Source organism: Erythranthe guttata, chromosome 11, assembly GCF_056151865.1.
Source record: "Erythranthe guttata isolate IM_541 chromosome 11, IM_541, whole genome shotgun sequence".
Classification (NCBI taxonomy): Eukaryota; Viridiplantae; Streptophyta; class Magnoliopsida; order Lamiales; family Phrymaceae; genus Erythranthe; species Erythranthe guttata.
The window spans coordinates 8,231,027-8,303,115 of record NC_142543.1 but is presented as its reverse complement, the minus strand read 5'-3'; the positions used below and the strand labels follow the sequence as shown (position 1 = coordinate 8,303,115).

Genomic DNA, 72,089 nt, shown 5'->3' with positions numbered 1-72,089 from the left:
TCAGTTTAAGTCCTCGAAGAGAGTTAGAATCACTTTCCACGCTTCATTCGTCTTCAAAATAACATCGGTCACCTTAGCAGCAGCCTCAACAGAAATCGTGTACATGTACTCGTCATCTCTCATAATTGGCATATCAATTATGTTACTTGCATCATGCCATGGATTATACACAACTACCAAAAAAAAAAAATTATAACGGAAGTTTTATTAAATAATACGTTGCATTGAAATACAAAATCACTATCAAGTTTGTATATATATAAACACTTACCAACATCAGGTAGATCTACACTTTTACTAATCGTAAAAGTTCTTCCAGCCTGATTGTCCCTAACAGAGATCTGCTCAGGAATATCTAGATACATCCTGTCCAGCTAAAATGAAAATCGAAGTCAAGTCAACAAGTGTATAAATTCATAATCATTGGTAAAATCAGAAGAATTAATCTATTTTTATATAAACACACTTTATCATCGATAACGATAGGCTCATCCCCTTCAATAAATCGATTGCCGTCCTGCAAAAAGTCTAGATATTCCACAGCCTCCAATCCTTCAATCTCAGTATCACTGGAAATGGGATTATTAATTTATTTCATTTTATAATAATAAAAGAAAAAAACAGTACATCGATTACATAATATTTGAGATAGAAAAGCAGGTGTGAAAGGCAAATTTGAATGAGAAACATTTCCCACTGCGATTTATTACACGAGATGTTATATCCAAATTTCCGGTGGGTCCCAAAGTAACACGTACCTGGAGCTCTAATATGCAATTTTTAAAACATGAAATGCAATTTAGTTGATATACTTTGAAATTAATTAAAGAGTAATCGTCAAGTACCCATAAGGCCAGTTTTGGATGTCTTCTTGATTAGAATCGATAACGAGATCAACAAACGCCGCTTCATCGAGTTCGAGTCCTGTATGGCGGAGATTTGGTTCATTGGTCAGATCCTCGATTCTCCAAGTTAAGGTTCGAGCAATGCCATGCTCCTCCAAATATCCATTCTTGTAATACTGATCATGTCAGTTAATCGTTAAAACGATCTTAATTGCATATATATATTTATATATATATATATATATATGAAAACAAATAAACGCAATAATTACGTAAATCGAGATGCCTCCACGAATCCCATTTGTGTAATTCGTCTGGAAATTAAAATATGTTATTTTTTTATTAATGGAAGAACTAAAGAAGATATATACATACTGATAATCAAAAATCCACACAACATTAGTTAATAATTGTAATTAGGCAGTAATTAAGATATAGAAAGTACCATCTCGCTAAGAAACAACAACTCTTCACCATTGTTGTTCGTCCAAGATATTACTTGACCTCCGTAAAGAAGAATCTACATATATATGTATATATATATATATATAAAACAAATTAAAACCGGCAGAAATCCAATTGCGTTCCGTTCGAACCAGAATTGAGAAAACTTGAAATCTGACTAACCTCGGCGGTGAAGCCCGCATGATGACGGAAGGGAGGTGGTGCTCGTTAATGTTTCGGAAGTTATTTTCGCGAAAAGGCCACTGCAATTCTTCTGGCGGCGGCGAAGGAGGCGGCGTAGGCGACGAAGCCGTAGATGACTCTGATATAATGTGTGCCAATTGAGTGCGTGTGTGTGGATGAAGAAGCACTGTGTGTGTGTGGGGACGAAGAAGAAGAGTATGTAGCCGCCGCAGATCAGAAAATTGAAATTGAAAGTGGTGTATTCCGCATTCTACCCAGTTGTGTGTGAATTTATAAGAACAGATTTTAGTTTCCCGCTCTGTAACTGAAATCGATAGATACAGGGGTATATACATGGTTGAACCGGATCTAAATGGAGAGAAACCGGGGTGTGCTTGAGAAGGTGGAGAGGGAAATTGAAATTGTGAAAGGGGCTGGGAGAAAAAGAAAGAGGTGGATTTGAAAAACATTTCACAGGTGAGGGGGAGAGAGAAGGACCGTGAAAAGTGAAGACGTATATTTAAAGGAGAAAAAGACAGAAGTAGGTGATAATTAAATAAGAAAAAAATGTAATTAGTAAATAAAATTATATAAGATAAAGTGGATACTAAGTGAAATAAATAAATAGAGAAAAATAATATTTTTTTTTTTGAGAAAGTTGAGTGAAATATAAAAATAAATAGAGAAAACACTACTTTTTAAGTAATAAAATTATTAAAAAGTAAATAAAATAAAAAATGAAAAAATCGGGGTTGACCCTATAAATGCATTGCTCTACAAATAAAAAATGCATTTGCTCTATAAATGCATGAATTTGTTTAAAAAACATAAATTAATTAATACATGTAAAAACCAACATTTATGAACAAGGAAAAAAATGAATTTATGATGTTGATGATTTTATTTGCTTAGGAAATATATGAACAAATTGAAGCATCCATAATACAATCTATACTAAAATATAGATGTTATAATTAGATGTACGACAGATTTATTTGTCTAAGCTCTCAGTTGTTTATATGGAAATGCATTTTTTAAATTCTGCAAAAATAAAGAAATTACAAAATTTCGGTTTAAAAAATTATATGTTTGCATTATTATTTTAACGTATTTTCTTTCCATCTATACACTTTAGTTTTTCGCACAAATACATACTTGAACGATATTTATCTAGAAATTCATATTTGGAATTCTGCAAAAATATTAAATTATTGATTTTACAAATATTTGTCTTCAAATAAATATGTTTCTACTTTCCACCTTATTTCCAAGTGTATTTTCTTTTATTTTGTAGTGATATTGAAATATTTTACATAAAAAATAATATTATTTCGTGTCAAACGATGTAAATAATATTATTTCGTGTCAAACGATGTAAATAATATTATTTCGTGTCAAACGATGTAAAAAATAATAATATTTCGTGTCAAACGATGTAAAAAATTATTGCTCAAAATAAAATAAAAGACGAACTTGTGTACGTTCATGTAACCATTGTTAGAATAGTGTACTCATTCGAACTAAAATCTGTCAAAATTTCAGTTAAACCTTTTGCTGATATTAAAGTAGGGAGATCATTAAAAAAAAGGCAGATACAGACACGGTACACATATTATATACAAACTTGCAAAATATTATACGGGTACTATACTACATACAAATTTGGAAAATATTATACACATTATATACAGACTTGCAAATTGGAAGAGTAACTACCAATCTTCTGATGGATGAGGATGTTAATCCATTCTTCATTCAATCAGATAATTTGTGTATTAATCGACAGATTAAACATCTTCTCGTCACAGTGTTTCTCTGAAAAATAACCACAAACCTATAAAATAAATGAACTCCATAACATTAAACATTAAGTGTTGTAAAATAAATTCAATTGAAATAGTGAGTACCTCCTATCAATTATGCAAGTTAAGGTTCTTCTTATCGTGTTTCTCTCTTTGTCATTCATCTTCGTCCGAGAATAACTATAAATGATCAAGTTCTGCAAAAGTGTAGTTTAAAGAGAATTCATCAGTATCGATTTTTAATTTCGGGAAACATAAGTGCAAATACTTTAATGATTGTAATGGTGTCCAATCGATAATAAGTATAGAACGGAAATGAAAAAACATAGAACCTCAGCCTCAGGTAACTTATCATCATAATAAAGAGAAGGAAAAAATATATATTTTTTTTTCCTAATTCGGAAAATTGAGTTTCTTGGTCAGTCTGAGAGTTTGTAGTAAATGAGGCACTTGGGAATCATATAATTGGAACTAAAACAATTGAACAATATATGTAAAGAAAACAAACACAGTTCCAAAATATCAATCTTTCTACAATATACGAAATTCACCAAAAGCAACAGAGATATACAGTCATCCGTAGCCTCTGTTTACCTGCATACTGAATTGCTTCAGGAGCTCCCTTTAACTTCTGATGTTTTGCTGGTACAAAATTTGTGCTGCAATATTTTTTGAATATTTAGAACAACGTGAAACAAAAATTTCAGCTAAATGCTAAGAAGGCATGCTATTTTCTACAGTCGTCAATAACCTCTTATTAAACCCTCTAGAAAATTATTTCCGGAGACGTTCTTAATCACTGTTGTTTGATCATACACAAATTTGGCTGTATGTACAGATTTCCTACTAACAATAAACACACCATTGATTAATTTAATGAATCGTAAATCGTAAATAAATTAGAACACTAGAGTGAAAATGTAAGAAAAAAACACACAAAACATAGGCATATTGCAATTATTTGTTCAATACTCACGAATTATGTTGGCCGAAGGAAACGAAGAGAACGCAATAAATGGAATTGGATCAAACGATGTTGCAATTGTACCATGCATAAGAAAGAGGAGAATGTGAGATCAAATCGTCATCATTCTGGAGGTTCTTTTACGTTCTGTGAAGACTTAAGTTTATCGCAGCCGATTGATGCCAAATCTTTGTCGTCCACAGAGAAACTAAAATCCATTAACAAATGCGGTAATGGCAAATAGGCCCATGACAAGGGCACTTAATTAAAAGAGGGACATCCAACTTTTTTGTCTTTCAAATAAATCCAACTCATTCAAACTTATTTACAAATAAGAAAAATCCTTTTATATATACCAAAATTACCCCCAATTCATTGAAACCCAATTTAACTCCAATTTCATGATTTACACCCCAATTTAGCCCAATTTCATCAATTAACCAATTTTAACCCTAATTTCAATTTTGACCCGCCACCACTGGAGACCGCCGGTCGCCGCCGTTGACCGGCGTTGACTTTTTTTTTTTTTTTTTTTTTTTTGAAAATATTTTTTCCTGAAATTTTTTTCCGGCCGGTCAACTGCCGTTGACCGCCGGGTCTCCGGCGTTGACTTTTTTTTTTAATTTTGTTTTTTCTTAAAAAAAATATTTTAATTAATATTACTGTCTTGGCTGCTAAATTACTGTCTCCGACAGTTATTTAACTGTTAATTGACTCTTTTGTTTTTTTTTTCTTCAAAAATATTTTAATTAATATTACTGTATTCGTTGCTAAATTACTGTTTCCAGCAGTTATTTAACTGTCGGAGACAGTAATTTAACTGTTAATTGACTTTTTTATTCTTAAAAAAAATATTTTTAATTAATATTACTGTATTCGTTGCTAAATTACTGTCTCCGGCAGTTATTTAACTGTCGGAGACAGTAATTTAACTGTTAATTGAATTTTTTTTTTCCTTAAAAAAAATTATTTTAATTAATATTACTACCTTGGATGTTAAATTACTGTCTCCAACAGTAATTTAACTGTCTTAGATAATAATATTAATAATATTACTCTTCGGAAAAATAATATTCATAATATTACTGTCCCAAACAGTAATATTACTGTCTGAGACAGTAATTTAGTAGTCAAGATAGTAATATTAATTAAAATATTTTTTTTCTAAGAAAAACAATTAAAAAGAAAAAAAAAGTCAACGCCGGAGATCGGCGGTCAACGATGGTTGACTGGCCGGAAAACAATTTCAGGAAAAAAAAAAGTTTCAAAAAAAAAAAAAAAAAAAAAAAGTCAACGCCGGAATCTGGCCGGAAAAAAAAAACATTTCAGAAAAAAAATTATTTTCTGAAAAAAAAAAGTTTTGGGTGTTAATGTGATATATTTGTTTAAATACAGGGTCAATGTGTAATATTAAGGAAGTTAGAGTATAATGGGTGGAATTGATAAGAATTATATTATTGAGAGTATTTTAGACTAAAGACATGGGGATGGACTTAATTGAGAGACTGTTTTTTTTTGGACCAAAATGCATTTAAATCTCATGTGATGAGCCTTTTTGCCATTTACCCTATAATATAAATTCAAGTTAAATATTTCATACCACAATCCAAAAGTGACTATACACATTAATAAGAAAGAGTCAAATGAAGACCATACAATCGACAACAAACTAATGAAAACAAACCAAAATGTTGTCATAGTTAATTCATACTAAAAATAATGTTAGCAAAAGGCACAAAACAAATTCAACTTGGCAAATGTATGGACGTACATGAATGTAGCCAAAGTGCAAACCCCCAATTATTTATAAATGAAAATAAAATAAGTTGAACCAATTTTGAAATTTCGTATATGTAACAAAATTATTATAACAATTAAACATTTCCACACAAAAAGAAAAAGAAAATTGACAGCATGTTGTATGACCAGAAATGAATATTAGCACATAAAATTATGGGGTTTTTGTGCATAAGTGCACAGCCAAGCATCTTTATTATTCTAGGTTTAGGGGTTATATATCTTTCACCAATAAGTCCATCCCTTTAATATTTATTATAAATAAAGGAAACATTCATGTATATGACAATATTATGCCCAATCCTTTATACCCAATTCTTAATTGTAACCCCAATTTAATCAATTTTGTCCACAAAAATCGAATTTTGACCACAAAAATCCAATTTTGAGTTTTATTTTTCAAAAACGTTTTTTTTTCAAATTTTTTTTTGCTGCCAGATTTCGGCGTTGACTTTTCGTGTTTTTTTTTTCTCCCGGATTTTTTCTTTTTTTGGTTTTTTTTACGTCCGCCGTTAAACGTAGACCGTAATTGTGCTGTCACTGACAGTAAATTAACGTAATTATACTGTCAATGACAGTTAATTAACGTAATTGTAATGCCGTTAACAATACATTTATGTAATTATTCTACTGTTGACATTAAATTAACGTAATATTATTATTATTTTTTATTTTTTGTTTTTTATTTTTATTTTATTTGATTGTTGACAAGTCAACATAATTATATTACTGTCAACGACAGTAAAATAAGTGTAAACACAATAATATTACTGTCAACAACATCAATATTATTATTTTTTTTTGGTTTTTTTTGTTTTGTTTGAGGTATTCACGAAGTAACGTAGTAATATTACTGTCTACTATTGTAATATTACTGTTGTTATAGTAATATTGCTGTCAACCACATCAATATTATTATTTTGTTTGGATTTTTTTGTTTGTTTGAGTTATTCACGGAGTAACGTAATAATATTACTGTCTATTATTGTAATATTACTGTGGTTGACGGTATTATTACTGTTGTTATAGTAATATTACTGTCACTCACAATAATATTAATTCTTTTGACTTTTTATTATGTTTACATTTGTTGAACGGTCAACATAGTAATATTACTCTATTACACAATAATAATGAGTTTTGTTGTGTTATTGTGCTAGAGATTAATATAGCAATATTACTGTGTTAAACTGTAGTATAATTAATTTTACTGTGTTTAACAGTAATATAGTTAATATTACTGTCAATTACAACAATATTGTTGTTTAAACGAACAAAAAAAAATGTTACAGAAAAAAAAAAAAAAAAAAGAAACCGAAAAAGTCAACGCCCGAGATCAGCGTTGATCGCCGGAAACCGGTGGCGATAAAAAAAAAAAAAAAAAGTCAACGCCGGAATCATACGGCAAAAAAAAAATTGAAAAAAAAAGTTTTGGGTCAAAATTGAATAATTTGTGAAATTTGGGGTTAATTTGTGAAATTTGGGGCTATTTTAGTCTTTTACAAAAATCAAGACAATGTGTGGACTTATTTGTAAAGAAGTTTTTTGTCTGGATCTCTTTATGAATAAGTACCCATTGATGGGCTTATTTGTAAAGACCCCTAAAATTATATGCAGGAGAAAATCATTAATCTCTAGTACCGGATATATATCAAGACCAATGAAATGAATAAATATTATTTTAATTGCGTAGCTAAACGACAATATTATAATTGGATAATATATTATGGGTCCATTTGATATACACCCCTAGTATGGAAAATATATAGGGATAAGTCCACCCCTAAAATTCATCTTTTAAGATACCCCTGAGAGACAAAAGTACTATTGTGCCTTTAAGTGTAATTTTCGCCCAACTGCATCAGTATTTTCGCCCCTGCATTCAGTAAAATGCCCAACTGCATTCAGCAAAATGCCCAACTGCATTCAGCAATTTGGGTCTGCATTTACCATTTAATAGATTTTTTTAATAACAAAATATAAATGTTAATTGTATTAATATTTTTTATATATACCCTATTTTGTATTTTTTTATTATTATTTTTAATTTTTTTACTTTTCTTTTTAATTTTTTTAATTTCTTTAATCTTATTTTTTTAATTTTTTTATTTCTTTAATTTTTAATTTTTTTTTTAATTTTTTTAATTTTTAATTTTTTTTTATTTATAATTTTTTATTTTTTTTTACTTTTTCTTGATAAATTTACCGTACTAAATTTGACTACACATGACTATATTATACTACACATAACTATAGTATACCACAGTCATGTATAGTTTATATGTAATCATGTACTGTGTTTTTATCCCAAAATTAATCTTCACCAACAATAAAATTCACAATTTTAATCCTGATATTATAAATAAACTAACCCAAAAAAAAAATGAAAACACAATCACATCCATATAATCTTCAAAGCATGAACAAGCATTACTATACATTAAAAAACAAATAACATACATATAACTAGTGTTCTAAAAATCGGCCGAGGCGGCCGATTAATCGATTTCCAAGGCGGAGGCGGTCCAAAACCTTTATGGTTTTAGTGTAAATGTTTGAAAAATCGGTTTTTTGCCTGTGAGGCGGTTTGAGGCGGTATGAGGCGGTTTGAGGCGGTCCGAGACGGCCTGAGGCGGTCAAACCTTTAAGGCGGGTCAAACTTCGGTTGCAAAAATCGGCAAAAAATCGGTCAAAAATCGGTTTTTTTTCTTTCTTTTTTTATAATTCAAAATAAAAGTTCGGATTTTAATAAAAAAAATGATTTAATACTTTATTTTGTTTATGTTAACTATTATTGTGAAAGAACTAATGATGTATTTACTTTAAAAAAAATTGCCTTTTTATTTATATTTTATAAGGATATTTATGTATTATGATTTTATTATTATTAATTTTTTATTATGTTATTAGGATATATACATGATGGAGATATAACTATGTTTAAATATTTTTTATCTATGTTTTGAGTATTTATAAATAATACCTACAAATATATTATATTAAATTTTAAAAACCGATTTATTTCCGATTTATCACCGATTAATCACCGCCGTACCGATTAATCGTGAGTCGGTCCCTGACCGCCTCCGACCTGATTACCGCTCTTTACAACCTTGCATATAACTATATGTTACTACACGTGACTATAGTTATCTATACAAGTGGCATAAGTCTAGAGTACTGTAGCATGAATGCAACTTCACATGACACTTCTCTGCATCTTATTCTTTGCATCTCATAATGTTATACAAAGCAAAACATGTGACAAAAAAATACAAGTTAAAGAAAACGAAGAATAAAATGGAACAAGCGAATTACATTACATGAAAAAATCTGAAAAAACAATGAAAGAAACTTTTTTGATAAATTTATTTTGGTGAACTATAGTCACAAGTAGTTGTTACTGCATATGACTAAATATGACTATATGTAGTCAACTATAGCCACATGTAGTTATGTTCATTTTTGAATAGAACAATGTGGTTGAAAAAAAAAGAAAAAAGACACAACATTTAGTTGTTTGAAACAGAAGAGCAGAAACACAAATACAAACACAATAGAAGAATCGAGTGAGAGTAAATCACGAGATATATTAACAATTACTTGTTGACCTTGCTACCATTCAAAATTATTCATTCTACACAAAATCTTAAGAGAGAGAGATATGATATAGGAACGAGAGTGGTTGCGATTAATTTACCAGTGACGGTGGCGGCGGTGAGCGGTGCGCGGTGGTGGGCGGCGGAGTGGCGGAGGGCGGCTGTTAGCAACGGAGTGGCAGTGAGAGGCTGAGGGTATAGAGAGATGGAAGAGGTGTGGCGACAGAGATTTGGTGGTGGGAGGCGAGAGATAAGAGAAAATGATGGTGGGAGGAGTGAGGAGCAGAAATACCAGGAGGAGTGGAGATGGGCGACGGAGGAGTAGCGGGACCAGGTGCTCCGGCAGGGGAAGTGGGAGGAGAAGGGGGAGAAACGGTGGGGGAATCGGACGGCGGAGATGATGCGGGTGGCGTAATGGTGGCTGATGGTGCTGTTGTCACCGGCGTGGGCGGCGCCGCCACGGGTGCTGCTGTTGGAGCAGACTTTGGCGTGGCTGATGAAGCCTGAGATAGATCAGATGCATCCACCAACGCGAAGATCAGTACCAGCCTAGCTCCGAAATACTTGGCCGCCATTGCTGAATTTTTCAAGTTTATTCCTTCTTTCTGGAATTTGCAAGAGAGAGAGAGAGAGAGAGAGAGAGAGAGAAACAGTGGAAGCTCTTCAAATTTGAGAGAGAGAAGAGAAAACGGCATGGGAGGAGGGAGCCAGAAGAGACCGAAAGTTGAGAAAAGGTTTTAAATTGTAACTAAGGGCAAAACAGGTATTTTAATTTGTCTAGGGGTCTATCAAATTAAGATTAGAATTTAGGTTTTTGACTAGGGAAGAAAAAATCATAGGACCTATCCCTATATATTTTCAAAACTAGGGGATATCCCACATTTCCACATATATTATTTTCAAAAAACTTGAAAAAGTCAAAATTCCTTAAATAATTGGAAGGGGTTTGCTATTATCAGTGCGGTTTTTACCATTCGCAGTGCAAAATAATTCATTTTTATTTTTATTTTCAAAATCTTATCCAAACCCCCTCTCAAACACTCTCAACCTTTACTTCTTGAAATTTTTCAAATTCAATAATTTTTCGACCAATATCAGTTAGAGCACAAGTATTATCGACATGGATGACAACGGCTTCGATTTTGAGGTGAAAATACACGTTTTTTGTTCATTTCCAACGTTTTTAGATATTTCGTGTTTATAACACACGAAATATATACTTCCATTTCATGTAATACTATACGAAATGTGTATTAAAATTATTTGTTGTTTATTTCGTAGAAAAACATACGAAATTAAAGCTTACATTTCGTAGAAAAACGTACGAAGTGGAAGCTCTTATTTCGTATGTTTTTACACGAAATTGTAGCTTACATTTCGTGTTATTTCATACTAAGTCCCTTATATATTGTCTTTTAATTTCAAATATCTATGCAGGAACTAAGAGAACAATCTCACGATCATAGTCACTTCTTTGAACGTGGTATTGTGTGTGATAGTAGAGAAGCTTTAATTATGTGGGCAAAAGACACAGCAATTAGTCATAATCATCGACTGATTAATCATTGTAAATCAGAAAAATATCATGTTTTAACGTGTGCAAGATATCAATCTGGACGACACGTACTATTGAAGAAACGTTCTTGCCCGTTCAGGTTAATTGGCAAAAAATCAACGGAGGATGGATTATGGCGATTGAGTGTGAGTAATGGTAATCATAACCATTTGCCGTGTACTTGAAAGTTTAACTTATGTTTAAATTTGTATTTGTTTTAATTTTGCATTTTAATGTTTAATTTATGTTTTGGAATATTTAAATTTGTAGCGTTGTGTTTTGCATTTTTATGTTTAACCTATGTTTTTGGAATGATTAAATTTGTAAGGTTGTTTGTAAGGTTGTTTTGGAATGTTTAAATGTGTACTTTAATTGCTTCAGTTGTACTTGTACCTAGTTTCTAAATTCAAATAAAAAAACTAGTGAATTAAAATACAAAACAACAAACTAGTAAATTAAATAGTTCGTAATAATAATAAACAAAACTAGTAAAATAATTAGTTCCTAATAATAATAAAAATAAATTATTAAAGTAAATAGTTCCTAACAATAATAAAAATGCATAGTCCTAATAATAATAAAAATAAACTTTAAAATTAAATAATTCATAAAAATACATAACTGGCAAAAAAAAAAATCGATAAACTACCGCCTCGCTCTCCTCGGCGGCTGCACCTCATGATCGTCATCGTCGTCGTCATCGTCGTCGTCGTTGTCGTTGTCCTGGTTGATAACAATATATCGGGCGGCGGGCTGCATAATATCTCTAAGGTCGGCACGTAGATCGGCAAACTACTGCATCATCCAGTCATGTCCAGTGCTCCTGGTGATCGGGTACAATGAACGTACTATCTGGTAATAAGGCGGCTGATCTGGTGGCCTCACATTCTCTCGATTCAGTGGAGCCGGGCCTACGTCGGGGTTGTTGATCTTCAGATGAGTCCGATCGGTATACCACTCCATGTAGTGCTCGTCGACTTCCCCCCGTTGTCGTGCCGTCTTGTATACGTTGGCACGAATGGAATGAGCCAGGACCATGTCCCACATACCACCCAGAAATGGGTAGTTGACTTTGTATGATGTACCTCCTTTGGGACCGCGTGAACATGGCTCCATTGATGGAATCAAGCCGCGCGGAATATCCTGGACCCACCCGAACTGTCGGATGCAACGATCAGGCATATTCGGCTCTACGACCCACATGTACTGGATCGTGCCATGATACAACGTACGAGGGATACTCTCGTGTATATTCCGACCATACGGTAGCCACTCGACCTAAACAGAAAACAATATAAATACATAAATCAAAACATTCATATTTAACCTACAAACATAAACCGAAAAATTCATATTTAAACAAACTACAATTACATAGAATCGAAAAACTTCATATTTTAAAAAAATATAAACACATACATCGAAAAATTCATATTTAAAAAAAATATAAATACATAAATATAAAAAACTTACATCATCCGCTGTCATATTGTCGAGTAAACCTCGAATATGCTCGAGCGTGCCCGCTTTTGGTGGCGCGTTCCACCTCTTGCATCGAGGCTGAAACTCGCGGTACCGCTCGCTCTCCTCCGACGGCTGGAATCTCGGGAAATACTCGTATATCCAGCAATGCATATTTTATTTAAAGATATTTAGGGAAATAAACAATAGAGAATATATAAATTTAAAAACATTATCAACAAAATAAGTACAAAAATATATTACAATTTACCTGAAGAAGGGTGGTGCAACCCGCCAAGCTCCTCGACTGTGCTCGACTGCATATACCCAACTCCCTGTATAGATTGGCCAAACAGGCCGAACCCCACGAATACGTGCCGACCTGATCAAGCACGGAATCCTCGAGCACGTGCATATACCACGGCTTCACCCGATCACATGTCTTGTCGGGGAATAAAATCGATCCGAAGATAAACACCAGATATATCTGAACTCGTCGTCTCATGGGCGTGTCGGGCATCAACAACTGGCCCTGTATCATCCTCCATGTGGGGCCCCCATGCTTCCATGACTCGTCAATCTCCTCAAAATCGAGGTTTAATACCTCGGACAGAAAATACACGCAGTTTTTCCGCTCGATGACCTTGTCGTACCTAGGCGCGACCACCCGTCCCTCCACATTGGCACCTAGAATCATCTGGACATCGTGGAGAGGGATAGTCATCTCTCCCCACGGCATATGGAAGTTGTTCGTCTCGGGCTGCCATCGCTCCACGAATGCAAACAACAGCGGAGCATCTAGGCGCGGTAAATAACATCGGGCTAGGGGATACAAACCGGTCATCCGCAAAAAAATGCTTGTCTAGGGATACATCTATGTCTTCTAGGGCAGCTGTTATCTTCTCGTAGTTGAAATGGTTCAGGGAGTTGATACGGGACTCCACTCGTCCAACCGGACGTTTCTGGAATCATTTATTTTGAAAACATATTAATTAATCAACTCTAAAAATATTTTAATATAAGATACATAAATTATAATATTAAAATTAAAACAAGTAATTAACTTACTTCTCCCCTCCAAATATATGCCCCTACGTGCGGCTTGAAACTCGGAATCAAAGACGGATCCCGCGGGCCATCGGGAAATGGACCATCTAGCACATCCGGATTGACTCGAGTTTGAGCTCGACCACCATGACATCCACGCGCCCGTCCTCGGCCTCCTCGACATCCACGAGCTACAACCTCAGTCTCGTGAACGGGGTCCACAACATCCTCCTCCTCCTCTATAGCACGAGAAGACCCAACATCGGATCTGCAACCGGTGATCTGGCTTCACCAACTCTCTCAGCCTCTCGCATACGTCGTGTAGACATAGTCATGCGCTCGCGCTTGCGCTCTTGATGCTCAGCCTCTTCACGATCTGCTCGCATAAGGGCAACTCCAACAGCATAATCAAATGAGGCATTAAATGCCTAACTGCCAATTTGATGCCCAAATTTCATTTTTTCGGCCTCCAACAGGGTAATCAAACACATGGGCTATTTTGGTGTCAATGGTCGGTGGGTGCATTTTTGGCTCCCATAAATTCAATAACCAAAAAATTCCAACGGTAATTTTACACCCCAACGGTCATTTTTTCTAAACCAAAAAGTTGATTCAAAAAATCAGATTCAGCCAACGGTAAGAAATCAGAAAATTATATAATCGGATTCACCTCATCATATTTCTACAACCCAACCAAATAATTTTTTCAAATCTTCTATTTGACTCCACACTAAAAGGAGAATAATTCCTTCTTAGGCAAAAAGAGAGAGCGAGAAACAAGTGAAGTAGAAACGAGTGAAACCGAAAAGAACAGAGGTGAAGCAGAGGTATGTTGTCTGCTGGTTTTCTTTTTTTTGTTTGGAACGGCTGTATGTGGAAGAAGATGATGTAGAAATTAGGTTTAGTTTTTAGTTTTATAATATTTAAATTGACTTAAGTGGATTGGGTTGGGTGGGCTGGGCTGGGCTTAGTTAATTTATTTTAGTTGAAAATAACTTGAGTTAATTTTCTCTAAATTAACTTTAGTTAATTTGCTTTGAATTTTAATTTATGTATTTTACTCGTAAATTTTTAATTGTATTTTTTGTAGAGGGACTCTTATTACTGTGGGACTTTTACAAATCTTCTTAGTGACGATTCTTCGTTGTATGATGAAGGCTATAATTTGAATCCAACCGTAGAAACCGAAAATATTGTGGCTTGATACTTCAATTAAGCAAGCAAATGCTGAAGATATTCCTATGTCTTCAGAAGATAACAATGAATCTTGTGTCAACAAAGATCGGCCTTTGGGTAATAAATCATCAAAAGAACAGCTCAAGAGAAAACAAGGAAGAACAGAAGGCGGAACCTCATCTATGCCGATGTCATTTATAAATGAGCGTTGGGAAACAAAGATAGCGATGGAACGCGAAAGATGTGATCAACGCGATCATAGCATTAGATCAAAAGGCAACAAATGACGACGAAGAGCGTAAACGTATAGACGGAGACCGAGTAGAGATTGATATTATGAATAAAGACACTACTGGAATGGATGAGACTGAGGCAACTTATTGGAAAATGAAAAAAAAATGAAATATTGAGAAGGAATGGTTTAGTATAATTATTTTAGGTATTTAACATTGCTAAATAGGATTTTTAATATGTCTCTAGATTTTTAATATGTATTGTATTTTTGCGGCTTTATGTATAATAAAAAGAAATTTTGAATGCATTATGTTCTTTTAATTATTCAAAACTGCAAAACATATGAATAAAATGGACAAGAATTAGATAAACTTTGCATCAATACACGAAATTGCATAGAGACTTAGCAGATGATAAAATGAACTAACATCTTAATAAAATGATACAAACCAAATAACATGGTACCAAACATTTTAGGTTTATAATGAAATACAACAAAACTAACATACATAATAAGAACATTGGTTGCAATTGACAAACAATACTATTCTTCACCGTGCAAATTCCACAAATGCTCAACAAGATCATGCTTGAGTCGGGAATGAGTAGTACGATCTCGAATTTGGTGATGAGTTTGAATAAACTCTGTAAACTCATTCGTATGTTCATGTGAAGGTGTAACATTTGGAGTAACATAATCAAAATCAATGCTACCTGGACCTCTTTCATCCTCAATAATTATGTTATGCATTATAATGCATGCCTTCATTATATTACCTAATGTCTCCTCATCCCAGAATCGTGCTGGCCCACGCACTATATTAAAACGAGTTTGTAGTACCCCAAATGCCCGCTCTACGTCAATTCTCTCAGATTCTTGGGATTGTGCAAAATATTTTGCCTTTAAATCTATTGGAGTTGGTATTGTCTTCACGAAAGTAGCCCATGATGGGTAAATTCCATCTGCTAGATAATAGCCCATGCGATAATCGTTTCCATTAACTGTAAAATTAACTGGGGGAGCGCGACCGTTTGCTAATGCCGAGAAGATTGGAGATCTTTCAAGAACATTAATATCGTTAAGTGAGCCGGGCATTCCAAAAAAGGCATGCCATATTCAAAGATTGTGTGATGCAACCGCCTCTAGTATTATGGTTGGTGTACGAAAATGACCCGAGTACATACCTTGCCATGCGGTTGGACAATTTTCCATTCCCAATGCATACAATCGATACTTCCAATCATTCCTGGAAATCCATGTTGCTCGTTGAATTGGAGCAGCCGGGACAGATCGACCGCATTTGGTGCTCTTAAATATTTTTTTTTTTCTTAAAAAATATTATTTTCATTAATATTACTGCATTGGCTGCTAAATTATTGTCTCCAACAGTAATTTAACTGTCTTAGATAATAATATTAATAATATTACTGTTCGGGAAAATAATATTCATAATATTACTCTCCCAAACAGTAATATTACTGTCTGAGACAGTAATTTAGTAGTCAAGATAGTAATATTAATTAAAATATTTTTTTTAAGAAAAAAAATCAAAAAAAAAAGGTCAACGCCAGAGACCGGCGGTCAACGGTGGTTGACCGGCCGGAAAAAAAATTTCAAGAAAAAAAAAGTTTTCAAAAAAAAAGTCAACGCCGTAATCTGGCCGGAAAAAAAAACATTTCAGAAAAAAAATTATTTTCAGAAAAAAAAAATTTGGGGGTTAATGTGATAAATTTGTTTAAATCTGGGGTCAATGTGTAATATTAAGAAAGTTAGAGCATAATGGGTGGAATTGATAAGAATTATATTATGGAGGGTATTTTAGACTAAAGACATGTGATGAGTTTAATTGAGAAACTGTTTTTTTTTTGACCAAAATACATTTAAGTCCCATGTGATGGGCATTTTTGCCATTCGCCCTAATTATATATATAAATTAATAACAAATTTAAATGAATACCAAAAGTCAGTAAAGGGTGCGCGTCCGCACACTTTTAAGTATTTTCAACTCTTTGTAAAGCAATAACTTAAACCAATAAGGGGGTGTTTGCAAATACTTATGTAAAATCAGAAGTTGGTGATTATGAGTTACTCTAAAAAATCACTTATTTGCAGAAGTTGTGGGTGTTTGCAAAACACCTATAAAATCAACTTTAAGCAGTTAATTTAAAAGTTGCAGTGTTTGCAAACAAACTTAAAATTTCAACTTATTATTTATAAAATGTCCTAAATACCCCGATAAATACACAAATAAATATATAAATTAATGCATTTATAATCAATTTTCTGTTATTTTTTTCAACGGAAATATATATATATATATATATATATATATCATGAATTCTGCTAAGTTCTTATTTTAGATTTTCTATACGACTATGGATTACTACCAAATAGTTTATAATTGTTGGGGAATACTTTAATTTATATATTCAAATACAATAGCCTGAAATCTGAACAATAAGAAAAAAAAAACATAACTACACCAAACCACTAATGAATATGTAATCCAATTCTAGAAAATGCAATAGAAGTACAAATATCGTCTCTAACTTTGTCCATTCCACCATCACGGACGCCCAAATCTGGTCCATGAAAATTGGCATTAGATCAAGGAATGCTTCTGTCCTTTGGCAAATAGTTTGGGTCATTGTCATATTATAAGAAATCCTCATCTAGTGCGTCGACTTTACGAATAAAATTATGGATTGCCATTGTAGCAGGGACAAGCGCAACTTGGTCTTTCCAAGGAATATTGACGGGCACATCTTTTATTGTATAAAATCTTCCTTTCCAGCACCCAAATGTTCGTTCGATTGTACTTCTTAATGACGAGTGCAAATGATTGAACACTTCATACTGATTAGTATATGCAATAGCTCGTTGAAAATCTGGAAGATGATACTTCTCACCTTTATATGGTGCAAGAAATCCTGATATATTTGGATAACCGGCATCAACCAAATAGTACTTACCTATCACAAATATTAGAAGACTCATATATAATGAATGCACTACACAGATAAGCTAAAATATATAAAACAAATATGAGCTTGAAAATAATCAAACCAGGAGGTGGCATTGGAATTTTTTTTTCCGGATTTCTGATAGTGTCATAAAATATTCGCGTGTCGTGCGCACTTCCCTCCCAACCTGGCAATACGTACGTGAAACACATATCAAAGTCACATACGACCATAATATTCTGAGTGGGAGTTCCTTTTCTTCCAATAAAAGGAGTTTGTTGCTCCTTCTGAAGCGCCGCCTTAATGTGGGTTCCATCAATTGCTCCAATACAATCCTTAATAAAATCAATATTAGTCGCTTAGAAATAAAGAACAAGAACAAGATTTACTTAAAACTTTATTTCAAAGAAAATTACCTTAAAGTGAGGATAAAATCTCTTATAGTTCGAATGTACTTATGAGTGACAGAGTTATCTGTGAATGGAATAACCCAATCGATGGACATCAATGTACATTCATTTAGGACCCTGTGAAATGATTTACTTATTGTAAATCTAGATCTTTACAACATTTCTTGACACTGTCTATTTCCACATCTTGGACCCACTAGCATAAGGAATGTAGCAACCTGTTCCTCAACTGCAACTCCTCTCATTGGTACAAGACCATATTCATCAACTAATAACTTACAAAGTAGAAAGAAAGTCTCTATTCTCATTCTTAAGTTTTCCTTACAACGTCGAGGATTTCCATTAAAAATAGACAACAAAGCAGCCCATCCGCTATACTCTCTATTGTGACACGGAGTTTTATGTAAATAGTTTTGATAGTAAGATACGATCGCGATACAAATTGAATTTAGAAACTGAGCTCCGGTTTTGTTAGATGTTGATATAACACTTTCTGTTTCTTCATCATTGCTTAAAGAATCTAAATCATGGCTACCTGATGATTTTGAAAGAGAATCCATGTTTGAGTTTGAGTCGTCATCCGTATCATCCATTCTGTCAATAACAAGAGAAAGTACTTAGAAAAACAAGTTCAACTGCCATGACATTTAATAAATAAATCTTAAAAAATCTTAACAAACCAAATAGTATGAACATCCAAAGTAGTTCAATTCTTAACAAACAACAACAAACAAGAAGTAGATTAGAAAAAAATAACATCCAATTCTAGAGTATTAAATCAAATGTTCTCTTTCATCAAGATAATGCACGGTCATTTTCATGAGAACCATGAACTAATGTAGTTGAAGTAGTGCGAGGTCTAATGTCCCGTTCCATTTGTTCCTCAAGCCACTTCAAGCGGATCTCATCCTTTTTTATGGTAAAAAACAACTAATTTATTTTTCCCGGCCACCATGTATTCCTATAAGTTTGAACTAAAGTAATCACTACTCACAACACTGAATTTATCATTTGTATTCATATTCAGATTTGATCAGTTTGAAGAAATCATTCAGATTTGACGATGACTTGTTCGAAATCTATTTTAATCATCTTCTTCATCCTCCTTTCCAATTTTTCGGTCCAAGTCCTGTCGGTGGTTGAGGATTGCGGCGCCGAAGAAGATGACGGCTGCACAAACAAGAAGAAGGCTTTGCCGCTCAAAATCATCGCCATCGTAACAATCCTAATCAGCAGCATAATGGGAGTATGCTTGCCACTTGTCACACAGTCAATTCCGGCTCTCAGCCCAGAGCGAAGCCTCTTCGTCATAGTCAAAGCCTTCGCCTCCGGGATTATTCTAGCCACGGGATTCATGCACGTGTTGCCCGATTCTTTCGACATGTTGTCCTCCACCTGTTTGAAAGAAAACCCGTGGCACAAATTCCCCTTCACTGGCTTCGTGGCTATGCTCTCCGCAATCATTACTCTCATAATCGACTCTATGGAAACAGGCGTCTACTCTAAGAAACACAATTCTGGAGTTGTCAAGCCGAAGTCCGGCAGCAACCGGAGGAGCTGGCGGTGGTGGAAGCTGGCGGCAGCGGTCATTCTCATTTCCACGGCCACCACCATGGAGCCAAGATGGAAGTACAGGGTGCCCAACTTCTCCGTTACCGAGTCATCGCGATGGTTAGTACTTGAATAACAAATTTAAAATAATGATCGATTGTGTTTTTCAACCCCAATCTGAATCTAACTGATAAAAGTCAGTTTATATTTCGTTAATAATGGGATGCATGTGTTTAAATGAATTAAATAAGGGTTTTCTGTAGTTAAACCAAATAATTAAGTGCGTACAGAATGAGTGAACACATTATATCATTGTGCATCTCGACTCATTGAATTGAATGGATCTGTTACAATCAGATTTCCTATATACAGTTAAACCTCTATAAATTAATAAAGTCGGGACTAGGGAAATTCTATTAATTTAGCGAATTATTAAATTATCGAGTTAATAATTGAACACGTTTTCACCGAGTCGGGACCGAGAGAAACAATTATTTAATCGAGATTATTAATTTATCGAGTATTAATTTATCGAGATTCTTCTATATATTTAAAGACTAGTAATAAATTAAAGTATATACACAGTAGTTGTGAAGTTTCCACATGAAATAATTAATAGGAGCAGAAGGTTCATCAGATCAGATGATATATGATCTTTTTCTAATGTTTGTTTGTCTGTTTGCGTTAAATATGATGATGATATAAATTATTACTTATTGAGTAGGGGTTTGAACGAGCCGAGCTCACTTCTTTTGGCAGGCTCGAGCTCGAACTCGAGTCTATTTTGTTGAGTTCGAGCTTGTGTCCATGTTGTCAAGCTCGAGCTCATTTTGTTTTTTTTTTTTTAATATATATTTTGAAGTATTATTTTATTATTTTTAAAAAAATTACAAAATAAACAATAAATTGTAATTATATATTGTAATACCCCATACTTCCGAAACTCCAAACTACGAACTTAGATTCTTCCTCGACAATTTTTACGTGAATTAAATTAACAAGTTGCATAAATATTTTAGGTACTTTGACGTGCTATATTTAATTAATAGCTTTATTATGTGTTTAATAAATATGTGATTTTGTGATTACGTGAAATATATGATTTACCTATTTAATGGCTTAATCAAAAAAATTTGCATTTTCTATGCCTACTATGTGTACATGCATACATACATACATACATGATTATATATATATATATATATATATATATATATATATATATATATATATATATATATATATATATATATATATATATATATATACATATATATATATATATATATACATATATATATATATATATATATATATATATATATATACATATATATATATATATATACATATATATATATATATACATATATATATATATATACATATATATATATATATATACATATATATATATATATACATATATATATATATATATATATACATATATATATATATATATATATATATATATATGGATCGGATGAAGTGTGTGTGTGAGTAAAGGCTGTGTTTAAAATAAATAAATAAAAGGCGAAATTGGCTAGACACCCCTTATTTTTTTTTTTATTTTTTTTTTATAACTATAAAAGGGGAAATTGGCTAAACACCCCTTATTTTGAACTTATATAGGTGGAGGTCCATTGTATTAGATGAATATAGGTGTAGGTCCTTTGACTAATAAAATAAAATAAAATTATTAGTGTATAGACATAAATAACCCTCAATTAATATTTATATGTAAATAGTTATTTTGGAAATTGAGGGAACAAATCCCACAAATCTCTCATTCTCTCTCTCTCACACACACACGGTATCTACTTCTCTCCCCATGCCCACGCCCCACCGCACACATTAGCGTCTTTTTCTCCATTTGTATTCTCTCATAGCTCTTTCTCACTCAAGTCTCTAGTTGAAATTTAATTTTTCATTTCTTGTTAAAAAAAATAATTTTATTTCCATTTATTTTGAATATAAATTGTTATTTCGTATGTTTTCGACAGTATTGTATTTTTTTTTAATGTTTTACATTTTCTAACTGGTTTTACTTCAACGAATCATAAAAAAAATAACAAACCAAAAAGAAATTGCAATATATAATATAAAACTGCATATTGCTATTTATAACTTCAAATTACACAAACAATAAACATCAATGAAAAGAATAAACATCAAATAGTAAACTGCAAACGCAAACAATAAACAACAAATAAAAAACAACACTGCCCCTAGTGTATTTTTTACTCGTGCAATATGAAATAGTTTCAAAATACGAAATACAAAATAAAAGATGTTATAACAGACACCAAAAACATAATACTTCAACCTACAACTTCGTTGAACACATTTAATGTGGTGTTCTTCGAATTTATGTCGGTTGAAGATGTGAACAAGTGAAACGAGGTTTAAGTGAATATTGTGGGATTGAATGATCTTCTGTAATAACTTGTTCCGTAAGGACTTTGTTTGCAGTGTGATTTGCTCTTATTTTCTCCCTTCAGAAGATGTTGAAGAGCCATTTAATATCTTGTTCCTTTTTTTCGTTGACGTGGCTGTTTGACCACACACAAACTAAAACTAAATAAGACTTTCAATTGCAAACAATAAATTGCAAAAATAAACAAAAAATAGCAAATTGCAAACAATAACTGCAATTACAAACAAGGAATTCAAAGTGTAAACAAGGAACAACAAACAAGAAAATTTCAATTAAGAAATTCAACGTGTAACAAGCAACTGCAAACAAGAACATGATGGTTTGATTGCCACAAGTAACAAACTGCAAACAAATAGCAGGCCACTTAAACATCAACAAAATAAAGAAAACAAGAACAACAAAATGCAGACCACAAGAACAACAAAAAACAAAAACCCGATGGTTCAATAACGCACAATAAAATGCAGCCCGCTTTTTGTTTATTTTAAATTCAATTTACATTTTTTTTGTTCTTTTTGATTCTATACAAACAAAAGGCTGGCTTATGCAATTCAAAATAGGTTTGCCTTATGAAATTTAACACAACTAAGTGCAAATCAAAATTTTCAGTAAATGATTTTTGAAAATGAAAAACCATAAATGAGTTCTTCAAAGTACCAAGAAAAATTAAAATAAAAAATTTAGTCTTGGAACAAAATTGTTAAGATGTAGAAATTCAAAACGCTAAACACTTACTGAAAACAATGTATAATGCACACACCAATCATACAAAATTATAAAAGGAACAGAACACAAAATTAATAAAAGAAGAAGAGTCAAAATCGAAAATCCAACATACAAACGCATAACAAAAAAATTCTTAATGCACACACCAATCACACAAACAATTTACAGGATCATTACTTACCAAGACTTAATCGTGCTTTGACCATCTTATGAATTCCAAACAGCAAACGTTTTACACCAGCCATCGTTTATGAACAATAAAGATTTGGGAAATCGCAAACGAAAAGGGGGCAAACTGGTTCAGCAAACCAACCAGCAAACGACCCTGTTAATTGCAAACGCTCAGAAAACGTAACCTATGGAAGATATCGTAGTTTATGGAGAGATTTTGGTATTGAAGAATGGGTAAAGAAATCGATTTCCAGAGATGTGGAATTCTATTTCTCGGATTCGCAGTAATGGTTTAGTAACTGTTAGGTCAAACGAAGATGGGAGAAAAATATGGGATTTTATGTTGATAATTTATTTTACCATATATTCATAGGGGTACTTTTGACACATTACAAATAATAAAATCTGCTGGAAATTAAAATTTATTAGATGGATTTTTACACATATAATCTCTTATAGGAGAACCTATAGCAAATTACCCCTAAATAAAATTAGTAAATATTGCATGACTTAACACTTGGCATTTTCTAATCATTTCACTAATCCACACTCAAGAGATTTGAAGAGACACTCTTCTATTTCTTCCTTACAACACATAATCTCCCTACTTGACTTCCTCTCCCTCATTCCACCGAGACATCACCACCACCATTGTTGTTCATCTTCTTCCACATCACCACTCATTTTACAAGAAAAATCAAAAACCACCATGAAAATTCCCTATTTAACCATGGCTCTAGAGTATGCACAGAACACCATAAGAACAACTTGTCCATTCACTGGAGAAAACAACACATCCATTTTGGAACCACACACTATATCTTTCACCATAAAAGTGGCTTGGTTCGAGTTTGGCATCAACCCTTGAAGTCTCTCTATTTTGCTTGTTCTTCATTTTCCTTTTGGTGATTTAGGTAAGAAATTTCGAGTTTCATCACCGTAAAAAAACGCTATAATAAAAGCAATAAATATAAAACGCTATAAGATAAATAAATTTTAAGCGCGGCTTTACTTTTAGTTTCGCGGGCCTCTAAAATATAATAAACCTAATTATACTTATAGAAAAACGTAAAATAAAAATAAAAAAAAACACTTCCACCGTCAAAACTCATCGGACAAACCCCCAATTCTGTGAAACCTTTCAAATTCTTAAACGAAGGTGAATCTTGTTGAGGCAGCAAACGAAGAAAACAAGAGGCACGCGACCGAGAAAAAATATTCTGCAAGGAGTTTTCTCTGTAATTATTTTGTAAGGAGTTTTCTCTAAGATCTGTTATAGGCACGCGGCCGAGGGAAAATTCAGAATTTTTCCTTACCAGGTAATTTCTCGAATTATGATATATTGATTTTCATCTATTTTTCAAATTATTTGTTGTATTATGCTGGAATTGCCGCTAATTTCATGTATTATTTACCTAATTAGTATTTTTGACATGAAAAGCATTGCACCGTGAAGGGTTGAAATTTTGATAATTATCGACCATATATGTTTGCAAATTTTATTTTCCAAAAAGATTGTCATTATATTTTATATGTATTTTGTAGTTTTTTGTTATTTATTTTTCTTCGATTACACGAGAAGATATAAAGAGTATATACTTAGTGATTATCCGAACTGGTTGCAGGAAAGGGGAAAAATCACTGGACTAAGATTGAGAGTTGTTTGGTGGACTCAAAGATTTGTTTTACAAATAACACCTATATGTACTTCAGGTATATACATCTGTTATAGCTATATACAAGAGTATATAAGTGTAAATAAATGTATATATTTTCTACTGCCTCATACTTATACACGCGTGTTTCATTAGTACGGAATAAAGTTATATTATAAATTTCATGTTGCTTATGTTACCATATTGTTTAGGTAATGAATAAGAAATCAATAGAAAAATATTTTAGACTTTTTTTTTATCTTCAAATTGAATCTGAGAACATGTGTTAAAGAGTATAAGGAAAATCCCGATTCTAAAAAAACTCGTGTTAAATCTATTGTCTTAACATTTCACCTTTAACAAGCATTTAATTTGAAGTACCTTAATTCTTGTATGCAAAGCCTGTTGTTTATTTCAATTTTTTATCTATAATAAATTGTACAATTATGTACTACTAATGAATTCTGACAATATATTTTTTGTTTTTGGAGAATGACTAATCTGTATAGTTAAATAGATGTGATCCTCATAATATCTTAAACTTGTTACATTATCTCATTACTAATAAATATTAAATGTATTTGCAGAGAAATATTACCCACATAATTGGTATTCGTTCCAGCTTCGAAAGAGGGAAATCCAATTATTTTGAACTTCATAGTGGTCAAGTAATTAAAGGTCAGTACAAATTACTCTTGCTGATCCATTTTTATTTTCCTCTAACTTTCCACTTGTTGTTTCACATTTTCAATATGTTTTGTTTATTTTTTGTTGCTCTCACTATGTGACATATGTATCTATGGTGTGCAAATTTAGTATTACGTAGTTATGTTACATTTAAGAAATTTGCATATAATGGATTGTACTATACTTGTGATATACGTATGTATAATCCAATTACGCACTTTGTTATAAGATGAGTGTATTTATGAAACAGGTTTTCTTCTAGTTTATTTTTTTCAATTTTGTTGTGACTTGGTTCATTTAGATGGAAACTATTAAGTTTAGACCTTCAAATTCGAGATCAAAGTTCAAGTTGGTCCCAACTTGAGAAGTTATGTGGAATACAATCTTATGTGAAGACTTTGTTGTTTAATTGTGTGAGAAATAAGTTTAAGTTATTAAATTTTGTGTTATTGATTAAGTTGATAATTTATCTTTAATTTTCAAAATACTGATATGTTGCTTGTTTATTTGGATTTTAAAGTTGAGTTGCGTAAGTGGTACCTTGAACATGATATTCCATAAAGAATGGGTGCATATTAACAGGTAAAGATATTACTTCTATAATTACTATAAAAACTAATAACTTTTAAGTTTCAAACTATAACTTTTTGTTTTGCTATGCCCTTATTATTTTGTTATTAGAGCTGATCCTGAGTATCAGAAAGGAGCATGGTATTTTGTGAAAAAAGTTATGAAAAACATGGGAAATCCTGAGAAAATCTTATGCCCTTGTATGGATTGTCGTAATGTTAATCATCAATCTGGTAGTATTGTTGTTGAACATTTAGTTACAAGAGGAATGGAAGTCAAGTACAAACAAAGAAAAGACTGGTATGAGCATGGAGAGCACATCATTAATGAAGACAAAGTAGATGAAATAGTCAACAACGATGCATTCAATTTATATAGAGCTACCCACTTTTTAGATAAAGACTATATGGAGCCTAATCAATTTGTTAATCAAAACTACAATGAGCCAATGGAAGGTAAACATGATGATGTTTTTATAGAAAAACTAAAAGATGCAGAGACCCCTTTGTATTCCAATGGTTCAAGGCACAACAAATTATCAGCTATTGTAGCTTTATTCCAACTTAAAATTCGTAATGGGTGGTCAGATAGAAGCTTTAATGATCTTCTCGATACATTATCAGAATTGCTACCTGAAGACAATGTACTTCCAAAATCATTGTACTTGATGAAAAAATTCCTCAAGGAGTTTGATATGGGGTACGAAAAAATCCATGCGTGTTTGAATGATTGCTGCTTATTTAGGAAAGAGTACGAGGACATGGACAACTGTCCAAAATGCGGTGATTCAAGATGGAAGATAAATAAAAGATCCAAAGTGGTATAAAAGGGAGTTCCCGCTAAAGTTTTAAGATATTTTCCTATTATTCCAAGATTTAGAAGATTGTTCAAGTCTGAAAAGATGGCTTCAGACCTGAGGTGGCATTTTAATAATAAAAGTAATGATGGAAAAATGCATCATCCCGTTGATTATGTGGCTTGGGATTTAGTTAATGATAAGTGGAAATCATTTGCAATTGAACCACGAAATCTTAGACTTGGTCTTTCCACTGATGGTTTCAATCCGTTTTGTATGTTAAGCTCCAGACATAGTTGTTGGCCTGTAATGTTAGTTGCATATAATTTGCCTCATATGTTGTGCATGCAAAAAGAGAACATTATGTTGACATTATTGATTCCAGGTCCAAAGCAACCTGGAAATGATATAGATGTATACTTACAACCCCTCATAGATGATTTAAAAGTATTGTGGCACAATGGGGTGGAGGCATATGATGCATTTAGTAGAACAATATTCAATCTTAGAGCAATTTTATTGTGGACCATAAGTGATTTTCCGGCGTATGGTAATCTTGCTGGATGTTGCACAAAGGGTAAAAAAGCATGTCCACATTGTGGAAAAAATACACATCACCGATGGTTACGCTATAGTAGAAAATTTGCGTATATGGGCCATAGAAAATTTTTGCCACCTGGACATTCATATCGTGGAAAAAGGTCATGGTTTGATAATAATGTAGAAAATGGAATGAAGCCGAGAATCTTGACAGGTCGAAACATTTTTGCTGCTCTTGAAAACTTTCAAAATAATTTCGGAAAAGGTAAAAAACAGAAAAGAAAAAGAAATGATAATTTAAATGTGGAGGACAATGATGGCGATGGCAATAATGATACCTTTAACGAAGATGATGATCAAGATGAGCTCGGACGATGGAAGAAAAGGTCAATTTTTTTCGATTTACCATATTGGAAGGTTGGTATTTTTATTTTATTTTTCGTTAAATATTACATAAATTAAGATATAAATCTATATTATATAAACATTGCTTTAATTGTTTATAGGAACTTCCGTCGCCTCATAATTTAGACGTAATGCATGTAGAGAAAAATATATGTGAAAGTATAATAAGTACAATTTTACATTGTGAAAAGTCAAAAGATGGGATTAATGTTCGGAAGGATTTAGAAGATATACAAATACGAAAAGACCTGTATCCACAACCTCGAGGTAGTAGAACATATCTTCCACCAGCTCCGTGGACATTATCAAGGTCTGAGAAAAATAAATTCTGCAAGAGATTGTATGATTCCAAAGGACCTGATGGTTATTGCTCAAATATTGGGAACTGTGTATCGTTGGAAGATTGCAAGGTTATTGGGCTGAAGTCCCATGATTACCATGTTCTAATACAACAATTACTTCCAGTTGTTTTACGAGGACTGCTCCCTAAAGGGCCTAGAAAGGCTGTACATAGATTATCTATTTTTTTCCACAAGTTATGCCAGCGTGTTATTGATAGAGAGAAAATTGCAGTCATAGAGGATGAAGTTATTGAGACGTTGTGTATGCTCGAGAGACACTTTCCACCTTCATTTTTTGATATTATTGTACATTTAGTGGTTCATCTAGGAAGAGAAGCCCGATTATGTGGACCTGTTCATTTTCGTTGGATGTATCCATTTGAGAGGTAAATATTATAATAATTTTCTTTTCTAATCCACTTTGTATATCTATATTACTTATACGTTATTAACATACATATATATGAAAATACTTAAAGACTACGTAAGAAATTCTGCACAACCAGAGGGGTGCATTGCTGAATCTTATCTTGCAGAAGAATGCGTAAGATTTTGTAGTGAGTTTCTGAAAAACTCAGTAAAAGTGGAAGAAAAAGACGTCCGCAATGATGATTGTGGCAGTGAGGTAATTCTAGAAGGACGTCCGATATCTGGATCCACATCAATTACACTAAGTGATCAAGAAAAAAAAATTGCCCATCTCGCAGTTCTAATGAATACAGCGGTAGTAGATCCATATCTTGAGTAAGTTAATCAAAATTCAATATTTTCAATATTTAAAGCATTTTTTTCACGTAGTTAAGAAATTTTATTATTTTTTTTAATAGCATGCATTTAGAAGAATTGCAAGGATCTAACATACGCTTAAGAAAAGATGCAACTCTGCTTTGGAATAGACATACTGAAAATTTTGCAGCATGGTTGAAAAAGAAGGTTAGGGAATATTTTTGTTAACTTTTGATTTTAATTTTTTATTTTCCAATTAATTTAAATTATTCGTAAAACTTTTTAAACTTTAACAGATAACTATTGACTCAGAGGATCACTCGAACACGTTAAAATGGATTGCATATGGTCCACGAGACAACACTTTGTCTTATACTGGCTATATCATCAATGGGATTTCACACCAAAGATGTTCATCGAGAAACTCAAAATAGTGGAGTTATTTATGAGGCAACAAGCATGTGTAGATCAAGCGCAAAAGATACTGCACAAGTGGCAGATTTGGTTACCTATTACGGACTAATAACTGATATAATATTACTAGATTATCATGTATTTTATGTCCCTATTTTTAGGTGTCATTGGGCAAATAAAGGAAATGGTGTTAAGTTTGAAGATGGATTTACCCTTGTCAACCTTAACCAAAGTCAAGCATCATTTGCGAAGGATCCATATATCTTAGCATCTCAAGCAAAACAAATATTTTATTCAAGGGATGATGATTCCTCTAATTGGTATGTTGTATTGAAGGCACCACCAAGAGGTTTCCATGAACTAGAGGCGATCATTGAAGATGATGAAAATATAGATGTCAATGTAATTGCACTAATTGAAGTTGATGTGGAATTTGACGAGTCGAATGATGAAGTTAGATATGTTAGGGAGGATTGTGAAGGCATACTTGAGTAAATTTTATTTAGCTATTTTTAGAGGGATATATACATGCTGGACAACATCTTTTTTTTTTTTTTTTTTTTTTTTTTGCATCAACAATTCGATATCTATGACTTTTATTTGTTTATTTGTTTACTTATTTTGTGTTTAAGGATTCACCAATTTTGTTAGTTGCATGTCAATTATATGTCACTTTTGTTTCTTTATGTATTTACTAATGCAATGAGTGTTTGGATCAAAGTGTTAGTTAGGTGTAAAACAGGTGAATAATTATTTGTTTTTATATCTCTACAAATCATTTTTCTTTCCAGAAATGCTGATATAATTATTCTTGTGTGAAACAGGTGAGCAAAAATGAAAAATTGTGCTACGAAGAAAGTTTCCAAGAAACGAAAACGTGTTAAGGGGATTACACAAACATCTGAGGCTAACAATACCGATATGGAAGCACGCGATGACACATTTATCAATAGTTATCATGTTTCTGAACCCGATGTACCAAGATCTACTACTGAATTGGTCCAAGAAGATGCAACAATATCACAAGATTCAACATTGGACGTGAAGGGACTTAAGAAAACCAGAGGTCCAACCAGAATGAAACATATTGCAATGGATCCAGGGAGTAGGATACATGTCGAATTTACTAACAGGGGTGAACCGTGTGGAAAGGGGTCAGTTACCCTATCATCTTATTTAGGTCCACTAGTACGGGAGCACGTTCCTGTAACGCTGCATGATTGGAGAAAGCTCGGTGATGACAAAAAAATAGTTTTGTGGAAATCTATACAGGTTTAGTTTTGTGCATGTATTCATGTATATGTTATACTGATTTTCATTTCTTTTATTTACGTATATGAAGACTTCTTGAGCATATTCTGTATTGGTTGTTATATGCACATGTTTTTTTGTTAATATAATTATTGGAATACTTGTCTTCAAATTAGTTGATTGTTTTATTTTATTTTTCTGATAGGCACGATTCGACATTGACGAGGAGTGGCAAAAGACAATTGTTTTTAAGTCAATGGGATGTTTATGGAGGGCTTCCAAGTCAAGGTTAGTGAAACAAATACAATTAGCAAAGAATGATGATGAAAGACTAGAACTACGACCGAATAACATTCAAAGTATGATGGAGTGGAAAAGGTTTATCAAAGAGAAAACAAGTCAAACATTTAAGGTACTATGTAAAATATTTACGATAATTTTATTTTTGGGTAAGTTTTTAGAGTTAAATTCATGTTATTAATTTTATATGAAACAACAGTAAGTTACAAATTATGGTATTGAATATTTAAAATTATAGGATACAAGCAGTAAGTACAAAGAGATTAGGAGCAAACAAATCTCACATACCTGCAGCAGAAAAGGAATGACTCGACTAGCAGAAGACATGGTAATGCATATTCCATAATTAATCTAAATATTTGTACATTGTAGATAGATTTATTAATACCATTTTCTGTTACAGAAAAAGAATAGTGCAGACCCGTCTTCTGTATCTAGGGTCGATGTTTGGATTAGGTCACGCACAAGAAAGGATGGTCAACCAGTAAACACATCAGTTTCAGAAACTATTGTAAGGATTTATACTAATCTGTACTATAAAAATATTTTTTAATTTGTGCAATGTTTTTAATTACTTAATTTTTAATATTGGATATTTTTATATGTGTGAATCAGGAGAAGCTCAATAAATTTGAAAATGAGTCACCATCGTCTTCTATTAATATCAGGGATGATTCTCTTTCCAAAGTTTTGGGACAAGACAAATATGGTCGATTAAGAGGAATGGGAAGAGGAATGACCATTAGTAAATTGATGTTGTTCAGTGCAAATGAGAAGTATATATCACAAATGGAAAATAGGATAACACAATTGGAGAACTTGATCAAGATGAATAATGTAAGTAATTTTCATTGTATAAATTTTGAAATATTATTACTTTACTAGATCCAAACCTCTTGTGTTAGGTTAATCAAAGTGAAGAAGCGGACAAAGCATCTTCAAAGGTACTTCTCTATAGTTTAAATGATTATGTTAAACGATGATTCTCTACATGAATATTAATTTGTATGAATATATTTATTAACATATTATACTAGCGCTTTAAACTAAATACACACACACACACATACACACACACACAAAATCGAATGTAATAATTAACAGTGCTTGAGAATTTGGTTACAAAGATTCTTACATAGTGATTGATTGTAGGATGATCATTCCGACTCAAATCAAGTTTGCAAGTTAGTAGATTGGAGAGGAACAAATGAAATCGTTGCCGAAGGATGTGTTATATCAATTGATCCAAAAGAACTCGTCGGTGGAATTCCCCTTGGACCTGATGCAATGAAAGTTTTGGTTGATATTCTAATAAAACCAGATGTTTTTTTGTGGAGGCCTACTGTTAATATGAGCCTTATTCAACACGCTCAGGATAAGATAATAGCTTGGCCTGCTGAGAGTGTTATTTTGCAAGTTCAACAAGAGTCTAATGAACGAGACAACGTATCTCCTAATTCGGTAAGAATGTGTTTTTTTTTACTTGAAAATTTTGTAAAAGATAGTTGTGACTAATATGAACTTATTATATTGTTGATAGAGTAACTCAAAGAACAAATGCAAATTGATTGATTGGAGGAGAGGGAAAGATGAATTGGTTGCAGAAGGTCGTTTACATTCGAATGACCCGAATGCATTAATAAATGATATTCCTCTTGGGCCAAACGCCATGATAGTTTGGGTAGATGTTCCAAAAAGTCCTGAAGCATGTTTATGGCGGCCTACATCACAGATGTCACTTATCACACATTCAATCAATTCTACAATAGCTTGGCCTGCGGATAAAGTCATAATGGAATCGAATTCAGAAAGCGAAGGAAATATTTCATCCCCTGTGGTAAGAAGTTGTCTGTGTTTATGCATATACATATAAATTGTGAATATAAATCTTATTTTCTTCTCCTTTTTATGTTTTAGGATTTGTCATGTTTGATTTATTAGAGTGTGAACATTAACAATGTAAAGAAGTGCAAATTATTGGATGTTACTGGATCTGGTAGAATAGTTGCAGAAGGACGATGGTCCTCAAGTGATCCGAAACAAGTTGTTCATTTTGTTCCCCTGGGTCCTAATGCAACGAGTGTTTGGATCGATACTCCAAAAATCCCAAGTGCGTCGCTTTGGAGGTCTACATCAGAGATGGAGTATATTGACGATGCCATCGGCTCTATAGTAGCATGGCCCACGGATAAAGTATTATTAGTTTAAACCTCTGGTAAGTAATACAACAAATTTTTACTTTTTTAGAGAAATGTGTTTGTGACTTGCATGTCCTCTTACCTTTAAGAAAATCTTTATATATATTTAATATCGAGAAAACTTATATATAGATCGCCTTATAGTTGGGTAATACAGGTTGTAAAATGAGTTTTATGCTTGTTTGGTGGATTTATTTTGTTAGATAATTGTAATGTTTAACTATACTCATTTAGTCAATTTAGTTATATGCGATATACTGGATATTAGACTAGACTTAGGTCACTAATTTATCTTCTTGTTGTAATATTTGAATAAACACTATGTAATTTATGTTTTTGTTAACAGGAAAAGAGAAATTAAGAGACATTGCACGGAAGCTGATTTTGAAGTTCTTGAAATTGGCATTGAAGATGATGTTTTTTTCTTGTCTTATTTCAAACATTTATCTAAACTGAAGTTTTTGAAGTTTATGACTTGAATGGTATCGAATCATATTAACAATGATTATTATTTTGTTTATGTTATTTACAAAAATCTTAGAAGTTATTCTTTTTTAGTGTTTTTTCAAATTGTAAATATTAGCAAAAAATAATAGCTACGCATAAAATTCCAAAATTTGGGAGATAATTAAGAGCATTTATGAAATGCTATAAAAAATAAACCATAGCATTAAAATCAAAGTTATCATATATATTTGAAACGAATAAATCATAATACAACACTACAACAAGCGTTATTATAAAGTTAACAATAGCATAATTACCGCACCACAAAATATAACCATAGCGTTTCTAAAACACTATCAATAACACATACAGTAGCGGGAGCAATCTGCTATTGTACAATTAAAATAGCGCCTTTCTCATGCTATAGAAGACTTTCAATTAGATTAACGAAACGCTATAGTATGCACCTATGATAGCGTTTATTATACGCCAAAGAAACTATATAATAGCGTTTTACAGGAGTCATAAAATACTATAACACGACATTAAAAATACGCTATTGAATCTTCCATTACCATAGCGACGTAAAAACGCTGTAGAACATTTCCAATATCATAGCACTTGTAAAACGCTATGGTATATCTCGGACCTATTATAGCTTGGGCGGAAATAGCGTTTGCAAAAACTCTATTTTACCCTACGATAGCGTTTTTCACGCGCTATGAATGGAGTTTTATAGGTTTAGGTGCTAATTTTGAAGTTCTTGTGCGTTAAGTGCTATGTCTTGGACTTGTGTGATTTAAATTATAGGGTCTATTAGATATAACCCCCTTAAACATTCAAATAATAGGGGTAGACCCAAACTTAAATTTGCCATTTTGATAAAAACCCAAACTTTTCTAAATTACATAATTACCCTCAATCAAATCCCACAAATCCCGTTACTTTACCTTTTGAAATAATATCAAATCTCTCCCTATTTTCCCGTTAAAACACTATCACCACAAACCCACTATCAAAAAACTGCAAAACCTCCCAAAACCAGAAATTCGCACGGCCGTGGATCGGCGATTTTTCTGCACTCCGACCAAGCCTCCGTAGGTACGTCGTCGCCACTCGCTGAATCGTTATCATCCATCGATTTGTTGATATGTTTTGGCTAAATCGACTATCACGTTTGTGTAATTGCACATCTGTTATAATCGCATACCGAATTCGAGCACTAAATCAGTGATGTTGCAACAATTGATGGGCATGACATCCACCAGAAGTGATATCGTCGTTGGCCGCCGTCGCCGTCGCCGTCACTGCTCCAATCTAGGGTTACTCAAATCTAGGATTACTCAAATCTAAGGTTTTGATAATTCTTCGGCCCATAGTTGATTAACGAGATGCATAGTCGAATTACATCTGTATTAATATACTATCCCATATCATTTAGTAGACTATCCCACTGGTATAATTTTACTATGGATCTCGTTAACCGACTATGGGCCGAAGAATCATCAAAACCCTAGATTTGAGAAGTGACAGCGGCGGATTTGTGTTTTAAAATTAATAGACTATCTCATATCTTTTAATAGACTATCCCATGTATCTAATTCGACTATGGGTTTAGTTAATTGACCATTGGAAAAATAATAATATATATGGAAACTGAATAATATGTTTGTTTGAAATACTAATCAATTAGGGTAATTTTCCTTACTATATGAAAACGATTAGGGTAAATAATAATATATATGAAAAAATAATAATATATACGGAAACTGAATAATATGTTTGTTTGAAATACTAATCAATTAGGGTAATTTTCCTTATATCATGTATTAGACTATCTTATTGATCTAATTCGACTATGGATCTCGTTAATCGACTATGGATCCCGTATTATTCAACCACATAGTATATTAATAATTTCAATATAGTACATTAATCTGCTATGATAGTATATTACGGTTATAGTAGTGATATGAAATTGTGTTACAAACAATATACCACTGAAATGACAAGAACATTGAGAACAACACCAACGTAAAGTATTCCAACATAACCAATAAAATAGTACATTAATAATCTCATAATTTCAATCTAGGGTTTTGATAAAATACATAAAACACATCGTAACACAATCAAACCAATATGTCGAGTTAAAAAACTCTAGTACATTAATAATCTCATAATAGTATAATAAAATGATAATGGTAGTATCATACGGTATTGATAATAGTATACTACTGTATTACAACGGTTTAACACTTAACCGAAGTTACCGAGCCATTACATCGTAAACACCTCTTTATAGCAACCAACCGACCAAACCTCAACAAAATCCGTACGAAATTCGCCATCGAAAAAACCTAAAATCATGAAACAAAATTAAAAATGCAGAATACTAAAAAATGATTAAATAGACTGCAAATACATTTGAATGATAATACATTAATATCATCAAAAATAAAATTAAAATGCAAAATCCATATGCTAAATTAAAAAAGACTACGAACTATATTTTAATGTACTACCGAGCACACTTAAATCGGCTATTATAAACAACTAAACCAACTATTGATCGGGATCAAAAACATAAACTCGACCACAGCGAACAATTATGCTGATTATTGCATAAACCAACTACGAAGCTCATATAAAACAACTCTGGTCCGATCTGCGTGAACCATCCTCTTCTAACTCTGTCAATCCTCTTCCAAACAAACATCATCCGCCAAAAATAATGATGTATATATGACGACGTAATTTTGTTAAAAAACGTTCTACTTAATAGAATCAAGTATCAACACAACTCTTAAAAATGTCTAACCACCGTACACGACAATCTTGTACATACAGCGAAAATAAAAGCGAAAAAGACGCATTCATACCCGCTTGACAGTGAAGAAATCTTCAAAGGCGATTAAAACGATGGAACGCTGGATAAATCTTCAAAAACAAATTGTACACGATTTGATAGAACGGTCAATGATCTCACGTAAATTTATTCCGTGATTTTAGAATCACGTATCAGCAAATCACATATCACGTAGTTAAGGAAATAAATGCCGTTCAAAAATAAAACAGGGGTATTAAAGGGAAATTATATAATATATTTTGCCAAGTTGGTAAATTTGGGTGTATCTCAAAAAGGAAAAAATTAATTGGATCTACCTCATTAGAAATTATGAACAAGGGGGTTATCCCTAATAAACCTTAAATTGTAAGACATGGGATTATGAACATGGATTTGTGGCAAAAACCTATTTATGAGGCTGCTGGCATTAATTGAGGTGAAATCAATGAGTGAAACTGTTGAGAAACTAATTAAATGATGGAATAAAAGTGTCTTTACTTTAAAGGCATGATTGTGCTATTTATTATGCATGTTTATGGTTGCATGACATAAATATGCATATGTGTGATGTGTGTGTACGTGTGTGTATGTGGGCAGTGTGTGTGTGTGGTGATGAAATATGTGTTGGTTAATTGTGTAATTAAGTAGTTGATAATTTTATTTGATTGAGGTTGTTACTCACTTGATTGATATTTGTGATGTTTACATGACTTTTACATAATTTGTAGTCATTCCATGACATGCATTTGCTTTTGAAAAACTTGAAAGATTAATGGAATGTTTGGGTAATAAACGAATCAGATACGGTGGGCCGGTATCCAACTAGGGTTGAGAGGAGTGATATGAGTGATATTGGATCCATAGACGGGCTCGAAACGATTTATTATCCGATTATAGAAATTAATCTTTCACGGATCCGATAAATGGAAAAAAAAAAAATTGATTTTTACACGGATTGCATTCATGAGCATGTTTGTGACTTATATATTTTAGTATTGTTGTGACTCGATTCTTGTTTCATGTTTGTATGACTCGATGAAGGTGATCGGAATGTTATATATACTATATATATTTATAACCTATTTTCAACCCTCGGTAAGTCCTCGAATTCCTTACTGAGCTTAATAGCTCATATAGATATTTTCTAATTGCAGGTAGTGCTAGTGGTAACCCTCCCCCCGAATGGACCGAGTAGTGGATCGAAGTCTTGCCCGGAGTTTTTGGAAGTTCGAACGAGGGTTCTATAAGTGTGGCTAAGTACTATTTTGGTGATGTAATATAAAGTAACTTCCATTTTCGTTTACTATCGTATTCGTCTTTAAAGTATGGGAAGTATGGAACTTTAATCGGTAACAGATCCTATTTTGAACTTTATAATATATTGGTCCGCTTATATTCATAAGTAGTTCGTTTATTCTATGACTTTATCGTTTATCGCCAAAATATTTCTAAATTCTGATTTTGACTTCGAACCTATGTTTTATGATAGTGTAGCACTCGAATAAACTACTTCTAAAAAAGGTTATAAAAAAAATAAAAAATAAAAAAAAAACAAACTAAATCGACTAAAGCTTTTCAAAGAAATGTTGCGAAAATTACTAGGATTCTAAATGTTTCAAATATGGTTTTGAAATCGCAAGTGTTGATTTTTCGAGTTTTAAAAGAGATCCTATAAGTTTCTTCCGCTAAACAAAATTCCGATAAACCGGTTCGATTTATCGCCTATAATAGAGGGGGTGCTACATATATATTTTTAATATTTATATATATACGTTTTTTATTTCTATAACATTTTATATTATTATACATTATTAAATAAAAAATAATATATAAAAAATATTAAAACAAATAATATTAAATAAGGCTCGCTAGCCGGCTCGTGAGCTCACTAACAACTGAAAACTGGCTCGAGCTCGAGCTCGAAAAACTAGAATCCGAGTTCGAGCTTTTTTCAAGCCTGCTCATCAAGCTTACAAGTCAGTTCGGCTAGTTTACCATCCCTACCGACTGCAACAAATGGAGCAGATGTTACATAATATATATTAGTTAGAATCCGAGAGGATTCTAATTTCGGTTTTTCAGCACGTGTGTGAAAAACGTGTGTCTAAAGCTAGGGAAGTTTCCTTAATGCTTTAAACTCTTATTTTGTCATTAATTTATTTAATTACATAAAGTGATGTGTTAACAAGGAATTTCTATGACTAAGACCTTCCTTTGTTATACAAATCCTTTTCGCTACGTGAGATTAAAAACTAACCTAATGGGCTCTAATCTTTGTAGGGCTCCTCTAGTCAACTAAGGAAGTATAAATAAAGGTGAAGCAACGTTTTTGGAGGCTGTGCCTTTTTGTAGAGAAAAATATTTCTCTTTTCTTTGTTGCTTTTCCGGAACGTCTTTGATCGAGAGAAGTTTTTCACAGAAAATATTTTTCCTCTCGTTTTTTATTGTTCCATCGTGATACATGATTTTCATAGAAAATATATCGGCTTCAAGGCCTTGTGGTGAAGACACCAAGATTCAAGGAGTATCACAAGTTTGCTTCTTCTATATTAAAAGAAGATCGGTTCTTCGGGAGAGGGGCTTAAACAGATCTCGGGAGGAGATCGATCCGCCGACTGAGGGATTCAGCGTTGAAGGGAGCTCAACCGTGCGGAGCAAGGGACGTGCTGCAAATTGAAGATTTATAATTCAGCGTAGTATACAAGAACAGCGTCAACAAAGAGGGAGTCTTTGTATTTTTATTAAGTCCTATTATTGTATTCGTAAAACTTAAAATTAGTAAATTTTATTTGCAGGTCCCAGTGGATGTAGGGTACAATTGTATGCGAACCACATTAAAATTTGTGTCTCGTTTATTTTTGTTTTTACGAACTGCTTCACGAACTGAATCTGACACAAATAATTTATGTCTCCACAAATAAATTCTAACAATTGGCATCAAGAGCCTGTCACTAGATACACTTAGTGAGATTTTGGGATTTAATTCTTTTTATTTTTTGTGCAGATATGAATAATCATCGTGAAGACTCATTCCTACCACCTCTCTTGGGTGAATTGAGCTACTCTGATTGGAAAATAAGGATGAAGATGTTTATCAAATCTATTGATGAATGGGCCTGGCGCGCGATTTTAATTAGTTGGACACCTCCTACCTCAATGAACGAGTCACACGAGATCATTCAAACGCCAAAAGAGAAGTGGAGTGATGAAGAAGTACGAATAGCAGATTATAATTCCAAGGCAACCAATGCTATCTTGAGTTGTATCAATGACGACCAATTCAAATTGATATCAATGTGCAAATCAGCAAAGGAGGCATGGGATATTCTACAAGAGGCGTACGAAGGAACTACTCAGATAAGCGAGTGCAAAGAGACTGTCGTTGAAACTGTTGCAACAGTTGGACAGACAGTTCAGACAGAACTTAGGTATGATAAGTTGCACTCAATACCTGATAAAATATAAACTCCGTTAAATCTTGCAGGTGATGATGGGGATTCAGAAAACAACAGCGATGATGACGAGGCAACCTTGAAAGAATTAATGACGAGCTACGAAAGGATGTACGAAAAAGTTCTTCAGGTATGCGAGTCGAATAAATTCTTAGAAAAAGAGAAGCTTGTTCTAATTCAGGAAAACAAAGTGTTGAAGGTAAGAATTTCTACTCTTGAACAAAATGCTATTTCTGCTAGTAGAGAAACTGATAGTTTGAAGGCTAAATTTGCTAAAACCCAAGATTCTATTTCAAAATTAAATACAGGTAGGGTAAATCTGAATGAAATTTTGAGAACAAGTCAGCCGAACTATGGCCATCTAGGTAGAGGGGGTAATAAAATATTTGATGATGCTTTGAAACAGAAAGAATATCCAATAGGAAAAATCAATATTGTTAAACAATCCACTGTTTCACAGACTGTTGCGACTGTTACGTCAAAACAGTCATCTCAAAGAAAATGTTTTGTGCCTATTTGTCATTTTTGTCATGTTCCTGGTCATATACGACCCAAGTGTTTTAAGTACTTGAAAATGGTTAAAAGAATAATGGCCCGCTCACCACTTTCCGCTAAAATTGATCATACTTTTGTGTCATCTCAAACACCCAAGATAAAGGTTGATTTAGTGAATAAAACTCAACAAAAAATCTGGGTAAAGATGTCTGATCTAAATTGTTTATCTGCCATTACTTCTTTAAAATCATGTGATGATAGTACTAACTGTTCCAACAGTTCTGTTGACAAAATTGGATTGGGGCATAAGAAACTTGGTCATCTGAATTTTGATAATTTGTGTGCGAAAAATAATTCAATGAATCCAATTCAGCATTCGAGAACTAAGCTTACTGATATTTGTCATCGTTTCATAAGGGGCTTGGTCGAAAAGGGGGTTCTCTCGATTGATTATGCTGCAACGGAGAATGAATTAACTGATGCTTTGGCAAAAACCCTTGATGCACAGAGATTTGATTCCTTGCGAAAATCGCTGGGAATTTATGTTGTTTAATCTGATGCAGTTGCATGAACTGTTGCAACAGTCTGTGTGTCCAGACTTGCAACTTTTAGTGGTAGGACACTTCATATGTTTTTGCATCTCATATAGGACCTGCACTAAGAATACTGCATATGATTGAGACAAATGTGAATTTGATACTTCGTGTTCTTCTAAACTTTGTGGGGGTAGAACTTCGCCAATTCCCGAAATGATTACTTAAAAGGCTCCAACTTATTTATTTCTCTGAATAGTCTTGTCATGGTTGGATGTTTTTATAGGGGAAAGCTGCCTCTTTTAATGAGTGAAAGCTACTCTTGAACTACTGTAACTAATATATATATCTACAACCATTTGGTCAGTGAATAGTTCGAAGCCTTTTTGAGTCGAGTCAGTAAATCACGTGGCCGAAAGCTCGCTACACGGCTCAATTAGAAAGCCCAAGGGACTACACATTGCACGGCCAATATAAATTATACATATGGTCAGTGAATAGTTCGAAGCCTAGTTGAGTCGAGCCAGTAAACCACTTGACCGAACACTCACTACAAGGCTCAATTAGAAAGCCTAGTGGACTACACATTGCACGACTACCATAATCTCATTCCTTTTAATTGCTCTATTTTTCATGGGAAAAAGCTACCATTAGACGTGTGTGTACGCTACCTAATAATAGCATCTTTGTGTTTGACTTGGGATTATTAAGTTTATTGGTTGCATTGGCAGTCGGATTTTTGGGGATTGCGTATATCGTGAATGTGAAGATAAATCCCATATTTTTGGTTTGTCCATGCAGTATCCTATTCCCATCTGTCTCTTCACTCATGTTTATTTCTCATGTTAACTTCTTGTCTTGCATTAGGCATTATGTAAAAAAAAAAAAAAAAAAAAAGAGAGAGACGGGATTTTTGTTTATGTGCCGGTTAAATTTGATTTTTGTTGCAACCGGATCTATTGGGCCTACTACTCACATTTCCACATTTCGTATGAAGTTTGGCAAAGTCTGTAGTCTTTGTTATTTAATGTTGGATTTGATATCATTATCCTTTGATTTTCGCATTGCAATTATCGTGTGGTATTGCGTTGTAAGTTTGTGATTTTGTGTTACCGTCATGTATGGTGATTCTTCTTACTTACTTTCAAAATTCTCTCTACGTTTGATCTTTTTGTTAAGTGTTTGTGCAGGGGGAGTTCAGACAGCTGTTGAGACAATGCATCATACAGTTGTTGGAATTGTGCAGAAATACAGAACAAATAAGGAGGAATTCAGTGTAAAGGGAAGTTGATTCTGCTACTGCATATTTGTTTGTTGTTTTTTGCTTAATTGAACAACTGTACACTATCTGCTGAACTATTTGATAAACTGTTGCAACTGTTTATATTTGCAGATGTTATTTTGAATTTGCTGACTCTTGTTCATGCATGTATCATATATTTAGGGGGAGTAAATGTTCTGACCAATCAATGCCAAAGGGGGAGAGTGTTAGAATCTCGGTGGGATTCTAAGTCCACAACACGAAGTGGAATTCTATGGAGATTTGTATTAATATGAGGAACATATTTTCCTTAGTTATCTCATTAGATAATTTGAGAAGAAATAATTTATCTCTCCATATTAACACCTGAACGTGTGTATCCAAAATAGAAGGATTTCACTTCTTTTAATATCGTGTTCATTGTCATTAATTTCTTTAGGTCTTCACAAGAATATAAAATGAGGAGCTAATGCCGAAGTTATTTGCTGAGTCTTTTATCACGTGGGTGATTTACCACGTCGCCCTCCAAGTCTACCAAGCCAAGTAAGCAAAGGGGAAGAATGAATGCATTTACAAGAGAAGCTGCCTAAGGATCATTCACAGGGGGAGATACACATGCAGGGGGAGCTGACCTTGTTGCGAACCACCTGCCAAAGCCACTATTGTGGGAACAGTTGCTGAAACTGTGGCACTTACTATTGCAGCAGTTGATGCAACTCTTGTTGTTGAAAGAGTTGATAATGATCTTCGTTTTATTGCTTCCGTCTATCATCTGATTGTTTTATTTTCTCAGGTATTTGATTAAGGGGGAGGACTTGATTATAATAAATAGATGACAAAGGGGGAGATTGTTAGAATCCGAGAGGATTCTAATTTCGGTTTTTCAGCACGTGTGTGAAAAACGTGTGTCTAAAGCTAGGGAAGTTTCCTTAATGCTTTAAACTCTTATTTTGTCATTAATTTATTTAATTACATAAAGTGATGTGTTAACAAGGAATTTCTATGACTGAGACCTTCCTTTGTTATACAAATCCTTTTCCTTACGTGAGATGGAAAACTAACCTAATGGGCTCTAATCTTTGTAGGGCTCCTCTAGTCAACTAAGGAAGTATAAATAAAGGTGAAGCAACGTTTTTGGAGGCTGTGCCTTTTTGTAGAGAAAATTATTTCTCTTTTCTTTGTTGCTCTTCCGGAACGTCTTTGATCGAGAGAAGTTTTTCACAGAAAATATTTTTCCTCTCGTTTTTTATTGTTCCATCGTGATACGTGATTTTCATAGAAAATATATCGGCTTCAAGGCCTTGTGGTGAAGACACCAAGATTCAAGGAGTATCACAAGTTTGCTTCTTCTATATAAAAAGAAGATCGGTTCTTCGGGAGAGGGGCTTAAACAGATCTCGGGAGGAGATCGATCCGCCGACTGAGGGATTCAGCGTTGAAGGGAGTTCAACCGTGCGGAGCAAGGGACGTGCTGCAAATTGAAGATTTATAATTCAGCGTAGTATACGAGAGCGGCGTCAACAAAGAGGGAGTCTTTGTATTTTGATTAAGTCCTATTATTGTATTCGTAAAACTAAAAATTAGTAAATTTTATTTGCAGGTCCCCGTGGATGTAGGGTACAATTGTATCCGAACCACATTAAAATTTGTGTCTCGTTTATTTCTGTTTTTACGAACTGCTTCACAAACTATTGCATTACTTAACGCAACAGTAACGAAAAACTGAATCTGACACAAATAATTTATATCTGCACGAATAAATTCTAACACATATATATCATAGTTTTCATTTTCATGTTAACCTCTACTTGTTGTCAATTAATTAGAAAAGTAATCCTACGTGCATGTGGCCTAAATTAGATCTTACTAGTTATCATATTTTAACTATAGGTTAGCCGACTCAAAGAACCTGATTAACTAAAAAAATAGTTCGATCATATATAGGATAATAATGGGAACGCTGATATAAAAATGTAATAATATACATTTTGATTAATTGATTAAGGCCTCGTTTGGTTGCCGAGATAAGATTAGCCAAAATAAAATAAAATAATATAATAAACCTAATTATTTTATCGGATCTCTTGACGTCCATAAAAAAAAAAGTACCCTAAAAGACAAGATAAGCCATGATTACATAATTTTGGCGGGTCGACCCGGCAATTTATTGAGGATACCAAATATCAAATTCAGTCCAACTATTAGTTAATCATGGCTTATCTTGGCAACTAAATGGGGCCTAAGAGTATGCATTAGTGTAGGTTTTGGAGCTGGGAATAATAGTACACTCGATAGTGATTGGGTTGTCACTTGGCGCCTCTAACAGCACATGCTCGAACAAAAGACTTATCGATGCACTCTGCTTTCATCAAATGTTCGAAAGAATGGGACTTGGTGGTTGCATTCTCCAGGCGGAGTACAAGTTCATAAAGAAGGCAGCAACGGCATTCTTCTTCAGTGTGACAACTCCATTTGGAATAGCATTGGGATTGGGATTGGGATTGGGATTGGCTAGCACATACAAGGAGAACAGCCCTCGATCGTTGATCACCGTTGGATTGCTTAACGCATCATCTGTATGATTTTGGTGGATCTATAGGCTGCTGATTATATGGGGCCGAAATTGCAGGGAAGTATCAAACTCCAAATCAAGTCTTATATAGTCGTTCTCTTGGGTGCCGGTGAGATGTCACTCATGGCTAAATGGGCTTATAATATATGTAACATATGAATGTAGTATGATTGTTGTTTTTGAAGACAACACAACAAATGTTGTCTTTTCTAGTTTGTTCAGATATTTGTTGTCTATTGTATACGTGTCATTCTTGATGGAAATTTGCCTATTTCGTCGGCTCCACTTTTTGAAATGTAAATGTTACCCATTAATCTTCCTACCTTTAAAAGTACCAATGTTTTTTTGTTTCTTAATTTTTTTGTGATACCTATTATACCCTTATTAGTAACTTATTATATATGTATATATTACTTGTGGTTATTTGTTAATTAAAAATGTTATTTAAATTGAAATCAATACGTCCAATCAAATATATTGGCTGAGTAGCTCTCTCTCTTTGTTTTTTTTTTAAATATGTTTTTTGGTTTATTTTGTTCTTTTATTTAACACATGGACAAAATATGAAATGTTGGGAACTATGTATTCCATTTATTGGAGAAATCAAATTTCACTAGGATCTATTAATCATCAGAAAATAATTATTTTAATAGTCAGTCAAATATTTTTAGTGGCTTGATTTAATTTCATGGTTTACATCTCAAACCTCTACAATATTTTTATTTACTATTGATTTCATTGATATAAATTTATGGCTTTTCTTTTATTGAACTGTGTAAAGTAGATAAACATCTTTAATAATAAAAAAAATTAAATGAAACTTTTATAACCCATAAAATGAAAATACATTGGATTTAGTATGTCTGCTTAATATGTTTTTATGAAAAAAGTATGGTAAGATGATACTTTAATAAATGATATGTAAGTGACAAAACTCATTGAAATGATGTTATAGAAAACAAACGGATAAATTCTAATTTTTTAATGGTTAAAAAATTTGTTTAAAGTTATTGTTTGGTGAGTTCATGCATTGACGATTTTAATTGTTTTACCTAACATAAACATGTTTTAATGCTGATAAATAATTTAAAAAATATATTTTCCGTTACCATAAATAGATACAACATTCAATTGTTAAAAATATTCCGTGTTTAAAGTTAGTGTTTGATGAATTACGTGTGTTGGATGATTTTAATTGCCTTGACCAGCATAAACTCATTTTAATATTGATAAACACTTTTTAAAATATCTATTTCATTAGCGTAAATATTTTTTTGTTGGTCAAGGACCTTCCACAAAAAACTCCCATCATTTGAAGTTACCTTTAGCATTGTTTGTAAATTAATTTAAACTAATTAAAAAAATCTAGATAATTGACATATATGGAAAGTATCAAAGTTAAATTACATGGAACATCAATATAGTGATCAAACTGTTCCAAATTCTTGAAATGTAAAGATGAACCACATTTAGGGGTGGAAATCGGACTGAATGAATTGAAAATGACTTTTTCGGAAAAAAATCAAGTGTTTTCGAAAATAAAAAATGAGGTCCAATTTTTGTTCCAAAAAATTCGGAATTCTAAAATCAATTATCATTTCGGAATGCCTCGGCATAGGCAGAATTTCAGAAATTTATAATATTTTGATCCAAGTTCTGACATAATGCAAATTTTCATAATGTTTTCACTATTTTTGGGAATCTTCTAGCAAAATGCACGACAATCCAAAAAAAAAATCAACAAAATGCAATAAATAAAATCATATGTAGAAAAAACATCATGCAACACAGAGTTTCAGATAAAAGAAAAAAAAAGTGACAAATAGTTTCTAATACCAATCAATATTTTCTATGGTTTTTAGTTTATTTGGTCCTTGGGTATTCATATTTTACATATAAAATATAACATATATTATATTATGAAATTACAAAAATATATCATAAAATTATATTATAGATTTCAAAAAATAATCAAAATATTTGGAACTAAAATCAAATCGAAAGTTTGAATTTTCGGTAATTTTATACACAATTTCCATTCCGTTCAAAAAAATCAGAAAAATCGGAAATTAGAACTTCGCCATCGGAATAAAAAATACAGTTACCAATTCGGATATTTTCTTACCAGAATTCGCTAAATTCTGAAATTTCATTAAGATTTCCACCCCTAACGACATTGCATTTTTTCTTTTATTTTTCCTTTAATTTATTTTATGAGACATACATACGTATGATGATGTTTTTTTGTTCGTCATATATCTTACCATTTTAGATGTTATTACAATATGTTATTGAAAGAATGTTTAATGATGTTAATTATAAATGTATTAAGATTACCTATACTAGTTTATCATCAAATTAAGTTGATATACCAAATTGGGCCGACCCAATGGGACCCCAGTTTATCTAATAATTGGGCCCACTATACGAAAGCCCAATTGGACCCGATACACGCAAGCCCAAACACCTTCAAAATAAGGCTTGAGCCCAACAAAGTAAACCCAACCCAATCAACGACATATAAATAGAGGTTTTTACTCATTTTGTTAATGTTCGTTCTATTATTCACAAGTATTCTAGATCACGAATTCTCTATACCATCTCCACGATCCGTACATCTGACTTGAGCGTCGGAGGGGTTTCCGCCGGATCAACCCCCGGCTTAGTTCACGTGTGTTCATTTCGCAGGGAACTCATGATCATCAAATTGGCAAGCTATTGATCCGTTTTTCTCTCCTAGCTCGTTTACCACACTACCCCAGGTGATCTGTGTAATTAGCATCATCATTTTGGCGCCGTATGTGGGAATGCAAACCAGATCACGTAGCCAGCAAGATCCTCATGAGTCATCTGCTCGGAGAGAGAATGACACAGCTAACAACCTCCCGATCCGCGGAGGCTCCGGCTTGCCACCTCCTCCCCGTGCTCCCGATCCCCTCGCGATGTCCAAGTGAATCCCCCTCGGGATCCATCCCTCGCCGATCCACCACTCCCTGCTCCCCGAACGGTTCAGATAACCGAGGATGCGCTCCAACACATGATAGCAGAAGTCTCAACTCGCGCCGCCGCAGAGGCCGTGACCCAATATATCGCCACGATGGGAGCAAATTCTCCCAACGCGATACCCAAACCTGCTCTACCTGTGGTGTCGCCCATGGCACCACCGCCAGTCCAAAATCGAATAAGTGTGTCCTCATCCACTTCGGACCCACGGTCCTCGGTGCAACTATCCACTAATCACAGGGGAGCACAGCCCAGACATCAACGTCAACGCTCACCCCAACGGGGTAACACGTCTCCACAGAGAGTCCCTCTCTTTAATGAAGGAGAAGGCGAGGTAAACAGTAGAATGTCTCGCCAAATTTCCTTCCCCCAATTGAACAATCCAATTGGCGGAAGAATGCCTGCCCCAGCAAGACGCAATCCTTTCACCATGGACATCCTAAACGAGGTATTACCTCAAGGAGTGAAAATCTCAGGATTACCTTAGTTTGAAAGAACCACCAACCCACAATAACACATAGAGAAATTCCACGCCATGGCAGATTTGTATGGGCCAACAGATGCATCAATGCGCAAGATGTTCCGCACCACTCTCTCCAAGCGGACCATGAATTGGTTCAACTCTCTACCTTCAGGATCGATCGACACCTTCTCTCGATTATCGCAACGCTTCACCAACCAATTCGCCATCAACAAACAATATGCCAAGACCCCAGCACACCTTTTCTCCGTCATACAGAGAGACAACGAAACACTCCGCAACTACATCAAGCATTTTGTGGAAGCTGTCCAAGAAGTCCCAAGCGTAGGACAAGACATGCTCTCCCGGATCATGCACCAAAACTTGAAGTCGGGTAGATTCAAAGAATCCATTGCCGGAAGGCCTCCTAGAAACCCAGATGAATTGTTGAATCGAACTGATAAATACGTACGAATGGAGGAAGCTGTTAGAGTAGGCGGCCGAAGAACCAACTAATTGTTGTGTTTTCTCACGCTACTCGTAAATAAATATTTTGTATTAATGATAAAAACCCCCTTTGGCATTCTATATCTTTGTACATTGCATAAGCATAAATGTAGTCCTTACAGTTACTTAATTACTATAAATATATCTAGTAGAATCGTGAGATTATTTATTTAATTATAGTAATTGTTAAACATAGTTCCTAGTCAACGGGTTACGCCACTAATGAGGATATCGGTCTTTCCCATTCGAGACTAGCACTTAGTGTATGTGTACTACGTCTCATCAGTCAACGGTGTTGTGACATCGGCATACATAAGTGGGTGCTCATAAGTTGCTGAGGTCACTGAACTCCCTCAATCTAGAGATCTTTAAGTGGTTCCCAATAATCGAGTAGGGGTTTCTATGATATAGTTGTACACCATTAATCCTTAAGACCCAGACATCACCGTGGCTTCACTAGAGGACCAGCTGTATCGTGACCTGTCCCGGAGTTCCACCGAGGACCACCCCAAGGGCCAATGTTCATGTAGTCCAAAATCTAGTGGGAGGTCTGTGCATTGTAGTAGGAGATTCGATCGCTTGATTAGTCATGGATATCCTGTGTGTTCTTGCGATTTATATTCCATGAAGTCTTTGGCCACAGCTGAAAGTGCCGTGATTAGAGAAATGTGTTTCTGTAAGTCAAACACGAACGGATTATGTAACCAAGAACATCCACACTGTTATTGAACTCATAAAGAGGTCTCGACGAACCAATGCCTCTAGTTCAATCGGGATATATGTATCGAAGGGATCCTACTGTACGTTAACTATATCACACGGTTCTTTCTTGCAGGCACTTCATTTGTATCTAGGGAATCATGACGCATAGTTGCTAGACGCCAATCTTGATTCGTTGGGTAGTTAAGTTGAAACTAGCTTCAACATAATTGTAACTCTAGGGGCGAGTTTAAACACAATTGGTTGTGGGCCCACGGCTAGCTTACACCTGAACCATCAAGGGTCACACTGCTCGTGTACTTGAGTTCCGTAATGCAACTAGCTAAGATTAATTAGTTAATTTTAGTGTAATTGGAAGTCAATGTGATTGAGTCCAACATTCGTAATTGTTAATTACGAATGAGAATAAGTAGAGGAAAATAATCCAACGGAAATTTAGTGAACTTTCTATTTTGGGAAGTTTCCCAATTTGGCAAGTCCTAAATTAGGGTTTCCAATTTCGGAAATTGGTAAATTGCAAAGTGGTACTCGTATCGACGAGGATTTGTGCTCGTCGTCAAAATAAAATTGTTATATTTTTGCGAGCATTCGTTTGTTAGAAACGAGCCGAGAAAGAGAGTGGACTTAAGTTGTTGGGCCTAGCCCAACTTAAGGCATGTTAGGGTTTTCACAAGGAGCATATAAATAAGATTTATATGTCTTGTGAAAGATATGAAAAAACACACAAAAAACGACATAACACAAGCTTGAAACCCTAGCTTCTCTCCCCACGACCGTCCACCTTGTAGCCGAAACCCTACCTCCGCCACCAGCCGTCGCGCCGCCGTCGGTCGCCGCCGCATCGGCATCTTCCTTTTCCCTTGGTTCTTCTTCGTTGTACTTAGCCTATCACGTATCTAGTGCTGCGTGGATAGTTGAATATACGAGGTGAAACCTAAGAGGAGGAAGATTATTATACCCCCAACGCCGCCACCAGGGTGTCCCCACGCGCCCCCACGCACCGCCACAAGTCGGTGATGCGAGAAGGCAATTTTGAAAAACTACTCTCGGATTTTCTGCGCAGTCCGGCGAGAAAATTCTGCATAAATCAACTGGTGATCGGATGGACGTGAACATTTGAAAGAAGCTTCACGACTCATAAATCTCCAATCTCCTAGAAGAAATTGTCCATCTAGTAAATAACCATGGAGATATTGAAGTCGGAGCAGGGCTGTAATTTCAGGGCTGTAATTTCAGATCAGCAAACACGTTTGATCAGTAGGAGTGGGAAGAGCAGCTAGCCATCTTCTCGAGTCTTCGTTCGATTCACGCTTCAAGGCTAACATATCGTTTTCCGTAATTAATATACATGTATTAATTAATTTATATAAATTGAGATTAATGTATGTTAATTGATTATTGAATCTGATGAATCTATATGTTCGATTATGTGTTTATATGAATCATTCGTTGAGCATGTTTATTATTTGTTTTAATTTCGTGAGCATGCTATGATGATTTAATTTATGTTATTTAAATTAAGGGTTAAATACAAAAACACCCATGTACTATGGACTTTGTATCATTTACCCCCTGTACTACACATAAATACAAAAACCCCCCTCACATTGCATTTTTTCCGAAATATGACGAAAATACCCCTATATATATATAATTTTTTTTTTCTTTTCTGTGAGCCATTATCCACCATATATTTTACCATTTTCAGTCAATTTTACGTTGAAAATTTTGGTATTTATAATTTTTCTCCAAAACATCTAATTGCTTACATTTTTTTTTTCTAAATAAAACCTTTTATTTTTGTCATTTTGAGTTTCTTCATTTTTTTTTCTTAAATGTCTTCCGGTAGTTCAAACATCCTAAGATTACAAACATCTTTACAATCCTATTATTGTTGAGAATTTGAACTACCGGAAGACATTTAAGAAAAATAAGAAAAAATTCAAAATGACAAAAATAAAAGGTTTTTATTCAGAAAATTTAAAAAAAAATCTAAGTAATTAAATGTTTTGAAGGAAAAAGTAAAAAAATAAAAATTTCCCAAGTAAAATTAACCGAAAATGTTAAAAAATATAGTGGAAAATGGCACAAACAAACCCTTATATTTATAGGTTTAGCAGGGGTATTTTCGTCATATTTTGGAAAAAATATAATAGCAGGGGGGTTTTTGTATTTATGTGTAGTACAGGGGGGTAAATGATACAAAGTCCATAGTACATGGGTGTTTTTGTATTTAACCCTTAAATAAATTATATATGCGAGCATGTTTGTTGGTGATTGGAAGCGAAAAGGTACGCACTTAATTGTAATTTATTGTGCACTTGTGTTTATATAAATTTGTTTATATAAATAAAAAAAAAAAAAAATATTCCACTGCGTACACCTTGAAGATCACTGTTTCGTCCCCCACACTCATTCTTAGCTCTCTCTTTCCTACATCAATAATTGACCTACCGGTCGCTAAGAAGGGGCTTCCTAAGATAAGGGGAATATTTTCATCTTCCGCTATGTCTATTACTAGAAAATCGGCCGGGAGTATAAACTTATCTACCTTGACCAATACATCCTCCACTATACCTAAAGGGTGAGTAAAAGATCTATCGGCTAGCTGCAAGGTCACGGAAGTGGGCTTAATTTCTCCTAAATTCAATTTCTCATAAATTGATAAAGGCATTAAATTTACGCTCGCCCCTTGATCACACAACGCCCGCCCAAAATACCTAGTACCTATTGTGCATGGAATGGTACAACTCCCCGAATCTCTAAGCTTCGGTGGAATTTTATTTGCAAGGATCGCACTACTTTGCTCATTGAGGTCTACAATTGCTGCACACTCCGGAAGCCTCATCTTCTTCGACACAAGTTCTTTTCTAAACTTAACCCAATTCGGCATATGCTTAAGTGCCTCAACAAAAGGAATATTAACATGCTACTTTTTAAGATAATCCAAAAATAACTGAAATTGCATATCAAGCTTAGAGTTTTGAAAACGTTCAGGGAAAGGTACCTTGGGAGTAGGTTCACTTACCGTGATCTTTGTGTTGCTTGGCCCGACCTCGGTTTTTTCCTTGGGCTCCTCTACAATAGGCGGTGGTGCAACAGACCTTTAAGGACCTTCCTCTAATTGCCTCCCATTTCGCAAGCTCACTGCATTGCACTGCTCGATGTTGCTCTTTCGGGGATCCTCCGTATTCGACGGCAGTGCTCCCAACGGCCTCGCGTTTAGTTGGGTTGCAAGTTGCCCCATCTGTGTCTCCAAATTTCGAATGGAAGCTTGAGTGGATGTCATGAATTGAGCTAAGATATTTGCGAGATCTCCACCTTGAGGTGGAGCTTGAGGCGGATTTTGGAATCCGGGAGCTGGCCTTTGTTTGTCCTTGCTGATTTCCTCCCCATCCAAAGTTAGGGTGATCTTTCCATCCCCGATTATAAGTGTCGGAGTACGGGTTCTTCTGTTGTCGGTTGGTGTCATTCACGTAATTTAGAGACTCCGTTTCTTCTAAGCACTGGTCGGGACCTTGGAGTGCATGAACTTATGAACTTGCTGAGTCTGCAAAGCCGCCACTTGCTTTGATAGCTTCTCTAACTGGGCCGTGATTGCAGTGACCCCGTCTAACTCTAAAATTCCTCCCGTTTTAGTGGCTCCGCTGTTTGACCGATCCGATGCCCGCATGTATTTATTTCTAGCGATCCGCTCCAAAAGTTCGTAAGCTTCGTCATAGGTCAAGCTCATGAACATACCGCCAGCTGCTGAATCGAGCACCGTTCTCGAATTATCTTGCAATCCATCATAAAATATTTGAAGTTGCCGCCACTCTTGAAGTCCGTGATTCGGGCATCTCCGAATTAATTGTTTGAACCGCTCCCACGTCTCAAATAATGCTTCACGGGCTTCTTGTAAGAAGTTTTGTATTTCTCTCCGGATTCTCTCAGTTTTGGTTGGGGAGTTGTACGTATTCATGAAGAGATGTGCTAGCTGGGGCCAAGATGAGATGGAGTGCGGTGCACGAGTTTGTAACCATTCTCGGGCTGCTCCTTGCAAAGAGTGCTTGAAAAGGCGGAGTTGCAGTGCTTCAGGGGATACTCCGTTCATCTTGTGCGAATCACACGTTTCGAGAAAGTTGACCAAGTGGAGATGCGGATCTTCATGAGCTAATCCGCTGAACAACCCATTGTTTTGGAGCATAGTAAGGAGTCCAGCTCTAATTTCGAAATTATTGGCTTCAATGGGGGGCTGCTCGATGCTCGATTGGAACCCATTGAGTGTCGGAACGGTGTACTCATGCAATGCTCGTTGACGAGGTGGTGGATTAATGAGTTGTTGTTGCTCTTGCTCGTTGACGATATTTCCTGCCGCATTCGGTAGGTGCCCTTGGTCATCTCCCCTACGATTATTCTCTTCTTCCATTCGCATAAAAAGTACCTAAAACAAAAATAATAAAAATAAAATAAGCAAAAAGAATAATAAAATAAAATAAATAAAAACGGCTGAAGTAAGAAAAATTGCTCAAATTTAATATTAGGATAAATAGATAATTTAGCCGTATTCCCCGGCAACGGCGCCAAAAACTTGTTGGGTGCTAAATACCTAACACGCAAGTGCACGTATCGCAAACAAGTAGTAAAAGTGGACTCGTGAGAGTCGGATGTCGATCCCACAGTGAATACTCAAATTATCTAATCGTAAGTACCAAATTCTAACAATTATGATTTTTATCCAGCCTACGCAAAATTGTCAAATTTAATCAACTAAATAATTAAACTAATTATGAAAGCAAATAAACACGAGAATATATCAATAAAAACAGACCTAGGATTTTATCTTCCCCCTATGCAAGAATTGTTCACCCAAAACCCCTCAATTATGAAATATATGATTCATGATTATTAACCCGAGACACTATTTTACTCATAACCAGCTGTCGCGTGTATTATGAGTCTATTATTCATAAACGGTTCACTATATGTCTATGCAAACAAATTATGAATAAAGCATTAACTAACAAGTCTCGTAAATGGCTACCTAAGGTGATATCAGTATGTCTACGACACCACATGAAATTGACACACTCATCCGGTGAAAACTACTCGAAGGCTCTTCTACTTACCGTCTAATTATCAAAATAGCTCTGTCGAGTCAATCCCAATAATCACAGATAGAGCACATATATTGATCAAGTTCATGCACTAACAATCATAACAAGTAGAAGAAATAATCATAAAATCATAATTGCATAATCTCAAGAAAAACGGTTCACCATCCCCACATAGGGTTCCAACAAAATCCTAGATTAAAAGCTTAGCTACTCGTAATTCTTATGATAAATAAAATAGAATAATAAAAGAAATAAGAAAAAACTATGCTTGAGTCTTCGTTGATCTTCGTTCTTTCGCTCCTCTCACTCCAAGCTTGTGTCCCAAAGTCCTTTAATTCGTGCTTGGTTTGGGCTTAAATAGATGTCCCAACTTGGTAGATGATTCTAGGTTTCCTTGTGTGTTTAAAAGTCCAAAATTGTCTCCAGCGTGTTTTGGCACGGCCGCGCGAACATCAGTGCAATTCTCACACGGCCGCGCGAGAATCGCCGAAACCTTCTGCCCAATTTCTGCAGTTGGCACGGCCGTCCCATTTTTAGGTGTAAATCTGGGAAGGCTGTCCCGTGCCAGTTTCTTCAGATTTTTGATTATTTCACTTTTGGCCCATATTTTCTCCAAAATTGCAGTTTTGACCCCAAACTTTTCCAATTCTTCAATTTGTACCTAAAATACAATAAATCAACTTTTTAAGCACCAATTATCGTTAAATCACACCAAAAGCACAAATAAAGAGGTACGTTAAAGTGTACAAATATACACTTAACACACCCCCAAACTTGATCTTTTGTTTGTCCTCAAGCAAAAACTAGCAACTTTCACAGCAACACTCTCAACAACTGTCTCTCATCACATAGATTAATGGTCAACTTTCATTTTTTCATAACTTGCAATTATCATGACAATTCTCAAAAATTTACAAACTCGCAATTCAAAGATACGTATTCACTCACCATTGCTAAAAACCACAAACCATGCTATCGCTTCAAGTATCCCATATTTGTACATTAAAAATGGACAAAATTTATACTTACATAATAATATTCAACTCCAAAGACTCACCAAATTTCTTTACTCGGCTAGTATCAAATAATTGAGCTATTGGGATCATTGGGACTTTTTGGCTTTCAAATGTTGGGCTTTTTGGTTCGAGGTAGGAGATATGGGTATAGGTGGCTATGCTTCTTGAATTGAGGTGATTACGCCAAATTTTGAAAGATAGGCGTTTGAAACAATGAATTCACCTCTAAGGACTTTAATAAACTCGATTCTTAAGAGTTCAAAAGTCTCCACTTTTGCTCTTAAGATAATGGATCGAGCTTTCAAACAAAAATTCAACAACTAGTCCTTTCATCTCCCTTCTAGTCTCTTCTTCTTCTTTCTCTTTTTTCCAACCGAACTCCAAAGGGTAATTTTTCAAGAATATCCATTTATTCTACCTTATACACATTGGCTAAAAGAAAGATCACCATTTCTCCAAGGCTCAATCAAGGTTCGAATGATAAAAATTTAAAGGTAGGCGTGAAAGGCTCAAACGGTTCAAAGATGGCCCAAATCACTTCCCAACTTGCTCAACAATTTAATATTTCACTTTTGTAAATTCCTAAGGCAAGTTCTAAAACCGAATAGCATATGATATAGCATAAATTAATTCCACGTTTTAAAACACAAAACTTTCAACCAAAGCAAGGCATAATTCGTGATTCCTAACAATGACTCATTCCTACGACACTTTGAATCAAAAGCTCACCAAAATTCAATCACAGTCAAGATAAAGCAAGCAATTTCATCATTAAACATCAACCATCTTTCATCATCATGATTCATCGAAGCATTTATCTCAACACATTTTTTTTTTAAAGCAATAAATAAACTAAAACAACTAAAAGAAAAAAAAATCCTAAGCCATGCAAACTAAAAAATTAAAGCACATAAAAACAAGCAATTTTTCACCCCCAAACTTAAAATTTACATTGCCCTCAATGTAATTAGCACGAAGTTCAAGGATAGAATACACCTGAATAAGTCGTTTTGGCCATGTTTGGGCTGCTCTTCCACCCTCGCCTTTATTATGCTTTTGTTGAGGTTCGCACGGCCGTATGAGACTTTGAACTGTTTTCCGCACGGCCGTGCGAAACTTGAATTTTGGGCAGTAGCCTATTGTTTCTCGCACGGCCGTGTGAGATTAAAGTGTTTTATTCGCGCGGCCGTGACTCAAGCCAAAATCGGACAGTAGTTTTCCCGATTTTCCACACGGCCGTGCTGGATTCAAGCCCTTTTTGGTGCGGCCGTGTGAAGTGCGAAATTGCACTTTGACCCCTGAAAAAAAAAAATTTGCTTATTTCATTAGTTTGCATGCTTATAAAATAAATAAATAAATTAAAACAAGAAACATAAATAATAAAAAAAAAAACAAACGAAAATCTCGGGTTGCCTCCCGAGAAGCGCTAAGTTTATAGTCTTCAGCCAGACTTTGTTCCTTCTCTTCAATTCCTTAGCTTTCGAACCCATCTCCGTACTTCCTTTTGGAGAAATTCTTGAATAAATGGGTTGATCCGATTCTTCTTTCGACTGGTTCGCTTAGGAATGCCCTTGAATTTATTCTTCTTGATGTCATGAGGCTTGCCAACATTGTCTTTTATCACGGTGTTTTGAGTAGGTGTTGTAACCAACTCAACCTTTTTCTTTTGTTCTCCTACTTGCACATTAGTATCCACAAAATTTTTTAAATCATGTAATTTAACAGGAAAAAGTTTAGAATGACTAACCTCATCAAGAAGATAACATCCATTAGCCGTAATAGGCTTTTCATCCACCCGGTACACCTTGAAGATCACTGTTTCGTCCCCCACACTCATTCTTAGCTCTCTCTTTCCTACATCAATAATTGACCTACCGATCGCTAAGAAGGGGCGTCCTAAGATAACGGGAATATTTTCATCTTCCGCTATGTCTAGTACTAGAAAATCGGCCGGGAGTATAAACTTATCTACCTTGACCAATACATCCTCCACAATACCTAAAGGGTGAGTAAAAGATCTATCGGCTAGCTGCAAGGTCACGGAAGTGGGCTTAATTTCTCCTAAATTCAATTTCTCATAAACTGATAAAGGCATTAAATTTACGCTCGCCCCTTGATCACACAACGCCTGCCCAAAATACCTAGTACCTATTGTGCATGGAATGGTACAACTCCCCGGATCTCTAAGCTTCGGTGGAATTTTATTTGCAAGGATCGCACTACTTTGCTCATTGAGGTCTACAATTGCTACACACTCCGGAAGCCTCATCTTCTTCGACACACGTTCTTTTATAAACTTAACCCAATTCGGCATATGCTTAAGTGCCTCAACAAAAGGAATATTAACATGAAACTTTTTAAGATAATCCAAAAATAACTGAAATTGCATATCAAGCTTAGAGTTTTGAAAACGTTCAGGGAAAGGTACCTTGGGAGTAGGTTCACTTACCGTGATCTTTGTGTTGCTTGGCCCGACCTCGGTTTTTTCCTTGGGCTCCTCTACAATAGGCGGTGGTGCAACGGACCTTTTAGGACCTTCCTCTAATTGCCTCCCATTTCGCAAGCTCACTGCATTGCACTGCTCGATGTTGCTCTTTCGGGGATCCTCCGTATTCGACGGCAGTGCTCCCAACGGCCTCGCGTTTAGTTGGGTTGCAAGTTGCCCCATCTTTGTCTCCAAATTTCGAATGGAAGCTTGAGTGGATGTCATGAATTGAGCTAAGATATTTGCGAGATCTCCACCTTGAGGTGGAGCTTGAGGCGGATTTTGGAATCCGGGAGCTGGCCTTTGTTTGTCCTTGCTGATTTCCTCCCCATCCAAAGTTAGGGTGATCTTTCCATCCCCGATTATAAGTGTCGGAGTACGGGTTCTTCTGTTGTCGGTTGGTGTCATTCACGTAATTTAGAGACTCCGTTTCTTCTAAGCACTGGTCGGGACCTTGGAGTGCATGAACTTATGAACTGGCTGAGTCTGCAAAGCCGCCACTTGCTTTGATAGCTTCTCTAACTGGGCCGTGATTGCAGTGACCCCGTCTAACTCTAAAATTCCTCCCGTTTTAGTGGCTCCGCTGTTTGACCGATCCGATGCCCGCATGTATTTATTTCTAGCGATCCGCTCCAAAAGTTCGTAAGCTTCGTCATAGGTCAAGCTCATGAACATACCGCCAGCTGCTGAATCGAGCACCGTTCTCGAATTATCTTGCAATCCATCATAAAATATTTGAAGTTGCCGCCACTCTTGAAGTCCGTGATTCGGGCATCTCCGAATTAATTGTTTGAACCGCTCCCACGTCTCAAATAATGCTTCACCGGCTTCTTGTAACAAGTTTTGTATTTCTCTCCGGATTCTCTCAGTTTTGGTTGGGGAGTTGTACGTATTCATGAAGAGATGTGCTAGCTGGGGCCAAGATGAGATGGAGTGCGGTGCACGAGTTTGTAACCATTCTCGGGCTGCTCCTTGCAAAGAGTGCTTGAAAAGGCAGAGTTGCAGTGCTTCAGGGGATACTCCGTTCATCTTGTGCGAATCACACGTTTCGAGAAAGTTGACCAAGTGGAGATGCGGATCTTCATGAGCTAATCCGCTGAACAACCCATTGTTTTGGAGCATAGTAAGGAGTCAAGCTCTAATTTCGAAATTATTGGCTTCAATGGGGGGCTGCTCGATGCTCGATTGGAACCCATTGAGTGTCGGAACGGTGTACTCATGCAATGCTCGTTGACGAGGTGGTGGATTAATGAGTTGTTGTTGCTCTTGCTCGTTGACGATATTTCCTGCCGCATTCGGTAGGTGCCCTTGGTCATCTCCCCTACGATTATTCTCTTCTTCCATTCGCATAAAAAGTACCTAAAACAAAAATAATAAAAATAAAATAAGAAAAAAGAATAATAAAATAAAATAAATAAAAACGGCTGAAGTAAGAAAAATTGCTCAAATTTAATATTAGGATAAATAGATAATTTAGCCGTATTCCCCGGCAACGGCGCCAAAAACATGTTGGGTGCTAAATACCTAACACGCAAGTGCACGTATCGCAAACAAGTAGTAAAAGTGGACTCGTGAGAGTCGGATGTCGATCCCAGAGTGAATACTCAAATTATCTAATCGTAAGTACCAAATTCTAACAATTATGATTTTTATCCAGCCTACGCAAAATTGTCAAATTTAATCAACTAAATAATTAAACTAATTATGAAAGCAAATAAACACGAGAATATATCAATAAAAACAGACCTAGGATTTTATCTTCCCCCTATGCAAGAATTGTTCACCCAAAACCCCTCAATTATGAAATATATGATTCATGATTATTAACCCGAGACACTATTTTACTCATAACCAGCTGTCGCGTGTATTATGAGTCTATTATTCATAAACGGTTCACTATATGTCTATGCAAACAAACTATGAATAAAGCATTAACTAACAAGTCTCGTAAATGGCTACCTAAGGTGATATCTGTATGTCTACGACACCACATGGAATTGACACACTCATCCGGTGAAAACTACTCGAAGGCTCTTCTACTTACCGTCTAATTATCAAAATAGCTCTGTCGAGTCAATCCCAATAATCAGAGATAGAGCACATAAATTGATCAAGTTCATGCACTAACAATCATAACAAATAGAAGAAATAATCATAAAATCATAATTGCATAATATCAAGAAAAACGGTTCACCATCCCCACATAGGGTTCCAACAAAATCCTAGATTAAAAGCTTAGCTACTCGTAATTCTTATGATAAATAAAATAGAATAATAAAAGAAATAAGAAAAAACTATGCTTGAGTCTTCGTTGATCTTCGTTCTTTCGCTCCTCTCGCTCCAAGCTTGTGTCCCAAAGTCCTTTAATTCGTGCTTGGTTTGGGCTTAAATAGATGTCCCAACTTGGTAGATGATTCTAGGTTTCCTTGTGTGTTTAAAAGTCCAAAATTGTCTCCAGCGTGTTTTGGCACGACCGCGCGAACATCGGTGCAATTCTCACACGGCCGCGCGAGAATCGCCGAAACCTTCTGCCCAATTTCTGCAGTTGGCACGGCCGTCCCATTTTTAGGTGTAAATCTGGGACGGCCGTCCCGTGCCAATTTCTTCAGATTTTTGATTATTTCACCTTTGGCCCACATTTTCTCCAAAATTGCAGTTTTGACCCCAAACTTTTCCAATTCTTCAATTTGTACCTAAAATACAATAAATCAACTTTTTAAGCACCAATTATCATTAAATCACACCAACAGCACAAATAAAGAGGTACGATAAAGTGTACAAATAAACACTTACACCAAAAAACTCGACAAACGAAAATGGGTCAACGCGATCATCGAGGAGGATAGAGAAATCCTCATTAGCGTACCGGACGACAACATCAAGCTAGCGGCCGTCGAAGAGCTTAAGCTCATAGAGCTCACACCTGGAGATGATTCCAAGCTCCTACGCATCGGATCCAATCCAGATCTAGAGATGGAACATCTACTAATCAACTTCCTGCGACACAATGGAGACATGTTTGCTTGGAAAGCCCAAGATTTGTCGGGCATTCCCCCTCAGGTGGCTCTACATCGGCTCAACGTCGAGAAAAGGTTGCGGCCGATCAAACAAAGGAAGCGGGCATTTGGTCCCGAACGCAACAAACACATCAAGGCGGAAGTGGCAAAACTTCTAGAGGCACGCCATATACCACCAGTTCAGTATCATGAATGGTTGTCGAATGTAGTACTTGTTCCCAAGCTCGGGGGCAAGTGGAGGTTGTGCGTGGACTTCACCAACCTCAACAGAGTTTGCCCGAAGGACCCTTTTCTTTTGCCTAGTATCGACAAACTCATCGAATCGACCTCGGAATGCGAGCTACTCAGCTTTCTTGACGCGTATCAAGGATACAATCAAATCTTGCTCGCCCCAGAAGATCAAGAGAGGGCCAGCGTCGTCACAGATCAAGGTACTACTGCTACCAAGTCATGCCTTTGGGGTTAAAAAATGCGGGGGCCACTTACCAACGTCTAGTGAACGCAATGGTCGCAGTGTTAGAGTAGGTGACCGGCAAGCCAACTTGTGGCTGTGGTCTTTCTCTTTTCTTTGTAATAAAACAATCGTTTTTCGTTCGTAATAATAAAATATCTTATTTGGCATTCTATATCTGTTATCCCATGCAAGCAGCATAGATATAGTCCTAACGAGTTACTCTATTACTGTGAGTTGGTCTAGTAGAATCGTGAGATAACTCAGCAATGTAATGTAACTGTTAAACCTTGTTCCTAGTCGATGGGTTACGCCAATAATGAGGATACCGGCCTTTCCCTTTTGAGACTAGCACTTAGTGTATGTGTACTGCATCTCATCAGTCCTCGGTGTTGTGACATCGGCATACTTGAGTGGGTGCTCATACTGGATGAGTTCACTGAACTCCCTCGCCCTAGAAATCTATAAGTGGTTCTCATTCATCGAGTAATAGGTTTCTAAGATATAGTTGTACACCATTAGTCCTTAAGACCCAGACATCACCGTGACTTCACTAGAGGACCGATTGTATCGTGACCTGTCCCTGAGTCCCACCGCGGACCGCTCCAAGGGCCAACGTTCGTGCAATCCGAAATCTAGTGTGAAGTCTGTGCATTGTAGTAGGGGATTCGAGCGCTTGAGTAGTCATGGATGTCCTGTGTGTTCTGACGGTTTATAATCCATGGAATCTCTGGCCAGAGTTGATAGTGGGGTGATTAGGGAAATGTGTTTCCCTAAGTCGCACACGAACGGATTTATAATACCTAGAACGTTCGCACGGTTATTGAACTTTATAAGAGGTCTCGGTGAACCAATGCCTCTAGTTCAATCGGGACATGTGCTACGAAGGGATCGTACTGTACGCTAACTATATCATAAGGTTCTTGCAGGCACTTCATTTGTATCTAGGGAATCATGATGCGTAGTTGCTAGACGCCAATCTTGATTCGTTGGGCACCGATTTGATCGGGATTAGGTAAAATGAGTTTTACTCTAATCGGGACTCTTGGGAGGAGTTCGTATAAGAACAATGTGTTGTTCGAATCACAAAGAGTTGTGAGCCCACGGCTAGCATACACCTGAACCATTGAGGGTCACACTTCTCGTGTAACATGGATCCTTGATAACAATGAGCATAGATTAATATGTTAATCTTTGCAAAGTTGGAGGTCAATATGATTGAGTCCAAGATTCGTGATTGTGGATTACGAGTCGGAATAAACGTAGAGAAAGAGATATGCGGAATTTAGTGAACTTTCTAAATTAGGAAGTTTCCCAATTTAGCAAGTCCACTTAAATGGAAGTTTCCAATTTTGGAAATTGGAAATTTCGAAGAGGCACTCGTATCGACGAGGAATTTGAGCTCGTCACAAATATAATTTTATTATAATTTTGTGGACGATCGTTTATTAGAAACGAGGCAGACGAGGGAATGGACTTAATGCATCAGTGGGTCAAGCCCAATGACTTAAGCCCACTAGGGTTAAAACCCTAAGTATAAATAGACCTCAAAAGGAGTTTTGAGATAAGATTTTCAGCAAAAAAAACCCTAGCCGCTCAAGCCCTAGCCGTTCCCCACTTCGGCCGCTGCTGCTCCGCCGCTCCGGCGCCGTTGCACCGCCGGAATTCGCCGGTTCTTCCTCTCCTTTCTCTATCGCGTTCCCCTTGTTATCTAACCCCTTTGTATCTAGTGCTACAGTAGGGGGAGATCCGTTTATTCGAGGTGAAACCTAATTGGAGAGGAGCTGCTGCCCCGACGGAATCATCGCATCGCCGTTGCACCGCCGCACGCGCCGCTGCACCGCCCACGCGCCGCCGCCGCTGACTGCCACGCGCCGCCGTCGCCTCACCTTCGGACCAGCTGCCGTTTGGTGGTGTTTCCTGCAGCCCCGAGGATTGGTAATCGCAGCTTGTACGTGATTGGTTCTTGATTTCGATTCGTCGAAGTCTCACGCTACAAGAGGTAAACAAATCGAAACTGTCGTAAATTAATTCGATCATGTTTGTATGAATTGTAATTTATGATTATGAGTAATATGCGATTACGTGTTTCGATTTCATTAAATGATGTATAAGCATGTTTCGTGATTTTCGGTTTTACGTATTTTTAATTAAATCGAAAATTACCATATGTATGGCGGAAGCGTTAAGGTACGTTGACTATGTGATTAGTTATGCATGTAATCGAAATTAGTTCGATGTAAAATTTTTAAATTCCGCTGCGTATACATGCACGATCCCCAACAGTGGTATCAGAGCCACGGGTAAATCGTTTATTTGTCAACGTGTTTATCGTTTTCGAAAGCATGCTTCGATTTGTTGAATTGTTGAATTTTTGGTGTTATCAAATTGGGTGGTTTAATATTAATTAAATATTTCAGAAAATATAAAATTTTCAAAACTCGTTTTTCTGCTGATTTTTCCAGCTGACCGAATCGGTCCGGTCGGACCGGTCCGACCGGTCCGGTCAGCGCAAGCAAACAAAAAAAAAAAAAAAAAAAAAAAAAAAAAAAAAAAAAAAATTATTTGATTTTCTGAGATTAATATTAAAATTAATTGATTTTTAATTTTTGAAATTATTTATCAATTAAACCCAATTAGATAATTGATCCATTAATTTAATTTGAATTCAAAGAATAGTGTTGGATTAATTATTTAATTTAATCGTTAAATTAGTTTAATTAATGGAACACAAATTGGATGGCAAATAATTAATGGACTTCATTCTTATTTGAATGATTTATGAATGAAGGGAGTCCGTTAATTATTTTTGCAATTAATCGTATTAATTAATTAATTCATGAGATGAATAATTGTGATTAAGTACGATGATGATCGTATGTCTCTCTTAGGATCAATATGCGTTTCCACATACCTAGAGAACATAGTTGTAGGAATCACAAACGATCATAACCTAAAACTTCCGATGAGCTAATAAGATTTAATAAATAAAATCCCTCATTCTTAATTAAGAATAATTATCAAGCTATAAAGAAAAACCAAATTGTTGAATTTTTCTTTCCTTCTACCAACAATTAAATTATGTGTAGCCTCTCATAATAGTGCAGTAAGCCGTGTTAGCGGGGAGTGCTATTGTGGGATAAGCTGTAATTTAATTGACATTAGATGGAGATACGGTCATAGATAAAGTTATATTGGATTAATGTGGTCGGCTAGATTAACTAGGGATTGCATTAGTTTGATATAGTTGGATCTATGACATCTCATATTGGTAGGCTAGACTTGACACACGAAGATTTTGATATTCGCTAGATTAACTTAGGTCATTATCAAGTGTGAGGTAAATCGATCTTTAGGGTCACATAGTGATGTGATTGATAGTACTCTACCTTTAGGCTTATGTAATCGGGATAGATTAACTACGGGTTACATTAGCGCTATTGGACCTAAAGCCCATTAAAGAAAAATAAGTTTTCTCGATTGTCTGCTAGAGGGTGGTGGAATTCGATAAAATTAGTGGGAGAACAATTAAAACATAAAAGTCCAAAATTTTAATTGTAACGATTATTACGAGCTAAACTCTAATTATTGTCTTCTTAAAATTTTCTCAGCAACAATGTCCAAACATCCCCTTTCCTCAATCCTCGACCAAAACAAACTCACCGGTCCAAACTATTTGGATTGGCTTCGCAATCTGAAACTTGTGCTCCAAGTCGAGGAGCGTCTCTATGTGCTCAATGAACGTCCCCCCGCTGCTCTTCCTGCGACTGCTACTGCTGACGAGACTGCCACTTTCGAGGCATGGAAGAAGGACGACCTCCATGCGAGGTGCTACATGCTAGCATCCATGGTGCCAGAGCTCGCGAGGAAGTATGAGTCTCACGTGCATGCTTATGATATCAAGCATCATCTTGAAAGCATGTACAGTGAGAATACTAGGGCATCGAGGTACTCAGCTACCAAGGAGTTGATCACCATGAGGCTGCGTGAAGGGGCTTCGGTCCACGAGCACGGTCTCAAGATGATCACTCTCCTTGAGAAGCTGGTGAACCTTGATGTCACCCTCCCGGCCGAGCTCTCGGTGGATTTGATCCTACTGTCCCTTCCTAGTTCTTATGAATCGTTCATAGTGAACTTCAACATGAACAAGCTCGATCCACCATTGGATGAGTTGTTGAACATGTTGGTCAGCTATGAGTCCACAATCAAGAAGGAGAAATCTGTTCTCCTAGTTGCTCCTTCTGTGAAGAAAGGTTCTTTCCAGAAGAAAAGGAAAGAAAGGAGTTTCGGCCCGAGCAAGAAACTTGAGAAGGGCGAGTCGAGCGGAGTGAAGAATGACAAGGTCACCAAGCAAGTTGATGACGCTTGCCATCATTGTGGAAAGAAGGGCCATTGGCGACGCAACTGCAAGGCTTACCTCGATCAGAAACGTTCTGAAAAGGGTACGTATTTAGTTGAAGTTAACTTGTCCGTTAAATCTTCTGCTTGGGTATTGGATACTGGTTGTGGCTCACATCTTTGTAATGATTTGCAGCTCATGACAAGAAGTAGGAAGCTTAATGTGGGTGAGACCTACCTAAGAATGGGCAACGGAGCAAGGGTTGCTGCTGAAGCCATTGGGACAATTTATCTTTCTGTTTTGGATTCTAGTTTTTCCATTGTTTTGAACATTTGTTTATTTGTTCCGTCACTTATTCGAAACCTTATTTCAATTCCTGTTTTGGATAATGAAGGTTTTACTTTTGTTTTTGGAAATTCGATTTGCATTATACAAAAGGAACAAAATATGATTTGTAAGGGACAACTTATAAACAACTTATATGAACTGAATCCAAGTGAAATACCCATTAACATTATATCAGCAAAACGAAAAGATATAAGTCTTAACCCCGCACAACTTTGGCACGCTCGACTTGGTCACATTTCCTTGAGAAGGATGAACAAGTTTGTTAGTGAAGGAATGTTCTCCTTGGAGAACGTTAAATCACTTCAAACTTGTGAATCCTGCCTTAAAGGAAAGATGACCAAGACTCCCTTCAAAGGGAAGATGGAACGGGCCGAGGGTCTTTTGGATTTGATCCATTCAGACGTGTGTGGTCCACTAAGCGTTAGTGCTAGGGGTGGTTTTAACTACTTCGTTACCTTTACCGATGATTATTCTAGGTATGGTTTCGTGTACTTAATGAAGTATAAGTCTGAAACTTTTGAAAAGTTCAAAGATTTTAGACACCAAGTAGAAAACCAACTCGGTAGACGTATTAAGAAACTGCGATCCGATCGTGGTGGCGAATACTTAAGTACTGAGTTTATAGACTATCTTAAAGAGAATGGGATTCTGTCTCAATGGACTCCTCCTGGAACTCCTCAACTTAATGGAGTTTCCGAACGTCGGAATCGAACACTGTTAGACATGGTTCGATCTATGATGGGGTTCACCGAGCTACCGGCATACCTGTGGGGTCATGCACTCCTAACTGCCGTGTATTTGCTGAATAGGGTTAATACCAAAGCAGTTAACTCCACACCTTATGAACTTTGGCACTCCAAGAAACCCACGTTTAAACATATTAGGATATGGGGTTGTCCCGCTTACGTGAAGCGGCTAGTGGGAGATAAGTTGGATACAAAATCCGACCTATGCTATTTTGTGGGGTATCCCGAGGATTCCATGGGATACGAATTCTACTATGTTTCCGAGGCAAAGGTGTTCGTCTCGAGAAATGCCGTGTTCCTTGAGAAGGAATTTCTATCGGATAGAAAGGGCAGTGTAGTTGATCTCGAAGAAGTTCGAGAACCACAATCTGAAGTTCAAGCACAACAATCAGATAATGAACCAATTCAACAAACCACTAATATACCTCCTGAACTGTCGCTGCGTAGATCCGAAAGAGTTCGGAGAGCGCCCGATAGGTTATTCCTCGTTGATGAAGTTGACCAAGGATGTGATCCTAGAACTTTCAACGAAGCTGTATCGGATACAGACAAGGGACATTGGCTAAATGCCATGAAATCCGAAATGGACTCTACGTACTCCAACAAGGTATGGACCTTGGTAGATCCACCCGAGGGAATCGTTCCCATAGGCTGCAAGTGGATCTATAAGAAGAAAATTGGAGTAGATGGAAAGGTATCGACCTACAAGGCTAGATTGGTAGCGAAGGGTTATACTCAAAAGCAAGGAGTTGACTATGAGGAAACCTTCTCTCCAGTTGCTATGCTTAAGTCCATTAGGATTTTGCTGGCCATCTCTGCGTGGTATGACTACGAGATATGGCAAATGGATGTGAAGACCGCTTTCCTTAATGGGGACATTGAGGAAGAAATTTACATGGCGCAGCCGGAAGGCTTCATATCTTCTGGAGATGAGCAAAAGGTTTGCAAACTCCAGCGATCCATTTATGGATTGAAACAAGCATCCCGTAGTTGGAACAAAAGGTTCGACACAACTATCAAAGAGTTTGAATTTGTGAAAAACCCGGAGGAACCTTGTGTCTACAAGAAGGTTAGTGGGAGTGCAGTGACTTTTCTTGTACTTTATATTGATGACATACTACTCATTGGGAATGATGTAGGGATGTTGCAGTCAACTAAAGTATGGTTATCCACACGTTTCTCGATGAAGGATTTGGGAGAAGCATCCTACGTATTGGGAATACGGATCTATAGAGATAGATCGAGGAGATTGCTTGGCTTGTCCCAATCCATGTACATAGACACCGTTCTCAAACGGTTTAGCATGGAAGAATCCAAGAAGGGATTCTTGCCAATGTCCCATGGGGTTCGTCTCTCGAAATCCATGCGTCCTCAAACGCAAATGGAAATCGAGGAGATGAAAAGGACACCTTATGCATCCGCTATAGGAAGCATAATGTATGGCATGCTGTGTACACGACCTGATATTGCGTATGCTGTGAGCGTCACAAGCAGATATCAGTCCGACCCCGGCCCAGCCCATTGGAAGGCTGTGAAGGACATTCTCAAGTACTTGCGAAGAACTCGAGATTTGTTTTTGGTCTATGGGGATACCGAGTTGAAATTAGAAGGCTTCACGGATTCTAGTTTTCAATCGGACGTGGATGACTCAAAGTCAAACTCGGGGTATATATTCAAAGTCAACGGGGGTGCCGTGTGTTGGAAGAGTTCCAAACAAGGCACGACGGCTGATTCCACCACCGAGGCTGAATATATTGCAGCATCAGATGCTTCAAAGGAAGGGTCATGGATTAGGAAATTCATCCAAGAGTTGGGTGTATTTCCGAACGCTAGCGATCCAGTACGGCTGTACTGCGATAACAACGGAGCCGTAGCGCAAGCTAAGGAACCAAGAGCTCATCAGAAGTCGAAGCACGTGTTGAGAAAATACCATGTGATCCGAGAGATCATAGAGAGAGGTGAAGTCAAGCTAGACAGAGTCACCTCGGAGGACAATATTGCAGATCCCTTCACCAAGCCATTGTCAGGATCAGTCCACGAGAAACATCGAGAGTCGATGGGACTTAGATTTATGAGTAGTTGGCTTTAGGTCAAGTGGGAGATTGTTAGAGTAGGTGACCGGCAAGCCAACTTGTGGCTGTGGTCTTTCTCTTTTCTTTGTAATAAAACAATCGTTTTTCGTTCGTAATAATAAAATATCTTATTTGGCATTCTATATCTGTTATCCCATGCAAGCAGCATAGATATAGTCCTAACGAGTTACTCTATTACTGTGAGTTGGTCTAGTAGAATCGTGAGATAACTCAGCAATGTAATGTAACTGTTAAACCTTGTTCCTAGTCGATGGGTTACGCCAATAATGAGGATACCGGCCTTTCCCTTTTGAGACTAGCACTTAGTGTATGTGTACTGCATCTCATCAGTCCTCGGTGTTGTGACATCGGCATACTTGAGTGGGTGCTCATACTGGATGAGTTCACTGAACTCCCTCGCCCTAGAAATCTATAAGTGGTTCTCATTCATCGAGTAATAGGTTTCTAAGATATAGTTGTACACCATTAGTCCTTAAGACCCAGACATCACCGTGACTTCACTAGAGGACCGATTGTATCGTGACCTGTCCCTGAGTCCCACCGCGGACCGCTCCAAGGGCCAACGTTCGTGCAATCCGAAATCTAGTGTGAAGTCTGTGCATTGTAGTAGGGGATTCGAGCGCTTGAGTAGTCATGGATGTCCTGTGTGTTCTGACGGTTTATAATCCATGGAATCTCTGGCCAGAGTTGATAGTGGGGTGATTAGGGAAATGTGTTTCCCTAAGTCGCACACGAACGGATTTATAATACCTAGAACGTTCGCACGGTTATTGAACTTTATAAGAGGTCTCGGTGAACCAATGCCTCTAGTTCAATCGGGACATGTGCTACGAAGGGATCGTACTGTACGCTAACTATATCATAAGGTTCTTGCAGGCACTTCATTTGTATCTAGGGAATCATGATGCGTAGTTGCTAGACGCCAATCTTGATTCGTTGGGCACCGATTTGATCGGGATTAGGTAAAATGAGTTTTACTCTAATCGGGACTCTTGGGAGGAGTTCGTATAAGAACAATGTGTTGTTCGAATCACAAAGAGTTGTGAGCCCACGGCTAGCATACACCTGAACCATTGAGGGTCACACTTCTCGTGTAACATGGATCCTTGATAACAATGAGCATAGATTAATATGTTAATCTTTGCAAAGTTGGAGGTCAATATGATTGAGTCCAAGATTCGTGATTGTGGATTACGAGTCGGAATAAACGTAGAGAAAGAGATATGCGGAATTTAGTGAACTTTCTAAATTAGGAAGTTTCCCAATTTAGCAAGTCCACTGAAATGGAAGTTTCCAATTTTGGAAATTGGAAATTTCGAAGAGGCACTCGTATCGACGAGGAATTTGAGCTCGTCACAAATATAATTTTATTATAATTTTGTGGACGATCGTTTATTAGAAACGAGGCAGACGAGGGAATGGACTTAATGCATCAGTGGGTCAAGCCCAATGACTTAAGCCCACTAGGGTTAAAACCCTAAGTATAAATAGACCTCAAAAGGAGTTTTGAGATAAGATTTTCAGCAAAAAAAACCCTAGCCGCTCAAGCCCTAGCCGTTCCCCACTTCGGCCGCTGCTGCTCCGCCGCTCCGGCGCCGTTGCACCGCCGGAATTCGCCGGTTCTTCCTCTCCTTTCTCTATCGCGTTCCCCTTGTTATCTAACCCCTTTGTATCTAGTGCTACAGTAGGGGGAGATCCGTTTATTCGAGGTGAAACCTAATTGGAGAGGAGCTGCTGCCCCGACGGAATCATCGCATCGCCGTTGCACCGCCGCACGCGCCGCTGCACCGCCCACGCGCCGCCGCCGCTGACTGCCACGCGCCGCCGTCGCCTCACCTTCGGACCAGCTGCCGTTTGGTGGTGTTTCCTGCAGCCCCGAGGATTGGTAATCGCAGCTTGTACGTGATTGGTTCTTGATTTCGATTCGTCGAAGTCTCACGCTACAAGAGGTAAACAAATCGAAACTGTCGTAAATTAATTCGATCATGTTTGTATGAATTGTAATTTATGATTATGAGTAATATGCGATTACGTGTTTCGATTTCATTAAATGATGTATAAGCATGTTTCGTGATTTTCGGTTTTACGTATTTTTAATTAAATCGAAAATTACCATATGTATGGCGGAAGCGTTAAGGTACGTTGACTATGTGATTAGTTATGCATGTAATCGAAATTAGTTCGATGTAAAATTTTTAAATTCCGCTGCGTATACATGCACGATCCCCAACACGCAGACCTTATCGGCAAGAATATGGAGGTATACATCGACGACATGCTCGTCAAAAGTATCAAGGTCTCGGACCACTTAACCGATTTAGATCGGTGTTTCGCCATCCTTTCGTGACGGCTAATTGACGGTCTAATATGACAACCTTAGAAAAGCGTCTAAAAAACTAATCTATTATGACACGTTAAACCTTTAGCGCCTAATTAATACAATACTTCAATTATTTATTTATTTTTTATTCTAAAAAACTAATACTTGAGACACTTTAAGTAAATTGTCGTAATATAATGCACAAATCCATTAAATAATTCAAAAGTCCCCTATTCCTCAAGGAAATATTTATCGGCAGAATCCTAAACCCTCCTTCCTCTATTTGCGAACCCTTCATATTCTTCGTCTTCTTCATTCTTATTTTTGTTTTTCTTTTTAATCTCAGTATCATACACCAACACTACGGATGAATCAAGAAGGGGTTCAAATTAAACCCGATGGTTGTTGGCGACTGTTAAAATCACGAGAGCGGTGCACCTACTGATGGCGGTCTTTTGATTGAAACGAGGGTTTCGCGGTCAAGATGAAATATGATTTTTGGGTTTGTTGAATCTCATTGAGTTATCCTGGGTAATATTTGTTGAATTTTGAGAATTATTTATTTATTAATTAGTTATTGTCATTGCTTTATTCATTGTTAGGATATTTAATTTTGTTTTTTGTTAAA

At 35.8% G+C, this 72,089-nt stretch overlaps 3 protein-coding genes, 1 long non-coding RNA gene and 2 pseudogenes across 11 annotated transcripts in view; 4 read left to right on the top strand and 2 right to left on the bottom strand.

Annotated features, from left to right (window-relative positions):
- Nucleotides 1–1,963, bottom strand: part of LOC105970740 (putative glucose-6-phosphate 1-epimerase) — a 2,291-nt gene extending 328 nt beyond the window's left edge. The window contains exons 1-5 of one of the 5 annotated variants that reach the window (XM_088825595.1): nucleotides 1,291–1,962; nucleotides 1,118–1,159; nucleotides 846–1,021; nucleotides 467–569; nucleotides 1–374 (exon numbers count right to left, since the gene is read on the bottom strand). The exon at nucleotides 1–374 is cut by the window's left edge and continues 328 nt beyond it. In XM_088825595.1, the coding sequence (XP_088681721.1) occupies nucleotides 174–374; nucleotides 467–569; nucleotides 846–1,021; nucleotides 1,118–1,159; nucleotides 1,291–1,293 (525 nt within the window). In that variant the 5' untranslated portion in view covers nucleotides 1,294–1,962 and the 3' untranslated portion in view covers nucleotides 1–173. Of the gene's footprint in view, nucleotides 759–845; nucleotides 1,022–1,117 lie in introns of all 5 variants that reach the window. The other 4 variants (XR_016034367.1, XR_016034369.1, XR_016034366.1 and 1 more) reach the window with 4 other exon arrangements.
- Nucleotides 1,964–2,989: 1,026 nt separating this feature from the next.
- On the bottom strand, nucleotides 2,990–4,470 carry LOC105970713 (uncharacterized). 2 transcript variants are annotated; one of them, XR_016034274.1, is made up of 4 exons: nucleotides 4,323–4,470; nucleotides 3,869–3,933; nucleotides 3,380–3,471; nucleotides 2,990–3,287 (listed from the first exon to the last, which is right to left on the bottom strand). It is a non-coding gene; the product is annotated as an uncharacterized LOC105970713 (long non-coding RNA). The 2 variants fall into 2 exon arrangements; XR_016034275.1 differs by lacking the exon at nucleotides 3,869–3,933 and having other exon boundaries at nucleotides 4,251–4,470.
- A 15,066-nt stretch (nucleotides 4,471–19,536) lies between these two features.
- Nucleotides 19,537–45,019, top strand: LOC148766930 (putative zinc transporter 10 pseudogene; annotated as a pseudogene). The gene is made up of 2 exons (XR_016034564.1): nucleotides 19,537–20,152; nucleotides 44,550–45,019. The product of XR_016034564.1 is annotated as a putative zinc transporter 10 pseudogene (transcript).
- Nucleotides 26,259–30,017, top strand: LOC148766932 (uncharacterized; annotated as a pseudogene). Its single transcript, XR_016034347.1, has 6 exons — nucleotides 26,259–26,293; nucleotides 26,393–28,034; nucleotides 28,124–28,749; nucleotides 28,823–29,107; nucleotides 29,191–29,296; nucleotides 29,386–30,017. The product of XR_016034347.1 is annotated as an uncharacterized LOC148766932 (transcript).
- On the top strand, nucleotides 30,338–33,267 carry LOC148766931 (uncharacterized). The gene is made up of 9 exons (XM_088825503.1): nucleotides 30,338–30,775; nucleotides 30,960–31,166; nucleotides 31,293–31,382; nucleotides 31,458–31,565; nucleotides 31,670–31,891; nucleotides 31,960–31,998; nucleotides 32,207–32,515; nucleotides 32,595–32,891; nucleotides 32,996–33,267. The coding sequence occupies exons 1-9, from the start codon at nucleotides 30,338–30,340 to the stop codon at nucleotides 33,260–33,262; spliced, it is 1,977 nt and encodes a 658-aa protein (XP_088681629.1). The 3' UTR covers nucleotides 33,263–33,267.
- Nucleotides 45,020–48,398: 3,379 nt separating the features above from the next.
- LOC105970702 (uncharacterized) lies at nucleotides 48,399–48,839 on the top strand. Its single transcript, XM_012995535.1, has one exon. The coding sequence runs from the start codon at nucleotides 48,399–48,401 to the stop codon at nucleotides 48,837–48,839; it is 441 nt and encodes a 146-aa protein (XP_012850989.1).
- The last annotated feature ends 23,250 nt before the right edge of the window (nucleotides 48,840–72,089 follow it).

Bases quoted from the DNA above. Each gene is read 5' to 3' on its own strand.
- LOC148766931 (XM_088825503.1), top strand. From the start codon at position 30,338: ATGAAAAATTGTGCTACGAAGAAAGTTTCCAAGAAACGAAAACGTGTT. The intron at 31,167-31,292 runs GTACTATGTAAA...TTAAAATTATAG, and splicing joins AAACAAGTCAAACATTTAAG to GATACAAGCAGTAAGTACAA. The intron at 31,999-32,206 runs GTACTTCTCTAT...GATTGATTGTAG, and splicing joins CGGACAAAGCATCTTCAAAG to GATGATCATTCCGACTCAAA.
- LOC105970702 (XM_012995535.1), top strand. From the start codon at position 48,399: ATGGCAGATTTGTATGGGCCAACAGATGCATCAATGCGCAAGATGTTC.